This window comes from Prinia subflava, chromosome 11 (genome assembly GCF_021018805.1).
Source record: "Prinia subflava isolate CZ2003 ecotype Zambia chromosome 11, Cam_Psub_1.2, whole genome shotgun sequence".
Taxonomy (NCBI): Eukaryota; Metazoa; Chordata; class Aves; order Passeriformes; family Cisticolidae; genus Prinia; species Prinia subflava.
In genome coordinates this window covers 4,203,778-4,272,882 of record NC_086257.1, presented here as the reverse complement: position 1 = coordinate 4,272,882, position 69,105 = coordinate 4,203,778, and the positions used below count along the sequence as shown (strand labels likewise).

General features: G+C 51.4%; 3 protein-coding genes across 10 annotated transcripts in view; 2 read left to right on the top strand and 1 right to left on the bottom strand.

Moving 5' to 3' along the window:
• LOC134556350 (diacylglycerol kinase beta-like) overlaps nucleotides 1–5,868 on the top strand; it is a 25,336-nt gene extending 19,468 nt beyond the window's left edge. For both annotated transcript variants that reach the window (XM_063408758.1, XM_063408759.1), the window contains 4 exons: nucleotides 795–996; nucleotides 2,168–2,288; nucleotides 2,421–2,481; nucleotides 3,008–5,868. In XM_063408758.1, the coding sequence (XP_063264828.1) occupies nucleotides 795–996; nucleotides 2,168–2,288; nucleotides 2,421–2,481; nucleotides 3,008–3,106 (483 nt within the window). In that variant the 3' untranslated portion in view covers nucleotides 3,107–5,868. The remainder of the gene's footprint in view (nucleotides 1–794; nucleotides 997–2,167; nucleotides 2,289–2,420; nucleotides 2,482–3,007) is intronic.
• A 963-nt stretch (nucleotides 5,869–6,831) lies between these two features.
• Nucleotides 6,832–20,737, top strand: ETV5 (ETS variant transcription factor 5). 6 transcript variants are annotated; one of them, XM_063408765.1, is made up of 14 exons: nucleotides 6,832–6,965; nucleotides 7,094–7,147; nucleotides 8,469–8,605; nucleotides 8,762–8,849; nucleotides 8,927–9,046; nucleotides 9,142–9,192; nucleotides 13,974–14,103; nucleotides 14,205–14,429; nucleotides 16,047–16,306; nucleotides 16,999–17,058; nucleotides 17,426–17,494; nucleotides 17,862–18,031; nucleotides 18,728–18,829; nucleotides 18,959–20,737. In XM_063408765.1, exons 2-14 carry the CDS (start codon nucleotides 7,105–7,107, stop codon nucleotides 19,178–19,180), a joined length of 1,677 nt encoding a protein of 558 aa, XP_063264835.1. In that variant the 5' UTR covers nucleotides 6,832–6,965; nucleotides 7,094–7,104; the 3' UTR covers nucleotides 19,181–20,737. The 6 variants fall into 6 exon arrangements, with proteins under 6 accessions (XP_063264835.1, XP_063264832.1, XP_063264830.1 ...); XM_063408762.1 differs by having other exon boundaries at nucleotides 6,859–6,965; nucleotides 7,094–7,747; XM_063408760.1 differs by having other exon boundaries at nucleotides 6,859–6,965; nucleotides 7,094–7,912.
• A 20,001-nt stretch (nucleotides 20,738–40,738) lies between these two features.
• On the bottom strand, nucleotides 40,739–62,799 carry BOK (BCL2 family apoptosis regulator BOK). 2 transcript variants are annotated; one of them, XM_063408354.1, is made up of 5 exons: nucleotides 62,537–62,799; nucleotides 61,299–61,676; nucleotides 56,698–56,826; nucleotides 46,542–46,705; nucleotides 40,739–41,852 (listed from the first exon to the last, which is right to left on the bottom strand). In XM_063408354.1, the coding sequence occupies exons 2-5, from the start codon at nucleotides 61,519–61,521 to the stop codon at nucleotides 41,832–41,834; spliced, it is 537 nt and encodes a 178-aa protein (XP_063264424.1). In that variant the 5' UTR covers nucleotides 61,522–61,676; nucleotides 62,537–62,799; the 3' UTR covers nucleotides 40,739–41,831. The 2 variants fall into 2 exon arrangements, with proteins under 2 accessions (XP_063264424.1, XP_063264423.1); XM_063408353.1 differs by having other exon boundaries at nucleotides 40,739–41,856; nucleotides 62,537–62,798.
• Nucleotides 62,800–69,105: the final 6,306 nt, after the last annotated feature.

Genomic DNA, 69,105 nt, shown 5'->3' with positions numbered 1-69,105 from the left:
GAAATTCAAGTTGGATGGAAAAGTGGCTGCTTTCACCAGAAGTATATAAGAGGGTGTCCGTGTCTGGGCAGTGTGAGAAGATCTGAAGTCAAGAAACGTTTTTCCCTGGCTGTTGCTTTCAATCCTGTGGGAAAGCTGCAGGCAATGGATATTTTAACTTTTACAGGCAATTTTCAGCTGAGGCAGTCCTGCTGCACGACAGCAAAGCCTGGGATGCCAGTTCTGTGTGCTGGGCTGTGGTTTGCTCTCCAAAACCTGACACTTTTCCCTCTGACACCTTCCCCTAATTTCCTTCCAGCCTTATTCCTAGTTTCCAAATGGCACATGAAGACAAACTGGTCCAAGCTACTTTTTGGGCAGCCAAACTTTCCAGTCTTTTGGAGTCACTCCTTATCCATAAGGAGAGGGGAAAGCAGGTGCTGGAGCTCCTTGGGTGGAAGTCACTTTAGGGTCAAGGTGGTGTTGCCTCCAGTTTTGGGTCACAGCACCGAGTCTAGCCAAGGTTTTGTGTGGTCCACTGGGAATTTGCTTTTTTTGAAACTGCCGTGTTTGACCTGTAGTAAAACTCCAATGGAAATAGAGGGGAGAGCAGCACAAGGAGCGTCAAGGAGTTGACATTAACTCTAGGAAAGCAAAGTGGGAGGGTCTTTTCATCTCCAGCCCCAGCCACTCTGGAGCTGCCCACATCCCCCAGAGACTGCCTGGTGTCACTGTGTGCCCAGGGACCCGCGGGGACAGGAGGGGGCTCCGTGTGGTGGGCACAGCTCCCCTGACACCGCCCCTGCCCCCGGCAGTGCGACGGGACCCTACTGGACCTGAGCAACACCTCCCTGGAGGGCATCGCCGTGCTCAACATCCCCAGCATGTACGGGGGCTCCAACCTGTGGGGGGAGACCAAGAGGCAGCGCGGGTACAGCCGGCTGGGCAAGAAGGCGCCAGAGAAGCCGCCTGGCACTGTGGTCACCGACGCCAAGGAGCTGAAATTCTGTGTGCAGGGTGAGTGCAGGGTCAGCACAGGGCACTGGGCACCCACCAGCCCTGGAGGGGTTGTTGTCAGCTCTGTGTCTTTTGGGGTGCCGGGGGGAGCCCACAACACGGCAGAGGAAGAGCTGGAACAACTGCAGGGCTGGCACCAAGGGCTTTTGTGAACCCAACTGCAGGGCTGGCACTAAGGGCTTGTGAACCCAACTGCGGGGCTGGCACCAAGGGCTTTTGTGAGCACCTCCCCAGGATCTGGCACAGCGCTGCCAGCCTGGTGTGGGGTTTGGGAGCAGCAGGACCCAGGCTGAGCCCAGCTGGCACCTCACAGCTAGTGCTGAGGGCACTGGAGCCACCGCCGTGGGCAGGGACAGCCCCAGGTGCTGGCAGCATTCCCCGGTGGGGATTGATGCAGCCAGCAGAATACACAAGGTGCCTGGCTGTTCCAGCCACCACCACAGCCTGGGGCTGGGGATCAGCCCCCTGTGGTGTGGCTGCCAGAACAGCAGTGTCACACCCCACACTGTCACTGTCTGTCCCTTGCTGCGTGTGCCAGCGGCAACAGGGAGCGGGACAGAGCACAAGCCAGTCCCAAAGGGACTGCAGGGGACAGCAGGGTTGTACCCTGGGGACATCCCCGCTGCTGGGTGGGTAAGAGGGCATGGGAGGCTCAGAGGATTTCTCAGGGGTAAAGGGGGCTGTATGTGAAAGAGGACCCTGAAGCAGAGAGCTGTGCCATTGTGTCATGTCCTTGCTGGTGGCCCAGGACAAGCTGTGAAAAGAGGCAATACCCTGGGATTTGACCAGACATTCTGCCCCGTGTGCTGGCTCCTGGGGAGCTGCAGCACCCAGGCAAGGGGGGTCATCATTTCATACACTGCAAACAAACAGTCCAAGGGCTGGTGGGGGTCTGGGCTGGCACCGTGCAGCTGTGCAGGTGGTGTTTCAGACCAGGAGTACTTTTGCTTCCAAGATTTTGGATTGCACTGGAAACATCCTCTGTGTCCCCACTGGGAACACTGGGGACACAGAGGACATCAGGATGAATCCCCTCAGTGCCTCCAGGCCGGCTGTGCTTCAGGACAGCCAGCAGCCCTGGTGTACTGGCCCTGAGGTTTCCAGTGAGGGCAGAAGGCTGGGGATTCCTGGGGATGGGGAACCAGCTCAGATCCCTCTCTCTGTCTTGCAGACCTCAGTGACCATCTCCTGGAGGTGGTGGGGCTGGAAGGCGCCATGGAAATGGGGCAGATCTACACTGGGCTGAAGAGTGCAGGGAAGAGACTGGCCCAGTGCTCCTCTGTCATCATCAGGTACTTGTCCCCTTCACCGCCGAGCAACGGTGAAACCCGACACCTGTGTCACCTGTGTCACCTGCGTCACTTGTGTCACCTGTGTCACTTGTGTCACCTGTGTCACCGCTCTCTCTCCTCTCTGCCTCGCAGGACATCCAAGCTGCTGCCCATGCAGGTGGATGGGGAGCCCTGGATGCAGCCGTCCTGCACTGTGAGTGCCCAGGGAGGGGCAGGGAGCCAGGCTGGGCAGGGGCTGGCAGGGTGTTGGGATGGGGCAGGAGGGGCTGGCAGGGTTTTGGGATGGGGCAGCAGGGGCTGGCAGGGTGTTGGGATGGGGCAGGATTTTGGGATGGGGCAGGAGGGGCTGGCAGCACAGCAGGGTGGCACAGCCTTGGCTCCTGGTGGCAAAGCCTCTGGATTTGGAGTGAGGCTGTTGCAGATTTTGGGGGGTGGCTGCAGAGCCCAACCAGCTGTGACTCTGGCCCTGGACTCACCACACGCCCATTTCCTGATGGATGGGCACAGCAGCATTCCCCCCTGGGGGAGCTGCAGGAGGGTCCCCCACCTTTTCTCCTCTTCCCATCCCAGCACTGCCTGGACACGACTCCAGAGCTCTTCACCCCGGTGCTGGGCTGCCCCCAGGTTCACGGGGTCACTCCTGAGCGTGCTGGGGCTGGAGGGTGCCTGGGAGGGCTCAGCACCCTCTTACTGAGCTGGGTTTTTCTACTTCTTTTTAGGTCAAAATTACACATAAAAGCCAGGTGCCCATGCTGCTGGGGCCCCCCCAGAAGAGCAGCTTCTTTTTCCTGAAGAGGAGAAACCGAACTCGGGATTAAAGCACCATCCAAGGATCCACAGCCTGCAGGCACTCAGCATCCCAGCCTGATGCAGGGGTCCCCAAATCCCCATCCTGCAGTGGGGACAGAAACTCCCCCTCCAAGACCAGTGGGGATTATTTATCCTGGGAAGGCCTTGTAGGCTCCTTCCTGATCACCAGAAGCCTCCTCTCAGGCTGGGATGGAAGAAGGGGAGAAGGCAGGCTGGCATGCAGCGAGCACATTTGCTGGAGCAGCACTAGGACTGGGATTTTTTTTCCCCCCTTTATTTAAATACCCTCCAGCCAAGCTGCCAGTGAATGTGCTTCTGAGGCAGCACTAAGCTCCACTATTTATTTATCATCATCCTGAAGACTACTTGATGTCTCACTGCACTGGCTTTCTGTCCCCAGTCCTTGCAATGGGAGGAATTATTTATTTCCTTAGCCTGGAGAAGCCATCTCGGCCACTCACCTCTGTGCTGTGAGGTTTAAGAGCGATGCAAAGAGCCATTGCTGCCAGCCCAGTGAGCCACGAGGCGTGGGGCAAGCTGGGGACAGACAGTGCACAGGGACAAGCATGGGGTGCATGGGAGGAGACTGTGTTTTTACAGGGAAATGGCAAAAAAAGGGATTTGGGGGGAGCAGCCCCAGCTCTGGGCTTTGTGTTCATATTTATGTATTTATTTAGCAAACTTTGGACAAAAAAGGGACTCTGGGGGTCACTTTTTTAGGAGCCCAGATTGGACACAGGCACCACCTCCCTTCTCTGCTGGCTGTCCTCCTTGGCACCTCCTTCCTCTGGACATGGACTTTTCTTCTCTCCTAAAGCCTGCCAGCCTGCAGTGGGGGCTGGAGACCCTGGGGACAGACATCCAGAAGCTCTTCTCACGTGAAAGTGTCCCCAGCACCTTGTACACATCTCCCCACGTGCTCTGCCAGGCCGGTGCTCTCCCTGTGTGACAGATGCTGCCTCTGATGCCCTGGGCTGCAGGGAAGGGGGCAGTGACTGCACCTCGGTTTCTGTATGGCCAGGTCTCCCCACAGCCCTCTCCAAACCCAGGGAGCCTCACAGGGGCTGCTGCCTGCTTGACTGGGATGCACAGGCAGCTTTTGGTGGCATCACCCATGGATGGACAGACTGGGGGATGCAGCTTCTCTCCAGGATGCACAGGGACCAGAAAACAGACGAAGGCATGGAGTTTGTGGTGGTCTGAATGTACTCCCAGGAGCCAGGCTTTGGCAAGGCTGGCCCATGGAAGGGCTGCTGGGTGCTTCTGCAGTCACCCCGTGCCTCCAGCAGTGCCTGCATGCAGGGTACAACCACATCCTGAATCAGCTGCTCCCAGGCAGCTCCCTGGGGGCTGGTGGAGGCTCCTGTGCTGCTGGGGGCCAGCTGGGAGTGGTGTGTGTGTGCCCGTGGATGTCACCGCAGGCAGGAAAACTGCTTGTCCCCACCATGTCCTTGCCACAGGGCTGGGACAAGGCACCCTGTCCTCCCCAATTTCCCAGTGCCCACTCAGTCCCTCCTGGTGCTGCAGGTCCCCATTCAATAGCATTCCCCTGGCAGAGGGTGCTGCCGTCAGTGTTTCAGTGAACACTGAGCTGGAAGGGAACAATTCATGACCTGTGGACACAGGCACGTGTCACCTGCAAAAATCCACACCCCCTCCTCCTCCTCTTCCCCCTCCTCCTCCTTGTCCCCCAAGGCAGCTGTTTATGAGTAGCCAGGTGAAAGCAGGTGGAGCAAGGCCAAACAAACCCCAGTTCCCTGGAAACAGCTGCCTCCATTTCCCCAGTCCATTGCCAAGGGCAGCAGTGCCTCCCAGCCCCACACTCAGGGAGGGTGAAAAAAACACCTTCAGCATCTCCAGAGCTTTGCCAGCATGAGGGTGACAGGTTTGTTGTGTGGGGTGGCAGCACACAAGGTCAGCAGGTTTGGTTCCCTTTCCCTGCCCACTCAGCCTCAGCCCAGGGCTGTACCCCAGAGCCTGCATGGAACCAGCAGTGGTTTTCCTGCTCCTTGCCCCTGTCACAGTTTGCTGGGCTCTGGGCAAAGAGCAGCGCTGGGGCCTCTGCTGTGGTTTGCTGTTGGTGGTGGCAGGGCCAGGGGAGCAGGAGGGCATCGTGCCTGTGCCTGCACCCTTGGGCGTGCCAGGGGTGAGCAGCTGAAGCCCAGGGGTGAACACTCAGCCTCGTCCTGCAGGGACAGGGAGCCCAGGGCCACCACTCTGGGCCAGTGGGACGATGACACACCAGCACCGCTCTGCCAGGCTCCAGCCCAGATGTCCTCTCTGATCCCTGCCACCTGCGCCAGGGCACCCAGCTCCAGTCTGCTGCCACACTGCCAAAGGCACGGTTCAATGGGCCTGCCAGCTCCCACCCTCCTTAGTCTGATGGTGCAAAGGTCCCGAGCCCAGGAGGGACCACAGAGCCTGGGACTTCGGCCCAGCTGTCCCAGCTCCAGGGAGGAATAAGCCATGCAGCTGAGGAGCACTCGAGGCCTTGATCCCCCCCGTTCCCCAGTGTCTCCCAGTTCAGCCCAGTTCCCAAGTGCGTGGGATGGAACCAAACCCCCAAACAAGCCCTTAGGTCCTGGTGCCAGTGCTGCACTGGGGGGGCCCTGAGGGCAGGGCAGCCCCTTTGCCACAGGAGCCTCAGCCCACTCCTCCCTCTGTGTGTGTAGCCGTGGTTGCCTGCATGGAATGGTGTCCGTAGCGTAGCGCGTGTTGCCGTGTACACCTGGGCTGCTGTGGGCTTGCCTCCAATAAAGATGGGAATGAACTCCTCAGTGGTCCTGGGGGTCATTCCTGGCCAGGTGTGGCATCCCCACCTCTGGGGACTAAAAGAGGTGCCCGCTGCAGGGTGCCGGGGCTGAAGGGGTGCTGGCAGCAGCAGCACGATGGAGCGGTGCTCGGTGGGAGCTGCATCCGGCTAAATTTGGAGCCTGCAAATTTTTTTCTTTTTTTTTTTTTTCACCAGTGGGGTCTAAATTTAGCAGGCACCGGTCACCATCCCCCCCTCCCAGCCCCAGCTCTCCAGGGGTTTCTGCTCTTCCTGTGTCCTCCCACCCACCTGCCCCATGGCTCCCCTCGGCCTCAGCGCCTCCCCGTGTCCCGGGGGTGCTGGGCAGCCCCAGACCGTGCAGATCCAGGCTGACTCGGGCTGCCCATTGTGCCCCCAGCCCTGCAGTGACCCTGCTCACCCCCAGTGCCCGCCGTGCTCCCCGGGCTGGGTTCTGCCGCCCCTGTGTCATCTGCTAATTTTACCTGCAGTGATTTAATCCTTTTTGTGCCGAGGGGAAGTGAGAGCACACGTGCCTGCAGAGCCCCCGGCAGCAGGTTCTGAGCAGCAAGGACAGCCCGTGCCCTCTGTGCTTCCTGCCCCCAGCACACAGGGTGTCCCAGCAGCCCCCATCATTCCACCTGGGACACGATGGCAACATGAGCCACCTGCTATGGCTACCGTCATCCCTGGGGGGTGCAGGTGGCTCTGGAGGGCTCGGGGAGCTCATCAGTAACCCAGCATCCACAGAGGGGTCCCTACCAGCAGCCCAAAGACATGCTGGGCAGCTCGCCCAGGGCATTGACAAGCCCATGACCTGAGGATTTCAAGCTGGCCAGGACATCTCTGTACCGACAGGTTTCCTAATCCCTGGGCAACTTCCCAGGATCCAAGCAGAAGGTTCCTCTCCTTCCTAAACTGGGATGTGCAGTATGTAACCAAACACCTTGTTTTTGCCTTCTCCAGCAATAACTTCCTAGTTTCCCTCCACAACAACCTTAGGCCTCCACGCAGCCCATTTGTCTTGTGCAAGCTGCTGTGTCCTCCCTGGGCAGCCACTGCCAGCTCCCCACGGAGGTCTCACCACCTTGTTACAGGTAGGGAAACTGAGGCACTTAGTGGGGCAATGCTGCAGTGGTGGGGGGGGGGGGTTGGCAGGCATCCAGCAGCACCATTCTGTCCTAAATTCATTCCCAAACCTCTGGGACGTTTGGTTTCCTTCCAGGGTGTGTGTCCATGAATCTGCTTGGGGGGATCCGTGGCCCCAGAGGCCTTGCAGGTGGGAACTATTTTTCCTGTGCCCATGTTTAAAGGCAGCCCTGGCTCCGGGGTGCCTGCAGGGAAAGGCTGCCAAAATCAGTACTCAGGCATGGGTTAGGGTCCCGCAGGGGTCCCGAGTGACGCTGCCTTGCTTGTGTGAAACGTCCTCGCAAGAGAGCAGAGAGGACCCCACGGCCCGTGAGGCCCAGGGTCCACACCGTCTGCACGGCTTGCTGTGTGCCAGGCTCCTGGGCACGCCGCGCACGGACCCGGTCCTGCCTCGCCCCCCTAGACCCGAGGGTTATCCCCCCCGACTCTCCGAGCCCCAAGGTTAAACCCCCATCCCCGCTCCTGCAAAGGGCCGCGGCCCCTTTAAATCCTGCGCGGCCCCGGCCCCACCCGTCAGTCTTTTCCCCCTTCTATTTTTTTATGAATGAAAAACGCTCCGGGCGGGGCCATGCAAATCACTGCGCGCTCATTGGTCGCCTCCGCCCCCGCCCACTCAGCCGGTCTCAATGGTGCTCGGCGGAGCGGCGCGCGGGCGGGCGCCGAGCGACGCTGCAGCCAATCAGGTGGCGCGGGCGGCCGAGCGGCGGCTCCCCATTGGCCAGCGCGGAGGGTAAACAAGCGGCGCGGGGCGGGGCGCGGCGGAGGCCGCTGGTTCGGGGGCTGCGGGCCGGCGCAGAGCGGCAGCGCGGTGCCCGGGCTCGCAGAGCAGCCGCGCCATCCCCGGCACCGCTCCCGGCTTGCCCCGCTGCCGCTGAGGCTGCGGCGCCCCGGCCGGGTACGTGGGGGCCTGGCGGCGGGGCGCAGCGCGGCCGGGGCTCGGGCCTGGGGCGGGGGCGGTGTTTATGAATGGCGCGGGCCGCGCGGTGTGAATGGCGGGGGGCGCGCGCGAGCGGGCGCTCGAGTGCGCGCTCGGGGGAGCAGCGGGCGGGGGGGGCGGAGTTTATGAATGGGGCGCGCGGGGCGGCGTGGGAACGAGCCCGGCTGCGGCGCGGCCCCGCGGCGGCGAGCGCGGTGAGGGGCGGGGGAAGGGAAGGGAAGGGAAGGGAAGGGAAGGGAAGGGAAGGGAAGGGAAGGGAAGGGAAGGGAAGGGAAGGGAAGGGAAGGAAGACGAGGCGAAGCGAAGCGCGGCCCCCCCCGCTGCCTCCTCCCGCTCCCACGGCGCGTGATGTCACGGCCGTTTCTATAGAAATTAGGTGACATCACGAGCCGGGGGGCTGCGACCCGCCACGGCAGGAGCGGGCCGGCTCCCCCGCACCCGCACCCAGCCAGCCCCGGGGGCGGCAGGGGCCAGGGTGTGACCCCTCCCCCTGGCCGTCCCCTCCCCCCCGCAGCCGCGCACCTGCCGGAGCCCGGGCGGGACCCCCCTTCCCGGGCCGGCGTCGATGCTGAGCGGGCCGGGGGCACTGCCCGCTTCGCCCGCACCATGGACGGCTTCTACGACCAGCAGGTTCCCTTCATGGGCCCCGGGGTAAGTTCGCCCACCCCGATCTCTTGTCGACACCTTCCTTCCCCATCCCTGGGGCACCCACCCCTCATCCTTGGGAGTGCCCCTCTTGTCCTTGGGAGCGCTCCCAGCCCTGGGGGCTGCCACCCTCACGGGCAGCTGTCACCCTGTTCCTTGCAGAAGTCCTGCACAGAGGAGGGCCGAGGCCGGCCGGGGTCCGATAGGAAAAGGAAGTTTTTGGAGACCGACCTGGCCCATGACTCGGAAGGTAGGCAGGGCTGGCCCGGGCAGCCGTGGCCTCTCAACAGCCCCGTGGGACCACTTGCCTCGCGTTTGTTGTTGTAGAAATAATCCTGCAAATAATGGCAGTTTTATTTATTCTTCTGTGGAGCACAAAAGTCTTTCACTCTGTTCCAGAGCTCTTCCAGGATCTCAGTCAGCTGCAAGAGGCCTGGCTAGCTGAAGGCAAGTCACCTCCTCCTTTTGCCGTGTAAAATCTCTCAGTGAGCATCTTTCTGAGAACTGAAAACACCATAAACCCACTTTTTTGGTTTTTTTAGCTCAGGTCCCCGATGACGAACAATTTGTCCCAGATTTCCAGTCTGACAACCGTAAGTGATTGTTCCGGGTTTTTGTTCTCTGGGGGTAGATGTTTGGGTGCCTGTGCAAACATTTGGGTTTGGAGTTGCTTCCTTGGGAAAGCAGTTGTTCCTGGGGCTGAAACGTGAAATCATGGGCTTTTGGGAGAAAGCACGTGTGGTTTGGGGTCATCGAGATGAAATGTACAATGCCCTGTCTTTTGTTAGTGGGGAAAATTACGGCCAAACGCATGGAAATATCTCTGAACTGCTCTCTGGGTTCCTCTGAGACGTGATGCACGTTCGTAGTGAGGTGGATTCGCTTCCAAATACTCCTTTTCCTTTTCAAGTGGAAGAGATAACCAGCGCTGGGCTGCTCGGTTAGCCACAATCTCTGCAGCTTCTAGAGCTTTTTAGAGTCCTAGCCCGGCGCTGCTGGCAAGAGCAAGCCTGAGCGGTGAAACTTGAGCCGCTTTAAGCAGCATTAATCACTGGCAAGCGAGCGTCTTTAAAAGGAGGCCAGTGAAAATGCAGTCCCTCGTGGATTGCATAAGAGCAGGGGCTGGTTTGAGCCGTGCAGCGCTGCCAGGGCGGGTTGGTGGCGAGGGCAGGGGCCGGGGCTGGCGCGTGGGGCTGGCGCTGCTCTGGGCATCGAGGGGTCGGTCGGAGGAGAGCGGGGGCGGAATCAGGATGTTTGGAGTTGTTACCTGGCAAGCACAAGTAGTAGCTTGGTGTCGCTGGCTGGCTTTTGCTGCTGAGGCAGACAGCTACGGAACTCGAAGGAAATCGAGTTTAGCCTGCAGTCGAACAGATTTTTCATTCCGGCTTTGTCACAGCATGCAGCGGGGCATCTCCTCTGACAGCAAATCGTGTTAATTATTGCTCCTTGCTTGCTTCGGAGTGGGAAGCCTGCCATTAAGCCGGCCCAGACAGCCCAAGTTTCAGATGGTTTTTTTCCCCCTGTCTCCCCTGAGATAAAAGGCGAGCCTGGAGTCAGAAACACAACGGTCTGTTGACATCCCCAGCACAGCCCAGCAGCTCTTGCTCGGAGCAGTAGAAACTGCAGTGTGCGTGGGAGGGTGGCTCTTGAAGCTGAAGCTGTTTCCAGTGCCTTTTGGCAGTCTCTTTTTCCTTGTAACCTGAAGAGCTCAGAGAGGAGAGAGAAACTTTTCTGGGTGATGCAGGAAAAAGAGGAGAAGAAGGAAAAGGTGTTTATTTGGTCAGGACTCTAAAAAGGTTCTGATCTGCTCAGCCTGTGGACCTGGTGTTGAAACGACTTTGTCATTTGAAAGATCTGCCTGCAGCAATAACCCTCCTTAACTTTCCTGGGGAGAGAAAGCAAAGGTTTCTTTTGCTGCTGCAGTGCTGGCTGTGGGGGGACTCAGACTGAGGCAGAGGGGAGTGGGAAGCCCAGCTCTTGCATCCCTGCACTAGAGAGAGTTTACAGAGGAGAGAAACTCCAGTTTTGAACCGTGTGCCACGCAGAGAGGGAGAGAAGGACGGCTCTGGTGCAGCTGCAGGCTGCACCCAGCTTTCACTAGCAGGGACATGCTGCCTTCCTGGGCTGGCAGTCATGCTGGAGTTCAGCATCCGTTGGCTCCTGGGGAGAGGCAAATCCCTCCTTACTCCCTACGGATGTTTGTGGACCTGTGTTGGGCTCTGTGCAGTTGTGTGGCTCCACGTCTTTTCCCTGAGGAAACTGCTGCTCTCTTGTCCTGAGCAAGCCTCCATCTTGTGCCCCATCTTGCATTCCCAGGGCCAAGCTTCCTTGGCACAGCAGCAAAAAGGGACTAACCAGCTCAGTTTGGAGCCCACTGCAATGGGGAACATTGTCACATGTGCCACGTGGAGTCTTGGAGATGCTCACAACTGCAGCATCCTTCTTGCCTTGTAAAACCTCCTCGTAGCTGCCTGCATCTCTGCTACTGCCCACTCCCTGTTCCCAGTTCTGCAGCCAAGATCCCTGGAACACAGGGTCTCAAAATTGGGCCTTGGTAGCAAAATAATCTGCAGGGCAGTGTGTCACCGTGCTGGGGGAGGAAATCCCCCTGTAAGGAAAGCAAGGCTGCCCCAGATGAAGGATGCATTGTTCTTAGTGCCCTGGGCTAGTGGCAAGAGGCCAGATTCAGTGTTTAAAGCTGCCCAGGGAGGTGGTGGATCCTTCCATGAGAGCAAGGAGGCTGTGGTGGCTCCACAGAGCTCCTTGCTGGCTCTGCTGCTGCACCCTGGCTGGCCATGGGTGTGAGTTCACCAGCAATGTGGTCCTGTGGCCAAGGGTGTACATACAGTGTTATGCCTCCACTGATTGTTTAAGTGCCTGGGAAGTGATGGGATCATGCTGAGGAGATCAGGCACCACAAGAAGTGATTTTTTTCCCCAGGGTGCCTGTGGCCTCCTGCGCAGGCAGCACGTGGCAACAGCCACGGGCAGGGCATGGAGTTCCTTACACACCAAAACGAAAGAGGGATGTTTGTTTGTGAGGAAGAGTTGTTTAAACAAAGGAGAGCAGGATCCTGGTTTCTATTTCTGACTCCTCTCCTGGTGTGACCTTGGGTGCGTCCTGTAGCGCCGGGGGATGGAGGGGCAGGCGCAGAGCTCGGCTCCCAGGTGCCAGCTTGAGTGGGTGCCAGTGTCCCTGGGCTGGAACTGGTTCCCCTTGGCTCCTTCAGTGCTCTCCAAGCTTTGTCTCATGGAGCTACAGTCACGCTGATGGCTGGGAATAACCTGCCCTGTCCTCCACCAAGGGATTCACTGGGAATTCAAGGCCTCGAGTGGCTTTGTGGTGTCACCCTTTCCGTGGGGGATGTCTGGTGGTTGCCATTAGGGGCATTTCCAGTTTGACTGCTTGTATGGCACTGGGAGGGTTTCCCTGAGCCTCCCCTGCCTGCTCTGCTGGGTGGGCACAGCAGGGGCACATCCCTTGCCCGGCTTCCCCATGGCCCTTCCACCTCTAGTGGCTAAAGCAGCCCAGAGGGGGCTGCCAGGCACCCAGGGGTGTCCTCACTGCCTCTGTAGCTCAGCCCTGGCGTGGATCTGCCAACGCTTCTTCTCCAGCCCCATCTATAGTTGAGCTGCTCCCTCTGAGTATTTTCATATTTTTTTTAGCTTTTAATTATAGTGCCGAGGGCAGGACCGGAAAGGGTAAAAGTGCCTGTGCACCCAGCGTTCCTTTGAGGTGCTGGGGCAGGGCAGCTCCTCCCTGCTGGCTGCTGGGACCCAAACCCAGCGCCGTCCCCCCAGAAGCTGCAGCCCTGCCCTGGGTGCCCCGGGCTCCTCCAGCCTCGCCGTGCTGAGCGGGGCTGGCTGGCCCCGCCGCGTTTGTGTAAGGAATCCAAACGTTGCACAGAGCCGGGCTCGGACAGCTGGTCTCTGTTAGGATCTTAAGGCTCATTTCCCTTTTTTTTTGAATGGCAGTGCTAAGCTCTGGGGAAATTTTTCCTTCCTTTTTTTTTCCCTCCCTCAGCCACATGAATGGAGCACTACGAAGTGTTTGTGAATGGAGGGTGGTGCCTGCTCAGGGACTGGAGGCTTTTTTTTTTCAATGAATAACCAGACCCCATTGTACGCCTGGCGGAAAAACAACTCGCTCCAACAACACGGAGCCTGTTCGGGAGAACCATGCCCGAGATAGGCAGCTGGAGCCCTTCCAAAGGCAGTTCCCCTTTGCTTTCCCATGGCTCGCGGGGTGCCTGTGCTTTGCCGCTGCCATGCTGGCCCCCTTTTAAGGCTGGAAATGCTGAGAGTGGCAAAACCTCTCTGGGGAGGGGGGAAGGAGGAGTGGGATAAATCCGGCTTGGGAGCGGGGGGAAGGCGTGTGGGGGGCTGTGCTGGCTCAGCGCTGGGCTTTGTGTTTCAAATCCTTCTCGGAGAGGGGGGGGTTTATGCCCTTGGTACCAGCTGTACTGAGGCCTTTCCAGGGGGGGATGGGTAGAAAGGGGAGTCAGCAGCTCTTTAAAGGTTTTGACAAATTAGGGGAGCAGCTAATTACCTGGCAAGCTGTGAACAGTTGTCCTGGAGCTATTTGCTCCTCTCCAGTGTAGCTGGGCTGTGTTTAGGCTTCACATGAAGCTAATACTCCACTTCCGATTAGTCTTGGCTCTCCTCTGAGGCACTATTTAGGTACAGATCTCTGAGGCGCTTTCCCTTTCCTAGGGCGCCTGCTTTTAGAAATTAATTAGCTTAAGCATATATTACTCCGTTTATAATTATATATAGCAAGTGAGCTCGGGAGTGGGTGGAGAGGATTTGGGTTTAATGGGATGTTTGTCACTAGAGCTCGTACAATTGTGGGACCCCAGGCCTAGATCCCATTGGACCACCTCAGCTGCGGGAAGGTGGATCCTGGGAGTGGGTATGCCCCTGTGAGGGCAAGTGGGATGCTGTTTTTGAAGTGTTGGGGCTCCAGTCTGTCAAGCCCCCTCACCCCGTGCTCTGTGTCTCAGGGAGGCCCCACTGCCAGCTCTGCTCCGTGTGCTGAGGGGCTGGCGGACAGCAAATGTCTCATCCAAGGCTGTTGTGGAGCTGCCTGTGCCCCTCTCACAGCCCTTGCTCTGTCCCCCAGTCAGGAGCGATTCCCCTTCCAAGAACAATGTCCTGGGCTGCTGTGACTGTCCCAACTCTGCCCTCCCCTGCCACCCTGGCTCACTTCTCCACCAGTGTTAGGGTCTGGCAGGGCACCCTGGTTCAGTTGCTGAGTGCTCCCAGGGCATAACTCAGCACTGATTCCCCAGCAAAGAGCCGATGCCTGCAGGGGAGATGTTCCCATCGCCCTCTCCCCTGTGGGTGAGCCCGTGTCCTCCTCGCTGTCCTTGCAGTGGTCCTGCACGCCCCACCTCCGGCCAAGATCAAGCGGGAGCTGCCCAGCCCGTCCTCGGAGCTGTCGTCCTGCAGCCACGAGCAGGCTCTCTGTGCCGGCTATGGGGACAAGTGCCTCTACAACTGCTGGTAGGTGCCACGGGGACACCGCGGGCCCCACGCGCCGCTCGGCGCTGTCCCCATGGGTGTCACCCCGCGGGTGTCAGCCCCATGCCCCTCTCCCCTGGCAGTGCCTACGACAGGAAACCCCCCGCCGGGTTCAAGCCATTAACGCCGCCCGCCACGCCGGTGTCCCCCGCGCACCCCGGGGCGGCCCTGGCGGCCCCGGCCGTGCCCGCGGCCGCCCCCGGCGCGGCCCTGCAGGAGCAGCGGCAGCAGCCGCCCTTCGCCGTGCCACGGCCGCCCGCCCACATGCCAAAGATGATGTCTGAGAACCAATACCCCGCAGAGCACAGGTGAGGCAGCCCCGCCCCAGGGCCACGGAGTCCTCCGGGGCTGTATGGGCGCTCCTGGGGTGGGTTGGGGGTTCCAGAGGGTGGGGGGGAAGCAGAAACGCTTTTGCCTTTGCCTCCCTGCTGCGGTTGCAGTCGGTGGGCCAAGCGTTGTCGCCTGCGGTCCCATGTGGCAAAAGTTGCCACTTCCTGTTGGGATCCTGTGGCTCTTTCTCCTGCTGACAGGGAACTGCTCCTTGCAGTCCCTGGACATTGGGCAGAGCCTTTGCCTCCCTCCTGGGGAAGGCAAGGGAGGCAGAGGCTGACTCCTGCATCCAACAGGTTGCCCCTGTTCCAACAGGTGATGGTCCTGAGTCAGGGCTCTGCTCTCCTCGTTGCCTCCCAAGCCGAGCCCCGCTGGTCTGTGGAGCTGTGACCATCTCTGCCCTGCCCTGCCCATGTGCACCCCGGGCTGGGGGTGGTCTAGAGCTCCCCCATGCACTGCATGGCATCACCTTGATTTTGTGGGCTGTGATGGGAGACCCCTGTTCCCTCCTTCCTCTCCAGGCTGTGGCTTCATCCCCCATCACTCCCATATCCCTGGAGGCTCTGCCAGTCCCTTCCCTCACCCTCGGTTTGCTCCTGTGGGTGCTCTCAGTAGGTGCTCTGCTTGTGGCCTCTGGATGTCCTTTGCTGTGACAGCCACCGTGTCACTCCTGTGGGCATGGGACAAGATGTGGCAGCCTGGCAAAGGCCATGCAGTGGGGCCAAGGAGGCCCTTGGAGTGTGCCCACAGCAGGCAAGCATCCCTCCCCAGCAAAGAGGGGCTCCGTGTGACCTTCAGGCTGTGCAGGGGCTGGCTGCGACCCCTGGGGAAGCACTGTGCCAGCACAGGGCTTGGGTTTCATTCAGGAAGGGCAGGGGGACATGGCTCGGAAATGGAGTAATCCCAGCCCGGCAGCTGGGAGAGCTCGGGTTACAAAGCCAAATGGTGCAAGGCCGGCTGAGAGGAGCCGGCACGGAGATCCAAGATCACCTTTCAAGGTGCCGGAGGACGAGGGGATGTGGCGGCACCCCCTCGAGGTGGTGCCTCATCCATGGCCGGCAGCAGAAAGGGAGCTCTGGGAGCAGTGGTGGCAGCACCGAGGAGCCCAAAATAGTGCTCCCTGCTGTCGGGTGCGGGGCTAATCCCAGCTGCGAGGGCGGATTAGCAGCCGGCTGGAGCTGCCGAGTGGATTTGGCTTTGCGTAAGCGCCCACCCATGCACAGCATCCCTGGCCCCTGCCCCCCACGCTGGGCACAGATTTTACTGGTTTACAGAGATAGGAGTGTTGGGGAGTGGTTTTTTTGTTTTCCTTTTCTCCTTCTTCTCCACATACCTGAAGGCCAGAGTGCTTTACTGTGGTGGCCCATGTGTTACCCTGCTGTCCCATCTTGGGGTTCTCAGCACTTAGAGGGGGCCACAGGGCTTCTCAACACCCCATGGGATGAGCCCCTGTGGTGGCTGTGCTTCTGAGGAACCCTCCCAGCCTGCCGTGGGCGCACCCTGGGAGCTCCCCAGGCTGAAGGCACCCAGCTGCCAGGCAGTTCTGGTGTGGGGTGACCCCTGCTCCTCAGTAAAGCCTCCTCCTTCCCCCGCAGGTTCCAGAGGCAGCTGTCTGAGCCCTGCCACCCCTTCCCGCCGCAGGCCGGGGTGCCCGGGGACAGCCGCCCCATCTACCACCGGCAGCTGTCGGAGCCCCTGGGCCCTGCTGCCCCCCGCCCCCCTCAGGGATTCAAGCAGGAGTACCACGACCCTCTCTACGAGCACGGCGGCCCTGGCCTGCCCGGCCCCCCCGGCCACAGCTTCCAGCCCCCCATGGGCATCAAGCAGGAGCCCCGGGACTACTGCATTGACTCAGGTGGGTGTGGGTCAGGGACAGCCGGGGACAGGGTGGGGTTACATCAGTGACACTCCACGGAGCAGAGCATCTCTGCCATCAGCGTGGCAGGGGCAGGGTTGAGCCTCGGGCAGTGGATGCTGTGTCACCCTGGAGCTCCCCTGGTGCTGGGATACTGCTTTGCAGTTTTCTTTCCTCTCTCTCCTCCTTTTCCAAAGCCAGGGGATAGAGCAGGCGTTCACCTGGTGCCAGTGGTGTGGTCAGTGCTGTAGCCACAGGCTGGGGTGCCCCAGCGCCCCTCGGCTCTGGCCTAGGGCCAGCTGTGCTTGCTGCCTGCTGGACCCTACCAGCATCACGGAAAAATCCTCTAATCGCCTTAGGACCTAAAAATACCCCAACCTCGGGATGGAGGGTGGCACAGCCAAGCAGATGGCAGGGGAGGCGCAGCAGTGCCTCCCTTCATGTGAGGCCTGTGAAAGCTCGAGCTGACTTAGCCCATGCTCCTGTCTCAATTCCAGTGCCATCCCAAATCATACTGGGGTTTTTTCCCCAATGTTGAGGGTGGAGGTAGTGGGCCAGGGAGCGTGGGGAAGGGAGGAAGGTTCCCAGACTTCACCTGAAGCAGGACGTGCTCGGGGTAAAGAAAATGCTGCCAAATCCGTGGTGGCACCCACAGGGTTTGTGACCATAATGTCATTTCATTTCCCCCTCAGAAGTGCCTAACTGCCAGTCCTCGTACCTACAGGGGAATGTCTTCCCCAACAGCCATGACGGTGAGTGACTCCCCCACTCTCACCCGTCTCACCCCTCACCTGTAGCAGGCAGCACTCCTGGGCACCCAGAAAACACCCACGGGGCCCATGAGAGCCACATGCAGCCCTGGCACCAGCCCCAACAGCAGCCAGCAGCCCCTGTGGGCGTGCTGTGAGGGCTCGTGTAATCTGGGATAATGTGCCTGACAGAACTGCTAACAGGGTTTGGGAGCAGTGAGGGGGGCTCAGCCACTGAAATAACTGGAAATGGGTCTGCTCCCAGAGCTGTGGATGGGGTCCTGTGCTGGATTCAGCCAAGCCAGGGGTTTTGGGGTCCAGCCAGGGCAGTTGAGGTGCCCTATGCTCACGAAGGGTCTCTTCCCCACAGGATTTTCATATGAAAAGGACACACGATTGTATTTTGATGACACATGCGTGGTACCCGAGAGGCTGGAGGGTAAGAACCTGGCCCTAGAGGAGGCCTGCAGGGGACCCGGGGCTCTGGGAGGAAGATGTGGGGATGCTGGGATCTGCAGTTTATAAAGCTTATAAAGCCAAGCAGTGCTGGCACGGTGCTCTTGAGAGCTGCTGAGCATCATCCCACGTGGCAGCTTGGCATCAGGGCTGTGCTCCATCTTTGTCCCTGACACTTACCTGCCTGCAGCACCATCCCCAGCACCTCTCCCCTCTCCCAGCCCGTGGCCTGATCCTGCTCAGGTGTCTCGGCACAGGGATGATCCATTGTTGTACCTGTCTGCTGCTGGTGGCACAGCCTGGGAGAGAGGCAGAGCAGGGTGTTGACCCAGGTGTCTTTGTGCGAGCAGGTAAAGTGAAGCAGGAGCCCACCCTGTACCGTGAGGGCCCTCCCTACCAGCGGCGCGGGTCCCTGCAGCTCTGGCAGTTCCTGGTGACCCTCCTGGATGACCCTGCCAACGCCCACTTCATCGCCTGGACCGGCCGGGGCATGGAGTTCAAGCTGATCGAGCCTGAGGAGGTATGAGAGGCCCTGCCCTGGATGCAGGACTGGCTGAATCCTTCCCATGCAACAGGACCTTCCCCCGTGAGGGAGACACCTATCTCTACTCTCCAGTCAGCTGTAGAGATTGGCCTTTAGGCTCTTCCTCTGCCTCTCGGTGTGGCGTGTGCTGGCTCCTGAAGCTGGCAGTGGTCGCCAGCCGTGGTGGGGTTGCCTCTGTGCAGTGCTTTGCTGAGTTCTGCCGCTCTGCCGTGGCTCCCTCCTTCCCGAGCCGCTGCCATCCCGGGTTTGCAGAGCAGCTCCGTGCTGGTGCCGCCGTGCCGGAACCGCGCGGCCCCGCGGGAGGGTGACACAGAGGAAGGAGCTGCTTGGGGAGTAATTGGGAGCAGCTGTGGCCAGCGCCGAGCTGCGCCTTGTGGGGAATTACCCATAATATCTCTTGCGCCATGCATGGAAATTGTGGTATTTTGAAGCAGCTTTTTTGGCAGGCTCTCCCTAATGAAATGACTTTTGATTTGGCCCCTGATCCGGCGGTGGCTGTGTGGTCGCAGCGGGAAATTTATCACAGCAGGCAGGGAACCACTCCCAGACCACGGTGACACCTTTGCTGCAGCTGCCCCAGCCCCCCAGACGAGCCTCTAGCCTGCATTTCAGTAGTGATTTCCTCTGAGGATCCCCGTTCCAGCCCTGATGGCTGCCGCCTCTCTCCTGCAGGTAGCACGGCGCTGGGGCATCCAGAAGAACCGGCCAGCCATGAACTACGACAAGCTCAGCCGCTCCCTGCGCTACTACTACGAGAAGGGCATCATGCAGAAGGTGAGTGACCGTCCCCTCTGTCCCAGGGTGCGGCAGGACAGGGATCAGGTCCCGTGTGAGGTGTGTGGTGCTTCCCCAGGGCAGGGGTGGCGCTCAGGGCCCCTCTCACGCCCTCCCTCGTCCCCGCAGGTCGCCGGCGAGCGGTACGTCTACAAATTCGTCTGCGACCCCGACGCCCTCTTTTCCATGGCCTATCCCGACAACCAGCGCCCCTTCCTGAAGACGGAGCCGGAGTGCCCGGTGCCGGAGGAGGAGACGGTGCCGCTGACGCACTTCGAGGACAGCCCGGCGTTCCTCCTGGAGAGGGATCCCTGCGGCAGCCTTCCCTACGCGGAGGGCTTCGCCTACTGACTCGGCCGGCAGAGCCATCGGCACTAGCGCGTCCACCCGGGGCAAACACGGTTTTCTAAAAAGAATATTTTTGGCTGTCCATAAGGAAAAGGAGAAAACAAAAAAAAAAAAGCAGACCCCGATGACAAACAGCATGGGTGCGCACACAGATCCGAGGAATTTAAAACGCCCCGCGTGTGTTGCCGCCGAATTCCCACCCTTCCTTTCCAAGGGCTAGTGCACAGGACTGCCCGTGGCTGGCACCTCCTGCCATGCGTCAGTGTGATGTCCTGGGGCGCCGGGGGCCTCAAGCTGCAGGCTCTTCCCCGGGCCCCGGCTCCGGCAGTGCCCCAGGACTGGGCTGCGTGGCCGCCGAGCCAATTGTCACGACAATCTGCTTTGCATCGAGCACAATCCGCGTAGCTGCCTTGTGTGGAGGAAAGGGCTTTGATTTGCACAGAGAGGAGGGACGCGGGGGGGCCGCCTGGGCCAGCACCCCGGGGCTGATGTGCGCAGCATCCTACCCCAACCCCCAGGAGCCTTCTGCCTTCTTCCCCAGCCCCCTCCCCATATAACCTGTTGTTCCCGTAGAACCTCCTGCATCCTCTCCGTGCCCTCAATCCTCCCCAGCTCTGGCTATGGGCCATGGGTTGCATTTTGGGGGAGGAGACCCTGACACTAACTCCCTCTTGGGTTGTTTGTTGTTTTCTTTTTTTTTTTTTTTTTTTTTGGGATGTTTTAGGAAAATACTAAAGGTTTCTAAACTGATTTTTGTAGATTTTTTGTATTTTAAGGCAAAGCTATTTTTTGCAGCTCGGCTGCTGTCCCTGGAGCCCCTGGGGACACCCCCATGGCTTTCCTGGTGGCAGGGGGAGCCCTCGATGCCCGTGGCTTCCTGGGATGGCTGCCGAAGGATCTGGTCCACTCCATTTCACTGCTCCAGTCCTCTTTCCCAGGGGAGCCAGGGCTGAATCCTGGTACTGGCTCAGCTGTGCTCCCCCTGCTTGGCATGGCCTCGGAGCTGGGCTGTAAAGCTGAGGTGGGCAGGGATGGGGGGTCCCTTCCTCAATACCCCACTTCCCTCCAGCTCCTCCTACCCCTTGCTGCACCTCCTAACACTCCTCCACCACTCATATATCCTTACCTGCCTCCCCTGCACCAGGCTACATGTTTTATTGTAAATGCTGTATAGGAATTTTTTTCTCTTCTTTAGTTAGCTTCGGTTGGAATTTATGTTTGGGTTTTTTGGTTTTGCTTTTCTTTTTTTTTGGTTGGGTTTTTTTTTGTCTGATTTTTTTTTTTTGGGAAGTATGAAGATTAACTCTACGACGACTTGGTTGCTCTCCCCATGGTGGCTGCAGTGGCCTGTACCCATGGGGAGCATTTGGTTTTGGGAACCCCACTTTGGGGGACAGGTTTTTAACCATCTGCTTGGTGTGGCAGGTCTGCAGTGCAGAAGGAGTTAATCTGAGGACTGATTTGAAATATCTTTATTCAAGCAGGGCTATGTATCTCCTGCAAAGCTGCATTACATTCTGTACTGTGTACAATAAAGGATCTTGCTTCCTGTTCCTCCCTGACTGCCTGGGCTCCTGCTTTGCCTGCGCCGTGGGATGCTGGGGGAGCCCCTGGATGTGCTTGTGGGTTGTAGTGGTCCATCTGCAGCCCATCCTCTGGGCCTGCAGCATGGTGCTTCTGGAGCTGAGACCAAGTCACCTCCAGTCCTCCTTGCCCTCTCCCCAGTTCTGGATTTGTTGCTTCTGGGTGTGGATACTGTCCTGGCTTTCACCAAGCTCCATCCCATGAGAGGATCCTTTAGGAATGGGTGTGGCTTCTGCCCAGTAGGTGCAATTTAATATTGCTTTTTCCCAGGGTTTCTCAGGGAGTGCTCCACTCCTCTGGGAAGCCAAGCACCTGCCCTCAAGCAGGGCTAAAGCTCTGCTTTCCTCTCAGGAAAGAGCCCTCCACAAGCTACTGCCAGTGGTCTCCCCATTGTCTCCATTTCTGGACCGGGAAAAAATCAGGGTTTGCAAAAAGATAAGGGAGGTGGGTGGAGGGCAAGGGCTGTTCTGTGAGGACTGATTCAGCTGAAGGGTCTGTGTTTCTCCTGACAGGCTGGAGAAAATCTCAAACACCTCAGAACTGCCCCTTCCCATTGGCCTCAGTTTGAGCTGAGCTGAGCCAGGGTGTCCATGGGCTCCCAGCCCATCCTGTGCAGGGGCTTGGTGTGATGCTGCTGGAGATACTCTGGCACCTCTTCTCTTCCAGTTTATTTTCACTGCCCAGCCAAACCCCATCCCTAGCTGTGCCAGGGGAGAGATGAGAGGTCCTCATGTGCCATGATGCTGTTTACAAACCCGCCTCACCTGGATCCACTCCTGCCTGCCAGCCACATTGCTAATGGGTCCTTAAGCTGCTCTTTCCTCATGCCTGAAGTATTAAACTGCATGGGGAAGTATGGCTGTCTCCCAGCCCAGGCAGGGCAAAGCAAAACCAATTCATCTGGCGTGGAGCCTTCAAGGAGCTAAATCAGCTGTTTGGCCTCAGGAGCCACCCTGCACTCCCAAACCCACCCCATCTTTATTTTCCACAAAGGTCAGTCCTCTGCCCAAGACTGCAACCCCCAGGTGCTCTGAGCCCCAGACAGTGCCTGGTAATCCCACCTCGCTGGGGATTTCGGCAGACTGAGTCCTGGTGCTCAGGATGGAGCAAGGGGAAACGGGGCCACCGGCAGCGCGGCCGGCAGGCAGATGGCCGAGGGTGCCGGGATCAGAACCCGCTGCAGAGATCTGGGACCAGTTATGGAGGGCGAGGATGAGGATGAGCAGATAAGGCAAAGCCTTTCAAAGCCTTCATCAAGCATCTCCTTACACCACAACCCTGACCCTGGCCCTGCAAATCTTGCTGTGGGCAGGGCTGGGGCCCCAAGGGCCTCTCTCGCTGCTCTGACCGAAGGGAGAGGTTAGGAAGAGGTGTTTTTCTATTCCAGTTTATCAGTGTGGGACAAAAGGGCTCAGGCCTCAAAGGGTTCGATACCACACTGGCTTTTATTACTTAGGACACCAAGAATTTGCTCCTCATTTGATCCTGCTGTGCATCACCCCTCCCTCTCCTCATGCTCCACGCAGAGGGGATGGAGCTGCCTTGGGTGCCTGGTCCCTCTTGTTCCCACCCCGAGGGTGAGGGACGAGCCACAACAGCTCAGTGTTCTGCCTGCAGCCTCCCAGGGATGGGGGCAAGAGCTCCAGGGCAGACCAGGGGCTGGAGCAGCACTTTCCAGGAGTTGAGGAGACAGAGGGGAAGCAGGTGGGGAAGCATGCATGCTCCCTCCTCACTTTCTGCCCCATCAGATGCTGCTTCCAGGCATGGGGATGTGCCCTCTTGGGACACACTCCAGCGTGCCATGGGGTGGGGAGCCTAGCTGGGGAGCATTGCTGCCACTGTCACCACTGTCCCCAGGACCAGGAGTGGCTCAGGCTGCCACTGCTCCACCCCCAGGGCTGACCACCTTGGTCCCCTCCTCCCATATTCCCACACCATTTGCCCCCTGCCCTCCTCCCACTCCTCCAGGCACTGGGGAGGATGAAGAGGGGTGAGCAGAGAGGATGGTGAATGATGAAGCACCATTTGGGGGAGGATTCAGCTATCCAGACTGGGAAAAACCTTGGTGCTGGTGTCCAACCCTGTCTCCAATCCTCCAGCTCTCAGCTTCCACCTCTGTGTGGTCATTGTGGAACAGAGCCCATCAGCAGTTTGGGGTGAACAGCAATCTGTGACACTGGGTAAACACACAATAAAATGGCAGCTGGTATTGAACAGAGACAAATGTGGTTTTTCCTATTTTCTTCTTTTCACAGTCATTATAATGAGCCCCAAGTTACCCCCTCCCTGGAATGAGAGTTTGGAGTTACCAGATGGTCCAAGAGGCACAGGTTAAAAATCATTTGGAAAAGAGGAGCCTGTAAAAGGGAGAGCATCATTGCAACCCTTTACACATCCATAATTCATGGAGTACATTTCTGCTCTGCCTGTCTTGGAAGCATATAGCAGGACTGGAAAATGTTCAAAAAGCAACAGAGACAGCCAAGGGTCTGCTATGGCTCTTACATGGGAGTGTATAAATAGTCTGGCACTTCCGACTGGGGCAGGATTTGTGGCTCAGGGGCTTCATATTTAATAGCCCATGACGAAGTTTTCCATTGCTGCCTGGAAGAGCATTTTGGGGAAGAATTACTGCCCACACAGCTCATTCTTCTGGCAGAACTGACAAGCCCAGCAGCTCAGATTAGAGGTGCAGCATGGCCCACCACAGGCAGTGAGACACAGCTCCCACCTGGCCCACGTCCCACTGCCCATCCTGGTGGCCTCGTGCCTGTGCTTGGCAGCTGGTTCCACCAGGGAGGAGGGTCACATCACAGCAGCTCCTCTCCTCCCCAGCTCTTCAAACACTCAGTGTTTTCAATAAGTGGGTTGATTTGGCTCTTAAACACCTGGAGCAACATGAGTGGCTCCATGTGCTGAGCCAACTTCAGTGAGTCAGCTCCAGAAAAAGAACCCAAAAACAACCACACCAAAACAAAACAAAACAACAACCAAAAAAAAATCAAGCAAGCAAAGATCTGGTGAGTAAGGAAAAGTGAGGAACTTCCACCCCGGGACGTGCAGGACACCCAGCTCCCTTCACATTGGTCTGGCACCACCTCGTGGATGTCCATCTGCTGCTTCTGGCCACCACGGGGTGCAGAGGGCTTTGGTATCCAAATGTGGCTCACACCCGCGGGATGGACACCCGTGGCAGGGAGCACTTCAGCCGTGTTTTCCAGGGCTTGTGTCTGCTTTGTGCTGGCCTTGCTGGGAGATGTGGGTCTGTGTTACTGACTCCAAGCCTCCCACTCCTGGGCAGGAAGAGGGAGACCGCTGATACCACCTTCTCCTGTGCTCCTTTGAGAAGGGAGCTGGGGCTCCACGAACACCCCAGAGCCTCGGAGCCCTCCAACACTGAGCTCCCAGCCTCTCACAAGGCACTAACACTGGAATAAGCCTCTAAATAGCTTCTGAAACCATGAGCCAATTGCTGAATTAAAGGCTCTCAGAGCTACGGAGGGGAGGCTCCGTCATCCTCTTATCATTAACTATGGCAGGAACTGTCTGTGTTATTCCTGTGCTCTGTAGGTGCCCATGGACTATTCCCAACCACAGGTCACCTCCATAGGTTCTTCTGTCTGGAGAACCTGAGGAACCTGCAATCCTGAGGCAGGAATCCTACTTAGAGGAAGGTGTCCCTGCCCATGGCAGGAAGATGGAACTAGAGGGTCTTTATGGCCTCTTCCAATCCAAATCATTCTAGCATTCTATGATTTCTTGGGCTACCATTTAGGGGGGCAAGCAATAGGACTGCAGAGACTCAGATTTTGGAAGGAGGGTGCCCTCACTTTGTTGCAGAAGCAGGAGATCCCTCCTGCATTGAAGGGCTGGGTGCTCACCTGGCTGGTGCCCAGCCCCCTGGCCAGGAGGGGGTTCTGGGCAGGGGTCAGCCAGTGCATGGGTAAGACAGGACCAAAGATGCAATACGAGGTTTTGTCTTAGCTGACAGTGGAGCCAAGGTGAGGGGCAGAGCTGGGAACTTGTCTGCAGGACAAGGAATCAGCTGTAGTGGCTTATTTAGAAGGCTTTTTAGTTTAATATAAATAAAACCATCCTGGACAGAACAGGCAGAAAATGAAGCAAGAAACCCTGAGCTCCCACAATGCTGGGTCAACACAGCTGTACCCCTTCACTCAAGGCTGCTCATCCATTGTCCTGCCATAAAATTTGCTGGGATTCTTGAAGGGACCTGATAACAGATTTTCAAATGGCACAGCCAGGCCAGCCCTGTACCAGCCTGGGCAGCACCCCTGGGCCTGGCACCCTCTGGGTGCCGTTCCCTGCAAGGATGAGAGAGGATCTGCCAAGGGTGACATGAACCCAGGCATGCAGGAATCTCTTTTAAAAAATCATCTCATGATTTCTTGGCCACCTTGGACCCAGGAGAGGGCAGCAGCAGCCCAGGCTGCAGCCCCAGCTACCCTTTCCAAAGCTCCTGTTCATCTCCTAGGCAGCTCAGAGGCAGCTGAGAAAGAAAAGCAGTGTATGGAGAGAGCAGTGAAGAGCAAAAACCCAGTGGTGGGCTAGTGGTACTCTCCTGGGCTTCAAAATTGTTTTCTTTCAAGATGGAAGTGGAAAAAAAACAATCTTTTTTTTGAAAACACATTGGAGTGCCAGGGCATTCCATGGCCGTCTTTCATTCTTCTGGTATCAGTGATCCCTGTGCTTGTCATGGCACCAAAAAGGAGGGTGGTGATACTGGGAATGTTCCCAATGAGGTGGGAGGAAAGTACCTGCAGTGTGTGCCCATCACGCTGCTGCAGGGATGCTAAAAGCCCACAAGATTCCCACTGTGGAGCTCTCATGGCTTCACTCAGAGCACTCCAGGGGGATAAAACAAGATTACCAGTGCTGCACAGGAATGCTGGCTGCCTTGCCCTCGCTGATTTTGCTGTGCCTGAAGGAACAGGAAAGGGAAGGCTGCAAACAGGGAAATTTTCTGCTTGTCCACCCTGGCACCCCACACAAGGGCTCCCCCAGCTCGCTGCACTGCTGAACATTGTGAAACTCAGGCTCCCCCTTTCCACTGGCAGCATCACAGGGGTAGGTCAGCATCTCCCGGGGCAGCCGTGGCATTTCCACCCCGCCAGGCTGGCAGCACCCTCCTGCCTCTCCTGGATGAGCTCACCGGGATGAGTCACGGAGCAGGTGAGTGGGAGGAGGACATCCTTACACCGAATTCCTGCAGTGCATTCCCAGCCACCTGCTCTGACAACAGCCAGCCTGGGTTTTGCTGAGGCAGTTCCCTTTCTGCGTGGCTGGGCCTGCCCTGAGGCACACGGGCCGCAGCGTGCCCCCCTCCTGGCTCAGAGCACACAGCTAAACCCTCAGCCGTGTGCCCTCTGCTCTCAGTAGGGCTCAAATCATGGTTTATTTGGTGGTGTGTTGTTTTGGTTTTTTTTAGTTCACACCCTCTGAAATCACAGAAGTGCAAAATTATTGCTTACCAAAGCTGTTCTCCTGAAATGAGTCATGAAACAAGGAGCTTTGTCACTCTGCCAGACACAGCCTGGCTGCTTCTCTAAACTGAATGGCAGCAGAGAACAGCTTGCTCCTCCCTTTGGGCTTCAGCCCACCTGCACCCGATGTTACCAGCCTGCATCCAGAGCCTTGAGAGAGAATTATTCCCACCTGCATTATTCTCCAGCATTATTCCCACCTCTTCAGACCATCTTTTTTTCCCCATTTTTGGGTGAAGCTCTGCATGGTGTGGTAACACTTCGGTGACGCCATGCTTTGTACCAAGCTTGCTTGGGGAGCTACCACTGTGCGCACAACTCCTGCAAAATTGATCTCTTACTCAGAAAACTATTCAGCCAGTCAGTGTAGCCTTTTCCATCCATCCATCCATCCATCCATCCATCCATCCATCCATCCATCCTTCCATCCCTCCATCCCTCCATCCATCCATCCATCCATCCATCCATCCATCCATCCCTCCATCCATCCATCCATCCATCCTTCCATCATCCATCCATCCATCCATCTATCCATCCATCCATCCATCCATCCATCCATCCATCCTTCCATCATCCATCCATCCCTCCATCCCTCCATCCATCCCTCCATCCCTCCATCCATCCATCCATCCTTCCATCCCTCCATCCATCCATCCTTCCATCCATTCCTCCATCCCTCCATCCATCCATCCATTCATCCATCCATCCATCCATCCCTCCATCCATCCATCCTTCCATCCATCCATCCATCCGTCCATCCATCCATCCATCCATCCATCCATCCATCCATCCATTCATCCATCCATCCCTCCATCCCTCCATCCATCCATCCATCCGTCCATCCATTCATCCATCCATCCCTCCATCCATCCATCCATCCGTCCATCCCTCCATCCCTCCATCCATCCATCCCTCCATCCATCCATCCCTCCATCCGTCCATCCATCCCTCCATCCATCCATCCATCCATCCATCCATCCATCCATCCATCCATCCATCCATCCATCCCTCCATCCATCCATCCCTCCATCCGTCCATCCCTCCATCCGTCCATCCATCCATCCCTGGTGGCACCAGGGCAGAGGCTGTGAAAGGAAGGAGCAGCAACGCCATCTCCACATCCAATGCTACGTCCATAACCACCTACAGAGAGACATAAAAAATTAAAAGCCAACGTTTGAACCTACAAGGGCCACCAGATTTATGCACTACACAGAGCCCACCTTCCTTTTCCTCCCTCAGATGATGCTTCATGCCCTAAGCCAAACAGAATGGTGTATTCTTGGTGCCTGAGAAAACCCACCCTACAGTATCAGTTATCTTAATGCCATTTGGAATTTAGCCCCTTTCCCTGAGGTTTTGAACTTCTCCTCCCCGGTATGAAAGGTGGTATTGTTTTGAAATCACTACAAAAAAAGGAGGCAGACATGGGTCTATTGGAAATGTCCCTTGTGTCTAGTGAGGGACCAAGAGCACAGGGTAAGCCAGAGCTACTTTCCATGACTGCCCTTGGCTCCTTCTGTGGTCTAGGGCTGACATAGTCCCAAAAAGAATTGCTAAGGTGCCTCTTGTTCACCTCCAGACAGTTGTAGGCAGCTCAAAGAAAGCTGCAGAGCACAGATCCCTGAATTTTCTTTCTTCGTTCTCGTTTCTCCTCTGCAAAGACTTCCCAGACAAACCTTGGGATGCAGCCCCTGGCCTGGATTTTGTGTACCTGGCTCTCAACTTTCCCTACAATGAAGCCTGCCAGAAGTGCCCATCTCTCACGTGGGACAGCCCATGGTAGACTGCTCCCAAGTCCAGAGATGTACTGGCAGCAGCTGCTGGATGAAGCAGGTATGCTTCCAGTGAGATTTGTTGGCTTTTCTCTTCCTTTTTTCTTTTTTTAAGCAATAAAGTAAATGGATTTCATCCATCAGGTGAGACAATTTGACAAGATCTGGCCTGATTATTTAATTTTTCTTTAAAATTGCTGCTCATTTGCAGCCCTGTTGAAACATGCCCGAGGCAGCACAGCTGCAGGCAGCCTGAAAGCAATGCCCATGGAGCTGAGCCTGTCAAAATGAACTCAGAGCTTTGTCAGGGAGGAGATATCAGCGGACAGGATCAGCACTGTGATCACGATTTGCAGCCTGGGGCATGGTATGGTGAAAAATATTGTAGGTGAAACTAGTCTGGGAGAAGCAGCAGAGGTGTGGGAAGCTGAGCAGCAGAGATCTGTGGGCACTGCGTATTTTACAGCTCCAAAGCTGCCAGAATGGCACCACCACCGAGCACCACCACCAGGAATTGCATTGTCACCACTGAACAAACACCTGGACTCTCTCAGTGCCAAAACCAGGAGCCCAGGACTGGCCTTGGCTATTGCCTCAGCAAACAGGGTCCATGCCAGCCTTCAGAAGACCAGAGGTGACTGACCTGGGATCCTGTGGGACTGTGGCACTGATCAGGCCATGAGGAGTGTCCAGCACTCCCACTGCGTGCTGCTCCTCATGTCAGAGGTGTCAGTCTGGAGCAGGTTCATCTTTAGCCTGGTTTCCACAGGAACAAAACTTCACCAGCCTTGCTTGGTGTGTCAAACCCCACCTCCCCCCCCACAGCTTTTGAACAGTGGCTGTTTTGAAAGACCTTTCCTCTTGTGGGAGATACAGCTCCAAAATATAAACACCTGCAAGCATCAGGGAAATAGGCAGCTGGGCAGAGGTGGAAATCCACCTGCTCCCAAAGTCATGGAGATGCTGCCATCTGACCACCTGGCACTGCCACCTTCGAGTACCCACGTGTTGAAAAATCCTCGTGGATGTTTAACCCCACGGTGGGATTGGGACACCAGCAGCAGAGCTCGTGGGTGGGAGGTAGGCTCCCCAGCACAGCGATCCTACACCTCTGGCACATCTCCTTCCCTCTCCTGGTACAACTGTGTGGCCATGGTGAGGAGGAGACAGCCTTTGTGTAAGGCAAACACAGGCAGGAGGAGGAATGGGGGTATTTGCTCCCCTCCAGGCAGCCTGGGAGCCTGCAGCAGCTCCAGGCACCTGACTTCCTTCTTAAAAGACTGTCTTTGTTGTACTCTCACTCACCTTGCTCCACAAACTGCTTGCTGAGGCATTCTGTGCCAGGCCTGAGCTCTCAGCCTTTGGGAGACACTGTGTTTGCAGATCATTATACCTTGGCTCACACAAGAAACACACTCTTTCCACTTTTCAGCTCAGAATATCTCAGTAATTGATAATTTCTCCCAGTTTGCCACCTGGAAAAGACCCTTGGTGTAGCTCTTGGGTCTGTTGCCCTTTTATTCCATTGGGGTATGATGGAAATGTTAAGAGGAATGATAAAATAACCAAAAATATTCTTCAATTAGCCAATAATAATAATGATGCAGTAGTAGGGTAAGCCCAGGAGAACATGGAGGTATACAACCCCCACCAGTGCATCCAGCCCCATCAGCACATCCAAGCTTCACCCTCTTTACAGAAGACCTGTGCAGATTCAGCAGCACTGTAGCACTGTAATGCCAATTTTACTCACATGCAACATTTCCCAGCCATGATCTGGGCAACCAAACACACAGCTGTAAGGGCTTGGTGGGTAGGGAGAGGTGTGTTAGACTCAAAAGTTTTAGTTTTGAGGGGAAAGGAAGAAATCTATTGCCTCCAGCAGGCAACAGAAGAAGAAGGCCAGCCTTGGTGCTGTGGAGTATTTCAAGCATGGACATCAATAACCACACCTGGCTAGAAGCACAGCTGTGCCCAAAAAGGAACATTCTTCTATGCATTTTATGTCTCTCAGCCTTAAAGTATTGATCTCCTGCTGTCTAAAGCACTGCAGTATCCAGACATGGAGATTTTTCTTTTAATCCTACATTCATTATCCAAGCATGTGAATGATCACGTGTTTAAATAAAAGAACATTTCCCCTGAGACAAGACCAGGCCAAGCACTGTGGGATTTTTGCAGCACTGCAGTGGTTTTTGCAGCCTGATTCGATGCATTCAGCCAGGCACCAGCAAAGCAATGCACCTGAAGTGTAGATCCATCCACTTCCAGCCTGGCACCAGCAGTGCCCATGGAGCAGCCAGTGCCCTCCTGCACATGGGTGCAGTGGTGAAAGCAGTGCCATGGGAGGGGCAGAGTCCTGGAGTGCTGGAAAATCACTGGATTTCTCTAAAATGCCCATGCCTCTGTCTTGGCTGTGGGCTAAACACCCCTTCTGGCAATAACAGCACTGCATCCAAAGCCCCACATTTCCAGGACCTTCACTCAGAGCATTTGGCTCAGTAGATCTCTGGCCACAATAAATCATAATTCCACTTGTGAGAGAAACAAGAAGAGTCTGGTTTCCTGGAATGACAGGTCGATATTCCAAGAAGAAATCTGGAAACCAAAAAATTACTGTGTGCATCAGGAATTAAAATTAAATATAGGCTGGAATATTTTCAGGATATGGATCTCTGTCTGGAGGTATCACCTCTAAATAAGGGTAAGGATTTAATATTACTGCAAGTGAAAGAACTTTAAGATCCAGCTGACACCAAGGTTTGTGTCTAATTACATTGCCTTGATGAGGAAATATTGCACAGCATCCTTGTTTTCTTCTCTGTAACAGTCCTCAGAAGATACTTCATGGATTACAGGATGGAAAAGGATCATTTAGAGGCCAGGTTTAGATTTGATATTAGGAGGGTGGCGAGGCCCTGGCACAGGTTGCCCAGAGCAGCTGTGGCTGCCCCACCCCCAGAAGTGTCCAAGGCCAGGTTGGATGGGGTTTGGAGCAACCTGGGATAGTGGCTGCTACCACTGCAACACCACTGCCAGCATCCCAACATCCCAGCATCCAAACATCCCAGAATCTCAACATCCAAACATCCTAATATCCCAGCATCCCAATATCCCAGCATCCCGATATCCCAACATCCCAACATCTCGGTATCCCAACATCTCAACATCCCAGTATCCCAACACCCCAATATCCCAATATCCTAATATCCCAGCATCCCAACATCCCAGCATCTCAACATCCCAATATCCCAGCATCCCAGCATCCCAACATCCCAACATCCCAACATCCCAATATCCCAATATCCCAACATCCCAGCATCCCAACATCCCAATATCCCAACATCCCAGCATCCCAACATCCCAATATCCCAACATCCCAGCATCCCAACATCCCAATATCCCAACATCCCAGTATCCCAACATCCCAACATCCCAGCATCCCAACATCCCAATATCCCAACATCCCAATATCCCAACATCCCAATATCCCAACATCCCAACATCCCAGCATCCAGTGTCCCAGCAGGGTGGGCAGGGGGCAGAGGTGGAGGACATAGCTGGAGGACCAGCAGCTGCTCTTGAGGCTGTGCTGGCTGAGTGGTGGCAGAGAAAAGCAGGAAGAAAAGCTAAAGTGGGAATTGTGAAAAATGGACACTTTGCTTTCTGGAGCATGGTGCTGGCTGGGAAAGCAGTGTGGCTGCCATCCAAAGGGCACAAACACCAGATTTCATTTAGAGTTTGAGTTTGTGTGGATAAGCTCCACTCCATGGCTTCAGCTGCATTCACAAATCCATGTTTGTACCTGCAGGAGCAGCATCCCAGGCCTGGAAAGGCACTCCAAACTCTGCTTCCTTCTAAAGTGCCTTTTTTTCCTGGTTTGTTTAGTTTTTCAGGAGTTGCAACAGTGCCTCCTTTATTTAATGGCTTTATTTTTAGTACTGTATAGGACACACATCATCAGGGAGCCAGAGCTCTTAATTACAAACATTTCAGCAGAAACTGGACCCTCTCACTGGGTCTCCTCAGCATCCTGCTGCTGCCTTGGAGGCCTTCCTGCAGGTGGGCATTAGAGCTGGCTGGGAGAGGCTGGAGCTACAGAGATAGGGGTAATGTTTAACTTCCCAGACTGTTTTTGAGTCAAATGATGTATTTTCAGCAGGTTGAACTGTTACTAAAGGAGGAGATGAAGGTGTCAGGTTTTTTTTTCCAAACCTACTCCTTATGTTCTCCCAGGAGTGCCTGGAGAGCAGGCACATTTGCAAATGTTTTTCCCCTTTTAGAGATGTTTTTCTTAGTCTTCTGTGCACTCTTGACCTCCTGCTCCTGGAAAGTAAGGCCAGGAAGCTGGTGCCTGTAAATCCCACTTGTCTGTGCTTTGTATATAACCTCTGTCTGGGACCCAGGGGCCCCTGGAGATGGCAATGTGCATGAGAGGTCTGCAGGGACACAGCCCTGGGGTTTTCCCCACCTCCTTGAGCTCCAGACTGTGGGAATCAGCACTGGAGGCAGCCCCCAGCCTCCCCAGGAGAGGCTATTGCTCTCCATCACACCAGGCTCTTACAGCAGCCAAAGGCCTGCCCCCTTAACCTGCACATTTTAAGGGGCCAGGTTTACCCTGCTCTGCTCTCTCTGCCTCTCATGATCTGGCAATGGCCACTCTCAGGAGCTGTCAGCCATGCAAAACAGGATTAATCATGGAATGGATTAATCATGGAAAAGCCCTCTGAGATGATTGAGTCCAACTGACAGCCCAGCACTGCCAAGGCCACCACTCACCCGTGTCTCCAAGTGCTGCATCTACTCCTCCTTCAGATCCCTCCAGGAATGGTGGCTCCACCACTGCCCTGGGCAGCCTGTTTCAATGCTTGAACACCAGGGAAGAAATTTTTCCTAATATCCAACCTAAACAACTCCCTCCCTTGGAGGAAGAGGCTGTTTGGTCTCAGCCCACCCAACATGAGTTTGGTTGGTTTACCTGCATTGGTGACTGTTCCTGAAGTGCCCATCTGATCTCAGAGAGCTCAGTTTGCCAAGGCAAGCCCAGCCCATGGCCCTGGGCAGCAGAGAGACAGGAGAACTGTCCTGCCAACATCACCTGGAGGTTTAACACAGCCACATCCCTGCAGTGTCCCACCCTCCCGTGAGCCCCACACCTCCTCTGCACCAATAGCTGGTGGAGGAAGCAGCTCCCTCAAAGGACCCAGGAGAGATTGCTTTCTGTAGAGGGCAGGGATGATAAATCTGCATGGAAGAACCCACACATATTTACACCAGTTTACAGAATCCCAGATTGGTTAGAAGGGACCTTAAAGCCCACCTCACTCCACGCCCCCTGCCACAGGCAGGGTCTCTGTCCACTAGACCAGGTTGCTCCAAACACATCCAACCTGGCCTTTCTACCCAGGATTGATCAGAGAGGCTGTTTTGTGCTTTGATTTTTGTACAGAATTGCTGCAACCACACGCAGTGATGCCCCCTGCACTTTAAGACTCATGTGCTCGACTCCCCTATGCATCTCTGTGCCTGCCACTGACTCACTACAGCCCCAGCTTCATCTAATTTTCATCACACAGCACAGCCTTGGGGTTTTGGACTGGCTCTGGCTGAGTTGTCTTTTGCTATCTTGTGTGCCACCAGTGAGTGCCAGCATCTTCTCACTCTCCTCCGAGCAGCTTCAACACAGGCCTGGTCCAGCCCAGGTCTGAGGCTGCTGGCCACCCAAGGGACACACAAACTCTGGCACTGAGAGCCTGGGCTGGATACTCACTATTTTTTCCTAAGCATTGAAAACCAGAATTGTGCTCCGTAAGTTAAACTTTAATTCTGCTAAGGTGGGGGAGACAGCAACTGGTTTGTGCTCAGAGGCTGTTGTCCTGCTCTGGCATTGGCAATGCCACTGCAGCAGCTCAGAATCCTGCCTGCCTTCCTGCAGAGCTGGCACTGCCAGGAGCCCCTGTCCCAATGCCAGCCTGTCCCAGAGCCACCCCCGTGAGCCCCAAGCCCCCGGGGAAGGAAGAGCCTCCCTCTACAGAGGCAGCCTGAGAGTGACACACCCTGCAAATGCAGAGGCCAACTGTGCTGTCCTGTTATCCCCAGAGGCTGGGTCTAGGATGTTAAATCCCTCTGTTCAGTCCTTGGTTGCTCCACTCTTCTTTCTTTGCTTGGTTTCAGGTCATGGGATGGAAATGTCCAGCTCTACACTTGGTAACAGGGCGGGGAGGGCCATGCACGTCTTGCTTTCTTCAGACAAGTCACCCAGTATTTAACTCCCTCACAGCCTGAGGACATCACTTTGAGAAGTTTCTGGTGTAAATTGGAGGCACTTTGCTAAATCTTTCAAGTGAAAGATAGCAGGATTAAATGCCACTTTTGATATAATCCTTAACTCTCTCTTCAAGGGAAGTGCAGCTTTGCCTCCAGCTCTGGCTGGTGCCTCCAGGCTGAACCACTCTGATCCCAAAGTAAATAAAGCTCTTTGAAAAAGGGCAAATGTTTTCTCAGCTGCTCTTCTTCCCTTCAAACGCAGGGTTGAGTGAAATTTTTATGTCTGCAGACAGAAATGTATGCAGTCAACAAATGCTTCTTGCTAGGAAGCTGTCTCCACAAGATAACTGGGTTTTGGAAAGTACACTGAGAATCCATGGGATACTCCTGGACCACACTGCTCTCCTTGCAGCCTTCCTTTCTCCTTTCCTTAAGTGCTTTACATTTTATGAACTCCTAAATGAGCTGATTTAAGCCACTGCACATTAATCCTGGCATGTAGACAGTTCAGGCTCCTGGTGTCCTCAAGACTTTGTTTCTGCTCAGCCCTGGGAGACAGCAAAGAGAAACATCTCTTTGTCATGAGAAGCAGCAGTGATGGGAGGGGCCAGAGCCCTGGTGTGGGGGCCTTTTCCCAGCTGCTGTCCCCTCACCCATCCCTGGATGTCTGTGTGCTCCTTCTCCAGCTCCAGTTCTGACACCAGAGCTGAAGCCTAAAACTGACAGGGAAACCTTTCTGCCAGCTCTGATGGCAGAAGATCCCACTCAGCTGCCCCACACATTCTTGCTCCATCCAGTCTTCTTCCCTACAGAAACCGTCTCAAAGCAGTGAATCCAATGTCAACACAAGCTATTCTACTAACTTCTTATTTTTATTAAACTGCTTAAATTTCAGCAAAGCTGCTGGGCAATTTTTCCAATCTTCCCCCTGATGCACTGCAGGGTTTGGGAAGAATGCCTCATAATTTAGCTCAAGCTAGTTCCAACCTCCAGCAGGTTTATTGCTTGTAACAATAAATACACAGCCTGGGTTTGACTCTGTGAATTCATCACTCCCCCTCAGAGACAAAACGCTGGCTTGAACACGGAAGTATTTTTAGTTGTGCTGTTCTCCTCCTCCAGTTAAGCCATAAAACCCAAGGGCACAGATATTCCAAGCACCTTTTCCCAGCTTCAAGTAATCTACCATTAGGCACAGATTACAGGCTCACAGCATGCACCAGCCACTGAGTGCCAGCAGTGTGTACCCAAGCCCTGGAGGCAGCAGGAGAGGCTTTGAACACAACCCTTGGAGTCTGCTCCCTTTCAAAAGCCAGTTGTGCCCTCTCTTTTTGCACTCTGTAGAAACACCATGTGCCAGTCCTAACAAAAGGGAAAACACTCCAGGCAGTGGGGCACAATGCCATTCAGGGGAGCACCCAGCTCTGCTGCAGCCCCCAGATGGTTTGGACAGGTTGCCTTGTCTCTGGGGGAATAAACAACCTGCTGGGTCAGGTGGCCATGGGCATCAGACACCTTTACCAGGAGCAATGCCAGCGAGCTGAGAGGGAAAGCTGACAGCATAAGGCAAGGGTGTTAGCTGGCAGAAACTTGCCAGGCTTAAAAAGGGCAGTCTGGCCACTTCTGGCTGAGGAACTGAGAGCAAAGTATGTTCTAGCAGCTTAGAGGTGATTGAATTGTTCTTTTGAAGTGACAAGAAGATCAAAATAAAAGGCTATTTTGGAGGGCTTTTTTAAATCCCCTTCTTAGATTACCAGAAAATCCTGGCTCAGCTCTGGTGGGACACAGGTACAAACTGTACCCAGTCACCACTGCACAGCCCCCAGCTCACACGTCCACAGCAGGAGCAAAAAGGCAACACCACACTGTTGAGAGGGCTTCAAATCAACTTCCACGTGGTTTTATGTTCCTTGGACAGTGTCACAGAGCAGTGGGGGAATGGATCTGCATGGCAAGGACCAGTGCAGGACCTCTAGCTCCTGCCTAAGGAGAGCTAGGTGAGACACTGTGAGGGTTGGTCCTACAAGGCAGCCCATCCTCGCAGTTCCCATCACAGCAGTGATGCTGAAGGTCCTTGGAGCTGCCCTTACTCCTCCAAAGTCCAGACCAGTTGCCCTTGAGGTGGCTGAAAGGGACTCAAGAGCAAGCCCAGTGCGAGTCACACGCCAGCAGGGAACGGGGAATAAAAGTTTATCTTGCTTAAACACAGAGTTCAACAAAAGCAAGAGAGAAGGTCACAAGATAGGAACAGAAGTGGAAAATTCTGTATTTGACACCAGTGGAGAAGTACAAGCAGGGGGTTGTATTTGACACCAGGAGAGAAGTACAAACAAGTCTTCCTGCAGTGATGGAGAGGAACTCCAATGCTGTCTGCTGGTCTATGGGCAAAGAGAGGACATTTGTCCTCACTTAAAGCTCTGTAATAAATATGCTTGTAAGGAAGCTCGAAATTCCCTTCCCAACTCCTTATTTTCTTCCATCTGTGAGAGGGAAAGATTTTTTTTCATCTGACCTTGCCTGGACATGGTCTGCATGTCATGTGATTGACCCAGGGGGCACTCCATTTCCCACAGACTCTGCTTGAACATGCAATGCATTTTCCAGGTCCTGGTGACAGTGTAAAGTTCAGTTGAGGATTGATCTGTTTAACTGTGCTGGGGGCTCATAATCCCAATGGGTCAAAATGTTTAGAGTTAAAGAGGTTACAGGATTTTCTGAGAGAGTATTTAAACTCCAGCTGTCAAACCATTTGCATAGAAGAAATTTGTAGACTCAGCCAGCAGTACATTAAATTGCTGTTTTCTTATCATTAATCTAGTAGCATGCATTGTTTTCCCATTGCCATAAGAGGATAATTAATCTGTGGCAAATTTATGCCTATAAAACTATAAATAAGAGGCCTAAAAACCAAGATAGTGAAGAAATTCAAGGGAACACACATTGATGAGCCCTTGGAATGCCTTCAGGGTCTGATCTTTTCAGCAACCCATCTAAGAGACTTGAAATCTCCTTCATGTTCAGTTTAATTGTGCACAAAAAAAACCCCACTTGCAGACTTTGCACACTAAAAGGAGAATTAAAAGAAAATCAGCGCTTTATCTCAGGGTCTATAAAACAAGTCTGAAAATGAGGAAGTTTGGTGCTGTAATTTCCTGAGAAACCTCAATCTCGCTCCCTGTCACTATTGTTCTGTACTTTGGTCTATAACACAGATGCAAGTCTGATAAATCATGGGCTTCACAGACTGTTTTCTTTCCATTTGCAGGAGAAAAAGCAGCGCAGGAACCAAGGTGACATCTGCTGTGAGAGTGAGATCACTTTCTCTGGTTGCTTTGAAGAAGGTGAACCTGCTGCAGGTGTTTGATATAGGAGAGGTACAAGTCAGGCTATGGTGAGGGCAAGGCGATGTCTAGGACACGATAAGCACCTCTCAAATGCTTATCACTGAAACTCCCAAGCCAAGAGGGCTTTTCTGCTTCCCTCCTTTAATAAAGATATTTCTGTTGACTGGATGTAGGTTCACTACAAAGAAACAAAGAATGAGGTCGGTGTTGGAGGGGGAGGATGGTTGGATAATCCTCAATGGAGCAAGTTCTTTTGTGAACAAAGGCAAGATGAGGCTCAGGTTCCTCCAGGCTCTACTCTGCTGTTACCACAGGAAAACTTTCCTCTGCAAAACATTCCACAGCCACAAAAATACTTGAGGTGCCATTCTCCCACCTCCATCCAACCCTTTCTTCCTCCTCCTGTTTCTCCCTAAGCACCTCCCATGCTGCCACCTGACCTTTCCTCAGCTTTTCCCTGAGCCCCCAGTTCTTCTGGTGGGACAGAAAGGCAGGAGACAGCTGAAGCTCAGCTGGACTCTGCAAGTGCCTAATGGGGTCAGCAGTAGCCATGTGTCCCTGTGCTGAGAGTTTGTCCCCTGCCACATGGGGACATGAGGGAGTTTGTCCCATGTGTCCCTGTGACTGCTGCCCTTCAGCAAAAGGGGATGAAACTGGACAGTGGACTGAAAGGTCACTGGGGCAGGGAACAGCCCCCCAGGACAGCTTGTAAGTCTCACTTAGAACATTCAATGTGTGGAAAACAGCTTAAAAAAATGAAAGCAGCTTTTACTACAAGCAGGTTTCTCAAGCAGATAGTTGGGAACATTGGGAGAAAAGAACAAGGTTGTTGGTTTTGGGGTTTTCAGTTTTTGGTGCTGGAAGAGGAACAGCAGACAGGCTTTTGGTATGGGGGAGCACAATAGTACTGACCCTGGTACTTGTTTTTTTCTTGGTTTTCTTTAACAACTAAATGAATTAGATCTACTCCTAGGACCTTCACCAATCATTTAAAAGGAAAGTGTTTATTAGGGTGATAAACAACCAACCCTGATGTCTCCCATCAGGTAGGACTGGCGAAAAGAGAAGAGGGAATAGAAAAATCACAGAGCCCCAGAACAGCTGAGATTGTAAAGAACCCCTGGAAGTACTCCAAAATGACTAAATATTACAAATAGGACTGAACACAACATAAACACTTGTCTGTATCATGCTCAATACTGTTAGTTCCTAAATGCACCATGGTGTGTGCAATTCTTTTTGCTTTGTTGTTTATTTGGTGATGATGCTGGTGGTGCTGTGATTACAGGAATGAGAAGGGTTGAAGGACCTCCTCTAACACCAAGTGTAAGGTGAGCAGCACACTGCTCAGCTCTTGTACGTTTTTTGGGACTAGGAAATGCAAGACCACAGAGAGAAGCAAGAGAAGTCTGAAATCTATTTGAGGGGAACTCCACCATCTCTTCATTATCAGCAGTCTCCAGGCTGAGCCTTTGTCTGCCTCTTGTAACCCCCTTCCCACCCACACACATTCCTTTCCAGCAATGCTGCTTTATTTGGCTTGTCATTATCTTCTTGTTAAATCCACTTAATTGGTGCATTTAACTCTTCATGCTCCTCAATAGATCCTCTGATATCACTTGTTTACCGAAAAAAATAACCCCATAGCCTTAAGTATTACATTTTAAAACTGCATCTGAATTGAGACAGGTCTTGCCAGTCCCAGTGTGGAACTGTGCAGCTCCAGAACTCCCATTCCCTCCATGAGACACAAGGCAGGCTGGATTTGATGAGCTGTGAAGCTGCCCAAGTCAAAGTCTGCACACAGACAGGGTATTTCCAGAAATCCAAAGTCTCCTTTTCCACAAGCTCCTTTAAAATCTGCACAAACAACAAATCTGCACCCTCTGCTATGGACTACAAAGCTTTGAGTGCCTCTGTTGCAGACTGGAAAGGATCCTCTCTCTGCTGCTCAAAGGTGATTAGAGTAGTTCCCCACGTGTTCTGTATCTGCTCTGAATTTCCATAGCCAGATCTACCACGAATCTAAGGAAGAAAATCCTAACTGTATATGATGCCAGCAAAACCCCTAATGCCAACATGTCAGGAAATTTAAAAAATATAAATGTTCCTCTGGCAGTTTGGTTTTATCTGGGGAACTGCTGCAAGCTTTATACACAAAAATGCCCTAACTTCATGGCACCATCAGCTGCATCCACATTGGCAACTTCATCAGTATAACCCACCCCAAAGTCTCTGCAGCCACTGTCCAAGGCAGCACACAGCTCTGATGTGGAAGGGGAGGCTCTCTCCTCTCAGTGAGTGTTTCTGTTTGTTTCTGTTGAAAGACTGGGGATGGGGGAGGTTGCTCTTGAAGGGCTTTGATCCACAAGAATTGCTTTACTACTGAAAATGTGCTTGTCGACCAAGCTGCCACAGCACTCTTCACTGTAGCACTAGGGGTAAAGCTGGGCCCGGCCCCTACATGCCAAGGCATCAGCCAAAGTGCAAAGGGCTAGAGCAGAAAAAGCAGGAATGTGCAAGGATCTGACTCCTACACACCCTCTGCCAGGGTTCCTGCTGGTCAGAGCACAGCACTACTAACTCTGAGTACAGACCTGGCCTAGAGATATTACCCAAAAGTAAAGGTTTGGCTTTATTCTCAGACCCCTTTGTAACTCCTGGAGGAAGAGTAAAGCCCCTCTAAATGTTTGGGAGGGGAAAAAAACCAGCAAAACCCCTATAGTGCCACATGTTTAAAATCCATGGGGTTTTTTTCTGTGCCTAGTGCCACACTCTTGGGAACAGGGCACTGAGCAGGGAGTCTCCAGAAGGCTTTGGCAGAGAAGAGGCTCCACAGCCTTTCCCTGCTGACATCAGGGAGGCCCTGCATCTGTTGGTGGGAACAGCATGTTTCTGACATGGCAACAACATGGGTTAAATTCCAGGCATGAACCAGGCAAGTTGTAGTTTTAACATGTTAACATGCTCTACCAGGGGAAAAGCTGAAGTATTTTTAGCATGGCTGGAGTGTTTGTCTCTGCACTGTCTTGGCCTTTTTTGGAATTGTTAACTCTGCTCTGGAAACAAATACAATAGCCACTGCAGTGGTGAAATACCACTTATTTTCTTTTATTGTTTGCCACAAAGAAGACTACAAGTCGTACTTCAAAGAGATTAAAGGAGAAACATACATCAGCTACTTTCAGCATAGCTCACTCTTTTTACAATGCCAGCCAGTTCACTTGCTGCTTCCCTATTTCTGCCCATGTCCCCCAATCTTTCCTTGCTTAGCTCTGACAGAATCTCAGTGGAGAAAACATTTTTCTTCATGATGAAACTCCATCCTGAGTTGTTGCTTGAAGGCACTGCTCCTTGCTTTCCTGTTTGACTGGGGTGAGTGCAGTAAGAGGAGTCAGCAAAACACACACAGCCCTCTCGTCCTGCCCCTCACAAACTTACTCAGACCAATCCCCAAAACCTGCCAGGGAGAAGCATCTCTTGACAGATTATTTGTTTTTGTCTTGTTAAAAACCCACCATGCTGTGCTGGGGCAGAGCCCAGCAAGTGAGTTAGGGATAAAGGAGGAGATGAAATTTAAGCACAAACGTAACAAGAATCAACACAAGGCAAGTCTGAGGACTGAAAGGGAAATCACACGGAGTGAAGGAAGGACTCTCCCCTCTCCTATTTTCATATCCCATATCAAATAATATTCCCTTCCTCCTCCCCTGTGCCTGGTGCCAGCATAAGCATGCAACACAGCTGTAAGGAGCAGCCATCTGACAGTCCCACGCTGCCATCAGCGTGCCCAGGGACCAGCTACACCCAGGCCACACATGCAAGTTACCCAGGGAAACAAGATTCTTGGAAGGATTAGTGATGAGAGAGGCTCATGTGGCTGCAAATGGAGACTGTGATTGATCATCTGCTCCCACTTGATGGGAGAGGAGAACAAGCCTCTTTTTTTTTGTCCCAGTTCTTCTCTTCCTCCTCTTCAGAGATTGCCATTACCACTCTGGAATGACTTCTCCAGTTACTTCTTGTTGCTTCTGGAGTGGGAGAGAAGATGGGGAAAGGGGGTTGTGCTTGGCAGCTCAGCCTCATCTCTCAGGCAGCAGGACAAAGAAGATGGCCTTGAGGAAGTGACCAAAACTGCAAACAGCGGCCACGAGCCAGTGGGAGCGAAGGCTGGGGTCAGTGTTCACCACACATTTGGTGATGTCTGCCTAATGAGGAGGGAAGAGAGACAGTCAGAGAGAGATGCCCAGGTCAGCCACTCCTGCAGGCTGTCCCAGCCCCACAACCCACGGCATCACACCACCACTGCTGCAGCCCCAGGTGCTGGCTCTGCCACCTCCACACACTGAAAGTTATTAAATCAGGCTCAAAAGCCCTGCAAAATACACTTTCCTAATTTCCCACCAATGAGACAAAGAGTCCCCCTCTTCAGCCATCCCTGGGGAAATAAATGTTACAGGAAGATTATCCAGCACTTTCCATTTTGGATAGCTAAATACAATTTTCCTTCCCTGCTCAAAAGGTCTAGGAAGCCTTAGCAGTATCAGCATTCCCATCCTTTTCTGTAAAGCCAGATGCTTCCCAGAGGTTGTCCTGTTTAATATCAGCTCAAGTTGCTTGTACGTTTTCTCTTGCCTTAATGCTTTCTTTGGAAGACATTCAAGCAAGCCATCCCCAGTTTAAATCTAAAGCAATGCAAGCTTTGTAGCTTTGTTTGTGGAAATGTATATGCCAGCAGAAATGCCTCCCAATGTGTGGGCCAGACTCAAAGACTGCTTGGGCAGCCAGCTTCAAGTATTGACAAGAAGAGAAGCTGGCCTGCAATGATTAAAAAAAAATCAAAAACCAAAAAAACCCCATCAAATTGATATAACTAGGCTATCAGCTGGCATGGGAAGCAGAAAAAGGAAAATACCAAGAAGGTGAAGTGAACAGGAAAGATATATAGAGAAAAAAATGCATTTTCTGGTGCAGAAATCAAAATGAAAAGCTTTGCCCATGATATAACTGAGTTCTGGTTATACTCCAGCCTAGCACAAGATGTGGACTGTGGCTGTGTAACAGGGGCTGCACTGTTAGCACATCAACCCCACATGGTTTTCAGAAACTGCTTCTGGGTGGCAAATGGGAACAATAATCACATCACAAGGATGGCAAATGTTCACAGCCCCAAAAGTTTTTTTGTTACAAGCTTAACTCAGCAGCCCTCCAAATTTACCTTCTGACATTAGTCTCTCACTGACCAAGCACAGACAAGTGAGACTCTCAACCCTGAGGCGTTCCTCCCCAAAACAGGGCACGAGAGATGATGAATGCTCAAATAACCTTCTCTATTCCTTCTGCCTATGCTCAAGGCATGCATGAGCCTTGCCTGACCAACCTTGGTGATCATCAGAAGAAAGGAAAAGAGGGCTGAAGGGACAAATCCCAGAGTCTGGTCAGTGAGTACAGCCACACTAACCTACCCCATCATCCCTACAGGCCAAGCAGCCTCCCACATGTCCCAGCAGTTCCCTGTTCACCGTGTCTGGAGGGCTGCCACAGTGCACCTCAGCACACTGCTGATCTCCTGGGAGCATCAGGAGGGGCTGAGCCCATAATAACTGACAAGCAGAGACTGCAGAGGGAAGGAATACAGAGCATGCAGTGATGGGAAGAACAGGATGACAGGAGACAGCTGAGTCAGCACCAAGGTGTGGAAATACTGCTGCCTACAGCTAAAAAACACAAGCAAACACAGCAAGCAGAGCCAAGATAGTTACCAGAAGATGCTGCAATGTGGTACAAGTGGTTACAGAGACTTGATCTGTATTGTGGAGGAGAGTAAGGTGGGTCTCCCTGAAGACTTCCAGCGATGGCTTAGCACACTCAGCCTATTTGCATTTGAAAATAGTCTGAACTGATTCAACCTGTCAGATTCTAGCAACCTGCACGGGGGTCATGTTCAAAACCCAGTTGTGTCAAACTGTCCCTTTAGCTGAGAGAAGTCCTGGCATGCAGGCAGCTCTCTGAGCACCCATGTTAGGGGACTGATCCTTGAGAAACATAAGCTCTAAAGGCTTTAGTGCTCCTGTGAGCCAGTACAAGGCACACACACACTGGGCTGATTACAGCTATAGAGGGTTAACTGCCAGAGGAGAAAAGGTGAACTCCTTAAAGCCCTGCTATGTTCTCCCCAAGGCAATGACCTCACTGCTCTAACCAAGAGCAGCTGCACTCAGAAGCACTTACAAATTTGTATGGGGCTTGCTTAGATAAGCAAAATTGCTCAGCTGTTTAACAATTGCCTTAGCTGTTGTTATCCAAATCAAGCCTACCTGATAAGGCAGGGGAATTGAAAACTTCAAAGCTACTTAGGGCTTTTTGCCTTCAGGCACTGATAAACTATTGCAGTGGCAGTTTAGTGTTCTCTGTTAATTATTCAAACAAATTCAAGTCACACACACTGCTTTGTAGCAAATCCAGCTAAAAAAATTTTAAATCTTTCTATTCTACTGTAAAGCCACTATTGAGGCTGCAAACTCTTCCCAGGAAGAAATGATGCCTCAAAGGTTCTTTCTTGCTCTTCCTGTGAGGTTTGCATTGTGCTCTGCAGTCTTCTCCACCCTATGGACGCAGCATGGGAACCTGCTGCTGAAAGGAGAATTTCAGTGCCTTTCCAAATCTCCATGGTGTCTTTCCTGAACCAGCTCAGGTCATGGAGAGCCTCAACCCTCGTGGGGCCATGTGAACAAGGATGACATGCCAGGACAAAGCTACACAGGCAGGCCTGACAGTGGGTGAGAGGGTTCCACCAAAGAGCTGTTTGGTCTGGCCTGTGAGGGAACAAGGCTGGGAAATTCCTTGCTGCAGTGCCTGGATAAAGAGGAAGGACATTCAGGGAGGCACAGTACAAGGATTAGCAGCCTTTCCTCAGACTGAGGGGGTCATTTCAGGAGGGAAAGTATTTCCTTTTCACAGCCCAGGGCTGCTGATAAGGGGGTTGGAAATGGGCTGTTTCAGGACAAGCCAGCAGCCTTCACAGTCTTGTGCTTGATGAGGGGCAGTGAAGTTGGCTTTCCTTCCTTAAGGCCAGATCCCAAGAGCAATCAGCATGGATTCAGCAACTCCAATAGGATTGTGCTGCCCATCTAAAGAGAGATGGCTGGCAGAAGGAGCCAGTGGTGGATTTATCTCCTCAGCTGCACAGAACCAGTGCTGATCTGGAGATGGGTTTTGCAGCTTGTTTGCTATGCAACAAATTTTCCAAAAATATCCTTTTGGAACTAACACTCTGTTTTGAACTCTAATGAAGCACTACAAAAATTAAAACAAGATGCTAACTTATCAGAGCATCCAAGTTTTACCAAAACAAGGAAAAAATAGTTGGAAACTAGAAAGAGATGCATTCCTACGCAACATTCCTGTTTTAATGAAACTAGATCTTAGGAAAAAAAAAGTCTCAGAGAATACATTTCAAGCAGCTCTACAGGCATGCAGTTAAAGCAAGCCAAATGATACTGAGGCAGGGACTAGCATTCACAGGCAGGAACAGTGTTACTTAATCCCAGGATATCCTCTTCACCTGCCTCGGCACAATTAATTTTTGGCACACAAAGCGAAACAGATTAGGGCATTCAAATCAAAGGTTCCTTTTAGCCCAATCAATCAGTTCCCTGAGTCAGCTGGCCTGAAGGTGACACAGTTTTAGAGGGGGCAGGGATGATTTAAGGTAGGATTAGTACTTAGTAAGTGCAAGAAATCCAAAATCTGACCAATGATACTTTCCCAGTTCTTCTTCACACTCCTGAAGAAATCAGGTGACTGAAGCAGCTACTGACACAGTGGGGAAGTCTCAGCAGAAAGGAGCAACACTCAGTTTGGAAAAAGACAACCCCCTTTCTCCAGATCTGTATGGGTGAGGAGCCTGACATTTCCTGATGGCTTAGGAATGAATTTCACCTCTTGGAAAAGAGGGAATTTGCTGCTGTGTCTCAGTCTGGAAAGAGTGCATACCTTGGGAACAAGATGTCCTCTGAACTGAGTGGTGTCATAGGGCAATATTTTACCCCAAATAGCACCTGCCCAGCAGCACAGCAGAGGATCCAAGGACTGTCAGTGTCCCTGCTAGACAGGCACATGGAACCTGGTACATACAGACACCACCCAGCTGCCAGCCACTAACACAGCCAGCCAGTCTCTCCAGTCAGCTGGGGAGGTCACTGGAAAGGTATCTAGCTGTGTCACAGCACTAAAATAAAGTTCTTACTATGAATGATCCTCCACAGGAACCAGTGCTCACACTGGTATAGAGAGAAATCCAGTGCTTAGAGGTGAAATGAGAATTAAGATGGCAGGCCTCATTTTTGGCCAGTCTCTAGAAAACAGGTGGCCAAGAGTGTCACAGAATCAAAGAATGGTTTGGGTTAGAAGAGATCTTAAAGATCATCCAGTCCCACTCTGCCATGGGCAGAGACACCTTCCTCTAAAATCAGACTGCTCCCGTTCAACTCGGCCTGGAACACTTCCAGGGATGGGGCAACCACAGCTTCTCTGTGCCAGAGCCTCACAGAAATGGCCCCTACAGTGTCCCACTGTGACTGGCTGTTAGCTCTGGAGAAGAATAGGAACATAAGTGCTGGTGGGTCAGGATTGAATTATTATGTCTCAGCTATGCAGGAAGCTGAGGATGAGAATAATTGATGTTTTTGAGGATGTGACAACGAGGCAGTAGCAGTTATATAAGTCTAGCACAGGTGTAGGTAGGACAGAGGTGGCCACAGCATTCTGAAAGAGAATCTCACACAGCCTTTTTCTGCATAAAGCTGCAGAGAGCACACTCTCACTCTCATTAACTGGGATATTTTCTGGTCTGGACACGCAGAAACAAGTTCAGTGAGACAGCACTTCTCACCCAGCCTCCTCTCCTTTTCAGCCACGTCACCAAGGTCTTGCGGACAAACTCCCCCAGGCAGTCGACGATGGTGTGAACCATGGCGGGCTGCGCGTGCCGCACGCAGTCCACCGCCAGCCCCGCTGCCACGGCGTAGAGGGACACCACCTTGCCCCACGTTATGCCTGTGGAAAGAAAAAAGGCCACTCACATTTACACACACACAGTTCAGTCTTAAATAATCAAAGGAAATTACTCTGCTTCATTACTTGTGCCCATGCTGCCTGCGTGAAGGCAGCGCTCTGTGTGCTCTCTGCATGGGGGAAGAGAAGTAGTAGAGGACCAGAATTAGGGAAAACTCTCTAGAGAAGCAGAATGAAATAATCTGACCTTGGTGTGGTTTGATTGCCTCTCAGCACTGGCTGCACAGCTTTGGAAAAAAAGCAGCCCAAAGGCACCATCAGGATAGAGGAGATGTGCACCACAATTGTATTGCCACTGGTACTCAGCCACGCACATGCTGCACAGGAGGTGATAGAATTCAAATAGTTTGAACAACGTGGGGTTTTTGTCTTCAACATAAAGCTTAACCACCCTTAGACAAAGCATTTCTGTTTTTTTTCTAATCACTGTTTTAATGTGACACTCAAAGTATACAAGATAAGCATCTTCAGTTCTATAAAGGCACAAAAGCAACGAAGGGAGGCAAAGTTACAGGGCCAAGGCTGCTCATAGAATCATAGCTGGAATGGAGGAGTCATAGGATCCTGAGCTGGATGGACCCACAAGGATCATTGGGACCAGCTCCCAGCCCTGTACAGGACACCCCAACAATCCCAGCCTGTGCCTGAAAGCGTTGTCCAAAGGCTTCTGGAGCTCTGGCAGCCGTGAGGCTGTGACATTCCCTGGTGTGCCTATTCAGTGCCTGATCACTCTCTGGGGAAGAACCTTTTCCTAATATCCAATCTAACAATAACTGGATATTAGGAAAAGATTCTTCTCCTTTCTTCTTCATGGGTTTAGTTAGTTTTCTGTAGTTAAGTGAAAATTGTCCACATTGCAGGCCTTAGGTAGTCATTATTAGGCCAAAAACATAGATAATATAAGTGTCACCTTAATATTAGGTACTTATCACTTAAATAAACTTAGAAAGAGTTAAAGCAGGCCATTTTACCTCGTTTCCCTAACTTGCTAGTTAGAACTCACGCCTAGTGAGTCTGTAAATACCGTAAATAAATAAGAAATAATAAACAAAATCAAGACCAAAGTTGAACTTAAGTTTCCTGTGTCTTTCATCCTGACCTTAGCAGAGGGGAAAAAAAAAACCACCCACAAAATCTTTACAAATGGTACATGACCCAGCTTGGTAACCACAAGCTGTGGTACAAATGGTGCCACATGACACAATGATAACCATGACACAGCTTCATGCTGTTCCCTTGGGTGCTGTCGCTGCTCAGCAGACAGCAGAGTGCCTTCCCTTCCCCTTGCACTCATGAGGGCTGATGTCCTTTTCAGTGCAAGGACTGGGCTTCAGTGTCCTCGTGAAAAACAGGGAGCTTCAAGGATTTGGCCACTGCCTACTTGACATTGCCTGTGCTACCCCATGATGACAGTGCAGGGGCGGAGAGTCAGTCAGTTATCTAATCTCTCAGAAGACAGCCTTCCTGCCAGGCTGACCTGCCTGCAGCAAGTGCTCCACACAAGTTGTCCCAGCACCACTCATCTTCCTGTTGGTGTTAGCGAGAAGCACTCAGCTCTTGGTACCAGCCAACCTCCCAGGGCTCTCCTGCACCTTACCAACACCACTGGGCATAAACCCTTTGTGCTCAAACACTGCAGTCATAAACCCTTTGTGCCCAAACACTGCAGTCACAAACCCTTTGTGGCCAAACACTGCAGGCATAAACCCTTTGTGCCCAAACACTGCAGTCATAAACCCTTTGTGCCCAAACACTGCAGTCATAAACCCTCCATGCTCAAACACTGCAGGCATAAACCCTTTGTGCCCAAACACTGCAGTCATAAACCCTTTGTGCCCAGACACTGCAGTCATAAACCCTTTGTGCCCAAACACTGCAGTCATAAACCCTCCATGCTCAAACACTGCAATCATAAACCCTTTGTGCCCAAACACTGCAGTCACAAACCCTTTGTGCTCAAACACTGCAATCATAAACCCTCCATGCTCAAACACTGCAATCATAAACCGTTTGTGCTCAAACACTGCAGTCATAAACCCTTCATGCCCAAACATTGCAGTCATAAATCCTTCATACCCAAACATTGCAGTCAGCTGCCCCTCATCAGGCTTTTCTCAGAACCAGTGATCTGGAAACACAACCTTTCACTGCCATGCAGAACTACCACTGCACAATGCCATATCCCCTCCATACCTTATTATCTGTAATAGCCATATTTATTAAGCATGCTGTGAAGTATTTTACAGTGTTGGGTCTCTGTAGAATCTGTCCAAAGCCTCTCCCAAACACAGTCATAAGCCTGAAGTTCTAATATTTAAAACAACACAGAACTGTTCTCACAGGGTTGCAGCAAGAAAGAAAACAGGTGGGAGGATGGAAAGATGCGTGCAATGACCAGATCTATGGATCAGGAGGGGTTAAACACACCATTAGAAAACTGGATGTGCTCAGCAAGCAAAAATACAATTTAAATGGGGTAAAGAGTCTCCCTCTTTCCTTCACTGCACTCTCAGATCCCCAGGTAGCCTGAACCAGCTCTGGGATGGAGCTCCAGCCTCCTCACAGCATTTCTCATTGCAGCACAATGCCCTGTATTTGTCTGGAAAACATGCAGATTTCAGAGCATTTCCACAATTCTTATACTTGGTGCTTCAAAAGGGACATTCACACCAACACTTTCAGGAATTGCTTGCTTTTCTTAAATAATAAAAAAAAACCAAACTAAACTTTAGAGGAACTCTTCAAATGTCAGCCACGGAAATACCTTGTTAGACTGAAAATCCATTCAGTGTTACAAAAAACCTCCATTTTTCATGACTAATGTAAGATAAAAATCTACAGATGAACCTTTTGTGGGGCTCTGCAGCAGCAATAACAGCATTAGCTCAAATCCTCTGTGATACTCTGTCCTTCCCCAGAGCTATCCCCGAGATCTGAGGAAGTTATTAACATAGCTAAAGTGACTGTTCCTCTTTTGGTTTTATTTGCTGGGCAGACCCTGCAGTGTCCCCGACGCTGTCACTCAGGAAGTTCACTGCCTGTTTGGCATTCACACTATTTATCTGCCTTTCTCACATTGTGTGTCACCATGACAGCCAGCAGAATGAGCCAGGAAGAGGCTATGAAACCACAGAAGACCAGACAGAGGGGTTCTCCCTGCGGGGAAGAGGCTGTCCCAGTGCAGGTCAATACAGTTCTACCTAATGAAAGAAGCTTTATGGGTTACACTCCTTGCTGATGATATGTTCAAGACCAGAGCTTCAGCTGGTTTATATTCAGCTTCAGTATCAGTGAGTTTTACAGTTCTCCTGCAGAAATGTGGTTCCTTGTATCTTGAGTTACATAACAAAAGTTACCCAAAATTCCAAGGAAGAGTTTACTGGCTTATTGTCAAGTTTTTGCTGATAGCACTCTTTAAATATCTGAAGTAAGTCCATTAGCTCTGAGATATTTACATGGCAGCAACAAAGACTGACAGGACTGAAGTCACTCTGGTACAGAAAGACAGCTCCAGTCTGGTTAACTTTGTTTTGAACCCAAGTTTCACTTTCCAAAGAAGAAAAGTGTCTCCACAACCTGTCAAAGATAGAGGCTCAAGAGATCCATGACCTCTCCAGCACACAGGAAAGCAGTCTGCTGCAAGGCACATCAGCCCAGAGAGGATGGAGAGGAAGCCCTTCAGCTCCAGCTTCTCTGCCACGATTGTTCCAGAGTGGTACCTGCTGCAGGACTTGCACGAGGTGAGTGCTTCCCTGGCACATGGAGAGAACCCCTCTCCCTTCCACAGCAGAAAGAGAATGAGGTTTTGGTTTATGCTTAAAATGGTGATGGATGTGGAGGGCTCAGGGGTCACATCCTCTTTCCAGAGCATGGGTCAAACCAATCCTTCAGTCTGCCTTTCCTGTTACTAGCAGAGTCAGTCCATGGGCAGGAGAGGAGGAAATCCCCTCCTGATTTCCCTTTGTTTGAAGTCCTCTTGCACTGCTGGAGGCAGAAGATGGAGACAGCAGGCTGAGCTTCTCACTCACAACAGCAGGGCACAGCTTATGCTCTTCTTCTCACTAGGGAAGAGCAGGCACCTCCAACACCTGGGCCATGTGGCTGGGCCTGCCAGCCCAGGCAGGCTTGGGAGGGCTCCAGCAATCACCCAGCCCCAGGCAGGGGAACATGCCCCAGCAGCCCTCCTCTGCACTTTCCCAGGACACCAGCTCCATTTTCCCTCTCAAGGACTCTCTTGGCAGGGGCAGAGGAGCACAGTTACTGGGAGGGCAGTGGCTCTGTTCTCCATGATGTCCAGGTTCAAAGTGACACTAGTGCGATGCATCTCAGCACAAGCTGGAATTGCATCTGGCCAGTGCACATGAGAAGAGAAAACACATTGGCTTGCTCCAAATTCCTCAAAAGGCCTGGCTGTCATCCACACTGGGTAAAACAGGCACTCATCACCAAGCAAGACAATCTATTCACAGCCTCCCACTGCGTGGATTAACATGCACAGGAGCTAACAACAACAGGGAATGGAAAGCTGGTCCAAAAAGGAACGGTCAAAAGAGAGAAAGCTCTGCTCGCTGACGTGGAACAAAAGGATATGGAAAAAGTGAAGGGCTGCTTAGAAGGCATTATAAAAAATAAGGAATACAAGTTGCACTCTTTAGGCCAGCCATGGAGCTGAAGGAATGTAAACACTGCTGAGCCCAGGGTAAAATGAATTAGCAGGAGAGGAATGCTCTTAAAAGTGTTCCTGCTCATATGAGCTTGTCTGCCCCAGGGGAGAGATGAAGAAGCCATGAGACACTGACTGTGCAGTCCCAGGGCACCACAGTACCTGAGGTTATTCAAATAAACTTCCCTCTGCTCCACTCAGTATCAAAGTTCCACTCATAAATCAGACCTTAAAGAAACATGATGCACTGCTACATTTTTTACTGCAGCTGGGAGAATTCATCAGACTCAACAGGCTCTGGTGGAGAGAAAAGCTGAGAGGGGTGTGCACAAGGCAGGAAGCACAACTCATAAGGCCTAAGCAATGAGGGAGCAGCAGGATGCATTTTTAACAGCATTTCAAAAACCTAGAATTGTCTGGGTTGGAAGGGAATTCAAAGCTCATCTCCTTCCAATCCCCTGTCATGGGCAGTGCTACACCCCAGTCACTTAATTCCAGTGTTAAAACCATGGTTCTTTTGCTCTGGAGAGATACAAAGGAGAAAATCCCAACCACATATTCTCAAGCAGTAAAAAACATATGGAAGTTTGCTGATAAACTACAGAAAATAAAGGAACATTGGAAAAAGAGAAAATGCAACATAACATCACTTACCAGTGCATAGACTTAGCCCACTGAACACAGAAAACCTTTAAACCCACTCAATGTCATGTTCCATGAGAAGAGAGAAGAAAGGGAGAAAAACAGAAAGATAGGAAAGATACAGAAAAACAGACATATAGCCACCAAATTCTGGGTTCCAGTGATGTAAAACTCCAAAATGAAGTTAGGGTTAAAGGCAATGTGCTTGCTTTGTGGTCAGGATTCTTCAAGCTTTGGCTTGTGGAGCCTTTCCACAACCTTCCACTATCCCAGGTTGCTCCAAGCCTCATCCAACTTGGCCTTGAACACTTCCAGGGTTGGGGCAGCCACAGCTTCTCTGAGCAACCTGTGCCAGGGCCTCACCTTCCTAGGGAAAAAATTCTTCCTAATATCTAACCTGAACCTACTACCTGTTAGTATGAAGCCATTCCCCCTCATCCTGTCACTCCAGGTCCTTGTAGAAGCCTCTCTCCAGCTTCATTGTTGACTCCTTCAGGGACTTGAAGGCCACAGTTGGGTCACCAGGAGTTTCTCTTCTCCAGGCTGAACAATCCCAACTCTCTCAGCCTTTCCTCCCAGCAAAGTTGCTCCATTGCTTCTCTGATCATCCTGGTGCCTGCTCTGGACTTGCTCCAGCACCTCCATGTCCTTCCTGTGCTGGGACCCTCAGGCTGGAGACAGGTCTGAGTGAGGCAGAGGGGCAGAATCTCCCCCTCCCCTGCTGCCCACACTGGGGATCAGCCATGAGCACTTTCTGGGTTCCAGTACACAGGGCCAGGGCATGTCCAGCTCTCCCCCACCAGCAGCCCCAAGTCCTTCTCCCAGGGCTGTCCTTGATCTGTCCATCCCCAGCCTGGATTCATCCTGGTGGTTGCCCTGATGCAGCATTAGCACTTGGCCTTGTACATCCTCATAGATTCCCATGGGTCACTTCTCAAGCTTGTCCAGGTCCCTCTGGATGTTGATGCCTTGGGAAGGCTGACCTGGGACAGAGACTACACAGCTAGGAGAGTAAGGTAGTTATTTACTGAAAGGCTTTAAAGGATACACCTTGGGCAGTACAAGAGCCTGGCCAGGGCTACACCCAAGGTGGACCCAGAATGGTCACAAAATGGACAAACAGTCATGAGGTCTCACACTTTTATAGGTTTCGGTCCTTTTTTTTGGTTTTGTATATTGGGGTTTAATTGACCAATTACACCTTCAGGTTGTGAGGTCTCATCCTTCTTGTTCTCTCTCTTCAGCCCACTGTTGTTTGTGCTTTTGGTCCTGAAAACTTGTAATGGTTGTCCTTGGTCTCCACCTGGGAAAGGATTAGTTTTGTCTACCTGCTCTGTGCAGAGCTGACACTGAATGTTAGCTCAGAACTGCATCCCTGGGCAGCACAGTCTGAAAAACATGAAAGCTAAAACTTAAGGCATCAGTGCCATCCCATCCTTCAAATGTGTCAACAGCACCACTCAGATTGGTGTCTTCTACGTTTGCTCCTGCAGGGAAAGTGCTTTCTCCTCAGAAAGCATTATCCCTATATTCCTATTACACAGGGTTCACTTCAGCCCAGACACTCTTGATTAAAAGCCAAACCCAGTAAAAATCAGGCTGAAAGCTTTTAAAAAGCCCTCAAGCCTAGCAGCTCTTACCAACAGGACAGGAGTGCTTCCATCAGGAAAGGAACATGCCTCTCCCTTTTCTACTTCTGTTTTTCCACCAAGTGACCTCTCCCTTCTGGCATTTATTTTAAAATCTAAGGTAAATGTCAGCTCAGCCAGGCCCCAAACCAAAGCTTGTTCAAGTCAGGGGAAAGGCTCCTGCTACCTGCAGAGCAGCTTTGGAGCACACATGAGAACTAGTGGTAACACCACAGAGATGATGCTGCTGCAGATCCTTTACCATTAAAAGCAGAACAGGGCTCTGAGTGCTTGTCTCCACACAGATGGGCTCTCCTCACCCTGAATAACTAACGAGCTGTTTGGAAACAGGGGAACAAAATACAGCTTGAGCCTAAAGTCTCCTCTCCTAGATGACAAGCCATGAGACAAGAGGAAATTGCACCAGGTGATGCTTAGATTGGGTATTAATAAAAATTTCTTCACTGAAAGAAGAGGCATTGAAATAGGCTAAGGGCAGTTTTGGGCTTAGTGAAGACTTGTAGACAGTGTGGACAGGAAGTGAGCACAGACAGAGCTACAGTGTGAAGACTCAAAACTAGACCAGAATGTGGAAGACAGACATTTAAAAGATTAAGGAGAAAACTTCTCCAGAAAAAAGGGTCAAAATTCCCTGCCTCCTTGCTAGAAAGGTATTGTAAGTGACTAGTGGCAATCCCCAAGCTGTCTAAGCACTGTAGTGTCAGACTGTAGCTGTTTTCTTAATAAACTTGATAACTGGCATGAAAATTCAGACTGAACTAGAGTGTCTGGTTTCCTTTGCTCAATAAGAGCCTCTTTCCTCTGAACTATAAAAAAAAAAAGGAATGAATGTCTGGCTGCTACAGCCAACTCCATTTTGCTGGATTTATTGTTAAATGCTGAGTTTTGAGACTGCAGTGGGATCCAGGAATGTTAAAAAACAGCAAGCTCCTTCCCCTCTATCACTCAGCAACCTTCTGTCTAGGAGAAATTACAATAACAAGTTGATAAAAGCAATTAAATACATAACTTCCAGCAGAGATATGGGGAGCTCTGGGAAGGTTTGAATCAGCCCCTGTGCAGCCAGCACACCACCAGCCATTTCTGCAGCAGGGTGGCTCAGGAGGAGGGGCAGCACTGTCAACAGAGCTTGAGTCCAAAGTCTCCAGCACTGTCAAACTCAGAGGGCTGAGTCCAGATTCTATTCTAAATACCCTGAAAACCCAGGTTTAGAAGTATGAGATATGATTTCTACTTTAATTTTAAGCTACCCACACATTTGGCTCCTGAGGTGGGAAGTTGAAGAACACAAAAAAAATGCAGCTCTCCATGGATTTGTCAGTGAGAGCAGAATTCCCAGGAGGCAGCAGCTTTCTCCCCAGCATCATGGTTATGCAGCATCACAGCACACACAGTCTGCTCCACCTGCAGCATTCCTGGCTTAGCTCTCTGTGTCACTTCAGCTCTGGAGGTGGGCCAGTCCCAGAGCAGTCAGCTGTGGTCCTCTAAGATCCCCTACTCACCTGCAATGCACATTGCACCTGAGCCTGCCAGCCTGGTGTTTTTCTGTAAGCCCTGACACCAGTAAAGCTCAGTAATAAGTGACAAGACAGGGCACCTGCACTTTGTACACAGCCACACGGAGACATTCCTGCCATACTTTCCCAGATCTTGCTTTCTGAGCTCACAGGCCCTCCCAAGCCAGTGCAAAGGCAAGCTGCAAGCCAGGCATGCTCTGAAAGGCTGTTGAGGGCTGCAGTAGCAGCCACACAGTCTAATTCCATCCACTTCCAATGACACAGCATCCATTTCCCTAACCCAGGGAGTAAAATCTGCCCTGCTCAAACTGCCAGAAGCCCTGCTTGGGCAGTCCCTCTCAGAGATCTATTTTGCCATCTGTTATGATTCTGGAGAGATCTGTGCTCTCCACCACAGCTCTTCAGACCTTCTGCATGTCAGGGCTTCTCCAGAATGTCACTGGTTCCAGATAAAGAAGCACAGTTGATTGTGAGGATTAAAAGGTTTTGAGTGAGGTAGCCTATTTGAAAGTACATCTGAAACCTGGACTTCTGTCTTGTAGCAACTGTTGCCAAAGTGACAAGAGTCCCTGCATCCTGTGACACTTTCCATGCTATTGGCACTGGTTCCAGTGGTTTCATACTGCTACGCTGCTAGCAGGTTGCTTTCTTTGTTGGTTTTTTTTTCCTTTTTATTGTTTTGTTTCCAATCTTTAACATTTACTGTCCCTTCCACAGACAACACAATAAAATATTGCAGAAAACCTATAACCGTGTCAGAACCTGCCTGACATAAATCCCTCTGAAAGGTTTCTCTTCCCTCAATTCCCACGGGCTACTTTTCCACTTGTGGGCAGGGATTGTTTCCAGGAAAAGCTGAATGCAACATAGGGCATAATTTTGCTTTTGACCATCATCTCTGGAACCAGTTTAATAGCAGCAGCAGAACACTCACATCTAAGCAGGGAGAAAGCTCAAAGCACCTGCTCATCTGGAACAGCCTTAAGGACCAAGACTTCCCCAACATGAGAAAGGAGAAGCAGCAGGTCCCATCGCAATTCTGGGTGTTGCTGTGGGAAAGGAAGCCAGGAAGAGAGGAGTTCTCTTGTGATGAGTTGATTCTGGCTCCCAGCATCGGCAAAGTGAGCTGGAACATGGGAGACTCCCAAGCAATGAATCTTCTGCAGCTGCCAGTGGTGAGCAAATAAGGTTGGAATGAGTGACCTCCCTGTGCAATGAGGTAACAACCACCTCCTAATGAGGAAGGGCAGGAGGTGCCTTCTAGAACAAGACAGAACCTATAGGGAGGATATTACAACCCAGGCCATTTCCCTGCCAAAAGGCAGCAGAGTGGCTGTCATTAAACCATTAAAGCAGGGCGCATTGCCAAACTGCCCACAGCCCTTTCAGACAGCAAGGCCCCACCTTGCAGGCTATCCCAGAAACATGCCTGCTCCAAGAGAGGCGGCTCCCTGCTGCTCCTCCTCACCCAGCCCCGCTGGTGAAGCTGTGTGGGCGCCGTACCTGCGGTGAAGATCTGCGCGGCCACGGCCAGGAAGGCGTCCGACACCACGGACTCGGAGTGCAGAGAGATGTTCAGCTGCCGCGCGATGTTGCGGTACACGTTGGGCCGGATGTACTCCAGCTCATCCCCTGCACACAAACAGCCGTGTGAAAAATGTACAATGTTAATTCATGTTCTTATAGTTAATGAAATTTATTGAAACCTATAAAACTGTATATGTTGTATGAAAGTCTAAGTTTCAGGATACGTTGTAACATTTTGTTAAACCAAATTATGAAAAGGCAGGCACCACCCCAAAAGCTAACATTCAGAAATAGACAAAAGGTTTATGGGAAAACCAGCAGTCTCCTCGTGCACCGGGAGGAGACCCATCAAGATAAGGTGGCAGGACCATCAACACCCCAGCCGACACCCTCACCGAATATCAAGCATCATCATCCATATCTCGGACCATTAATCAGCCAGGAAATCTGCCGAAATCAGAAATTAACACCGAGCGGGAGACACCCATGAATTTGAATAGCTAGCCTGGACACAAAGGGGAAAAATGAGGAAATATTGCCAAGGGCAGAATAAAGTGTATAAAAACCAAGCCCCGAACCGGGCAAATTTGTGAACCTAGAGGGAGACAGCAGACGGCCAGGTTCTGTGTCTCGAGGTTCACCCTTGGCATTTTCCCACGAAAAAAGACTGTCAAGTATCTCCACTGTTAGTGGGTTTACCGAAATTCTGTAATTCGATCTTTTGATTAATAAATCAAAATTATTTAACTGGAATATTGTATTAGCATTTATAACAAGCCACGAGTCATCACACACAGCACCTGCTCTCACCAGGGAGGAATTACAGCCGGGGTCGCTGCAGGGATGCCTGCAGCCAGAATCTGAGCCCAGCCCCACCTGAGCTCAGGCAGGCAGCAGAGTGCTTGGGGTAGCTTAGATGCAGCTCCCTGCCCTTAGATACATGCACCCTGGGACTGCTAAAGGGAGCAGAGACAGGCAGTGGCCCTGCAGTGGTGTGGCTGCAGTAATCCCTGACATAAATGCTGTTCCCAGGCTGGCTGCCTGCCTTTCCTCCAGCACAGGAGACAGGCCTCAGATAAGCAAAGCCGTGTCATTTTATTTCAGAAGTGAGAAGGAAGCATATCCATCCATGTAAGCTTTTGAGAGATACGCCCTTCCTCAGCACCCCATCAGGCTTGTACAAAAACGCCTGAAGTGCAAGAGAGCAACTCAAGAATGCTGAAGGCTGATGAAAGCCAAGGATCCACCCAGAGCTGCACAACATTAATTAAACAAAGAGACTCTCAGAGATTTTATGCTCACACAGGCACTTGAGAGTCAGTCTGGAGTTCTTTCTCTTCTCCAAGTGGTTAGAGAGATGTTCATTTGCATGGCTGACTGCTCAGCAGCAGGGTACCTGACACACACAGACGTGTGCTTTCACCTCCAGAGTGCTTTCTGCCCAGCTGGGAAATGGCAGGAGGTGTTAGGCCAGCTTGAAACCTGGACAAAAATACCAGGGACAAGCAGAGAACCTCCTCCCAAAGGACTGAGCTATGGAGCTTGGGAAACAACAGTAAAGCTTTTCCCTTGTAGGAAAACAAACCATTTTTTGAGTAGTAGAATTAATAAAGCCCAGTTTCCAAGGGTTTCTGTCTCTGTAGAGGTTCATGGATATTTAATGATGGCTGCACAGCTGCTGTAGGAGCATGACAATGCAAACACCGCATGGGACCAAGGCCCCTTGTGCACAGAGAGCCCTTTTAGGCTGAGATTTAGGACACACTGTGCTCTTCTCCTGCACAAGGGTGCTCTGGGAAGAGTTATCCCAACAGCTTTATATCCCACTGCGAGACCCAGGTGTCTTGGCCCAGCCAGAGGGCAACTGATCTTCCTCAAATTTTCATTTATATGAGAGGTAAAAAGGAAGATGTCACTGCAATCAGGATCTTGTTATGGAGCTGATCCCTAATTCTTTTACTGATCTGAACTACTGATCCTTAGTTCCTTTATCTGGCACTCAGCACAGGCAAAATCCAGCTCTACAGAATCCCAGAGCTGAGCTCTCCCAGCCCTTTCTGAGTCTGGGATTGTCCCTGTTTGACAGCAAGCGGAAACCTGCCAACACATGGTCAGCCCTGATAAGAGGAAACCTTACTTGGACTGCTCAGCAGCCGTTCTCTCCTCACAGGCAGCACACAGGCTTCCTGGTGAATGTAAGGAAATGGGGATAGCCCTGCTTAGCTGAGAGGGAGGCACAGGAGGCTGGGATCAGCCCTTGGTAGCCTGCCACTGCTACAGCTTCTAACAAGCAGTGCCTGGAGGCCCCAGATGAGATCAGGGTTTGGTTGGAGGCTCACATGCCCTGTTCTGCAGCAAGAACCAGGGCAGGCAGGAGCATCTGGGGAAGGAGAGCACAGCAAAGCATTCCCATGCTCGGAGAGCCTCCCTGCCACAGCAGCCCCAGGATACATTGGTGCTGGTCTCCACTGTCCTTGTTCTGATGCCCAAGTTTGCAACATTTAGAGCAATTGAGGGGCTTCTCCTCCTTCCTCCAGTGGTCACAGAAGAATTAGCAGGGCAGCAGTGACAGTTTCCACATGCAGAATCTCATTGCAGTGGTCAAAGGGCACCTGCCTGGGCCTTGGCCAGAGAAAATACAAGTTCAGATAAACCAGGCCTATGACAGACACAGAAGGTTGGTCTGGAGTGCCTCATTTGGTTATACCATTAGGTTTTACCATGTCTGACTCATTAATTGCCCTAATTAGCTGCTAAGCCTCACTGAGCTGATGGAGTCTCCCTCCCTATGACCTCCAACAGCATTGCCTGTGCCCAGGACTTCTGCTGGCCCACCAGGCAGTTCACCAGAGTCTCTGTGTGCAAGTGGGCTAGGAAATAGCCCAACTTCCCACCTCCACAGGCTTCTCAGCACCATCATGAAGGAGAAAACTGGTCTTGCTTGTTGCACTGCTTGGGAAGTGGGTGAGGATTACCATTCCTGGCAGGTGGCTGGATACCAGCTGGCCTTGTGCTGGTGACAGCAGCAAAGGAGAAAAGAAAGGGATGGGCCGTGTGACAAGGGGAGTTTCTAAAGAAACAGGACAGAAACTCTTCTTCTTCAAGAGCAGGACTGCTCACCTTTCTGGTTGCATGGGTACAACATGGTGCTCTCCAAACAGATCTGCTCAGAGAAGGCACCAAGTTCCTGGGACTATCAGCCAGATCTCTCCATCTGGACAATCCAGGAGACGCCTTCAGATCCAGTGCGCCACCTGCTTGCCCTTTAACATGTTCCTGGCCACCCACAGAAGATTGGGTTGAAAGCACAAAAATCTCAACCCCCAACGCAGGCGGAGAAGAAAGGGAGTACAAATAGACAGTGAGATTGACAGAGGAACAAAAAAAACTCCCCCAAAGACTAAACAACCACTGGAAACAAAAGCAGAAGTAAAATCAGCACAGAAGAGAAAAAGTTAAAAAGAATGAATTAAAAAAAGTCAGTCAGGTAAAAGAAACACAGCTATGCCTTAGAAAGAAACTTGGGATGATATCAAACTGGTAGAAAGGGGATAAAGTGGGGATACCAGCCCTGGTCCTGATTTTGTTAGGCCCAGCTAATGCTTACTTCACCAGACCTGTTTGAACTCTGATGTAATTAAATCAGATGCAAATGCTGGTGGTGGTTTCCATGCCAGATGTGAACTAATACACCAGCCTGCAGGCAAAGAGGGATATTGGAAACAACTTCCAAGAATAAAAGTGTTGGGTTCCCAAATGACAAACAGCTAGACTTGAGCACACAGGATGCTACACAACCCAGAACAAAAGGCCAGGCAACTGTTAACATTTAGAGGGTGCTCCTGGTACAAGCTCTAAAGCCTATCTTCATGTCACAGCTTCCAGGCAGGACCTTCAAATTGCTCTCCCTGAAGTCTCCATAGCTGCTGTGCTGTGAGGGTGGCACCCCATGGCAGCGTATGCCAGACAACATCAACCAACTCCTTGCTCCAGCAAAAGCAAGAAAACTCGGGTCACACTGAATAACTAAGGTAGACAAAGGAAACTTAACCACACTATCATTAAAAAGCAGCTTTTATAAAATCTCCAACACATTTTCTAAGCAACTACCCCCAAATTAAAGCGGGGTGAGCTACTGCTGAAGCCCAAGTCCAGCAGTAGCAGTGCCCTAGAAGATCCCAGATGCATTGTGGCAATCAAGTCACCCTTGATTGAGAAAATACTGCAAGACCAGTTAAAACACCCAGCTGAGAAAAACTGCTCCCTGTGAGAACTGTTACACAGCTGGAGACCTGGGCATACAGAATCAGTCTGCTGCTGGGCTTTCTTAGACTGCTTTGTGATTCTGAGCTGTTGCAAGTCCTCAGAAAAAGGCGACTTTGCAGAAACCCCGTGCTGAGCAGTGCTCCAAGAGACTGAGGAAACTCAAGCAAAGGAGCTGTTCAGTGAAGATCACCAAAACCAAAACTAGATGCCAAAAGCAGAGAAGAAAACCCTCTGTATCATCACATGAAAAGCCTCTTCCAGGAGCCCTAGTGTGGTCCGAATCACCCCATCCCCACCCCAGCAGGACTCACCCAGCCGCAGCAGTATGGTGGACACCTCGGCCAGCTTGCCCCCCGGCACTGGGACATTGTACTCGGGTTTGCTCCAGCTGACACCCGCCTGAATCAGCCTGGAGTTTATGTAGTCTCTGCAGAGAGCCTTGGCTTGGGACACAAGCTCTTTGTCAGTAGGAGACCTGTCGAAAACCTCCATCACTTCTGCAGCAAAGACTGAGGAACGACGTAGCACCTCCATCCTCGACTGCTGAACCCGCAGCTCTGCATGCACTGACTGAAGGCTGAGCCAAAGCCTTCGATGAGAATCTGCAGGACTTGTCCAGTAATCCTCTGTCCTCAAGGTCTGTCAGAGCTCCCAGCAGCTCTTCTCCACAGGCCAGGTTTTCGTTTTAGCTGGTAAATAAAAGCATCTGTAAGTCCTCTAGCATTGCAAAGATGTAAATCAGAAGCTCAAAAACACAGTTATGCTGAAGTATCACAATTGCAAAGCATTTGTCTCGGTCCATCTTACAGACAGGGGGCAAAGTCTTGCATCTTTCAGCCACTGACTATCCCTGGCAGCATGGTCCACAGAAGGGCTGCAGCTTTGAACTCTCGAGGTGTTTCCTCTTTTCCTGTTCAGATTTGGCAATTCTAGAATTACCCGTCAGAAAGACTAGACAGTCAGAGCATGGAAACACTTCATAGAATGTGCAGACAATCTCAGCTTGTTTCAATTAAACTGAAAAGAAAAAATAATAAGAACCCCAAATACCAGTTACAGTAACCTCAACCAGATGTCAACAGACATTCCAGCTCAGCAGGTCATGGATCTTTCTGAAGAAATGGCACTATTGCAAGAACAAGGATATGGGAGCATTTGAAATGTCTTGATAGAGACAGTTTTCAGAGACATACTTTCAGTTTAGGTTTTGGTTGTGCCACACTTTTCCCCCAAAACAACGTGCATACTACTACTTGAAAACATCCAGCAATAGCAGAGAAAGCAAAACAGAAAAGTAGATTTTAGAAAAGGTTTAAGCTGTGAATGCCTAAAGAGAAACATCAAAATTTCTTCAGAGGCACCTGAATTCATCTGCCGATCTGAGTTTTTAACCCAGAGATGCTTTTGAAGTCAGAGTCAGATCAGTCTTTCTTTAGATGTTAATAAATGCATTTTTCAGTCTGCAGTTTCAGACACCTACTTACAGTGACGATTTTCAAACAAAATACAGCCAGTTCTTTCAGTTTACCCAAGGAAAAAATATATTTACCTCTCATGTTGCGCTTTGTCCCCCTCAGTGATTTCTCTTTGGGTTTGGTTTCGTGTTTCTTCAGAAGATCTGCATCACTGGACACCTGGTTTAGGATTCACAGGGTACTGTCATGCTCCTCTGGGGAGCACCAGCCTCCTCTGCCGTGCGCTGCCCAGGGCTCCTGCCAGCGCCTCCCTGCCCGTCTCTGTCAGCCCCACACGCCGGCTGCTCTCCACCGGGATCCCCGCGCCCTGCTCTCCCGCTTTTAAGGGACCCAGGCGCAGAGGAAAGCTTCTGCCTTTAGCCTTGTAAGGAAGATGAAATAACCGGGAGGTGGGGTTGCTATAGCCAGAGAGAGACGCTTTCTCCTCCCCTTTCTTCTCTCTTAAGGAGGCTCTCTGGTGTTTGTCTTTGGGCTTCGCTCAAGGATCGACTTCAGGATGAGGGTGGGAGCATCATTTGTGGACCAGGTTACTCCACAGGGAACAGACAGTGCCGAGTGCACTGCTGAAAGAGAAAGAATTCCTGCTGGATTCCCAGAGCAGCTTTGGCAGAGCTGACGTTGGCCATTTTCGTACGGTAGCCAAGTGGTGAATTATAAACTGTATTTAGCCGTGGGTTAGTCCCACCAATTCAATCACCTCCATCATTTTGGACTATGTCTCTGCCCATGAAGCTGGAAATGGATGATCTGTAAGGTCCCTTCCAACCCAATCCATTCTGTAATTCTATGGTGATTTTATGATTAACATAGAAAGCCACAGCTCATGGCTAAGGCAAGCAGTGCTTACAGATCCCCCTGAACTATGAGTAGTCTGGTTAAAAAAAATGAAGCGGCTTTGTTGATAGGAAATAGTTTATCCAGAATGAAGTGTATTGCAGGAACTTGCTTACTTTATCTCAATGTGTTATAAAAAGCATTTCAGTGAGTTACAGTATATTTATAAATTAATTTCAACATCAACTTCTTGTTGTAACATTATTATATTGATGCCACAATGTTCAGCTTTCTTCCATGTGCTTCTATTTCATCTCAACAAACCACACACAAATGCTGGCTTTCTGTGTTATGATTTGAAACAAAAGAAGTTTTAATAATAGAAATTTCCTGCAGCCAAGAAATTCTACCAGACCAAACACAATTCTCCCCAATAATAGTTTGTATATTAGCAACTGGGTATTTGGTGTATTTGAGACACAATCTTTCTGAAAGGAGGTCAGAAATGAGACCTAACTGTTGTCATCTTGTTGCCTTCAAGAAAAGACAGAAGCAAGTACACCTCTCCAAGGTGTTGAGCACATTAATCCCTCTGGTACAACATGCACCAATGCTGGTCTCCAAATCGAGGGATAAAAAGGAACAAATGAACTGCATGAAAAAACCTCATTATGTGACGGATTGAACATTCTGGCCAGCATCCAACACACAACCCGAGCACAGATTAACACAAAGCAGGTTGGCTGCCAATAACTGGATTGCTGGAGCCTGTCTTGGAAAAGGGCTGAGGCACCTCACACCCTTCAGCTACAGATCCTCTTGCTGAGCTGGCTGTGTCAGGGAAAGGAGCAGGGTTAAGGAGAGGTACATGCTCGCAGTGACCCCAGCTCAGCTCAGTGTGATCAGGGTAACATGGCAATAGTGACTGTGCATTTCCAGCACCAGTGTTTGCCCCAAGATTCTCTCAGAAACTTGTTTTATCCACTAGCCTCACTCAAATTTAAATACAGACAGAGGCCTGTCCCACAGAGGCTGAAATCAAGACTCCAGAGATTCTGTGCTACTGCTTACCCTTAACCCACCTATTCCCTGCAGAGTGGGCCTGATAATGCCTTGGAAAATCATTTTTTTGCCTTTGCCTCCTTGATGGCTGAAAATCATTAAAAATTATGCCTTAGCTTCCTGCAGCAGCTGGCAGCTTCACACAGGGACCCTATCTAAATTGTTCCTATTCAGTAGGGCTATGAAATGAAGAGGAAAGCTTAAATATCAGTATTGCTTAACTAATGATGATTTTTTCCCAGAAATCTGGCAAATATGCAAGTGCCATGGTGCTTCCCAGCTCCCCATGAGTGCCAATCTCATCCCACATGTGTTCCCTGCCCAACTGTCACAGCATGCAGCACCCCCTCAACTTCAACCCTGCAGCAAAGACACAAAAACTAGAAGCATGAGGGGGTTGTGTATAAAAAACCAAACTTTGCATTACAAAACCTCCACCCAATAGTGCATGGTATTCTGCCTTTATTATTTATACATTTGTATTTAAAATACAGTTTCGCACTGAATGATGCCTCTATAAGGAAAAACAGATGAAACCACAGTGCTCAGCTGACTAGAAAAGAAGAGGGTGTTACAATCCAAGGTGTTGTCAGTGTAACCAGAGCCCTTTTTTTCCACAGAATGTTTATGCTTAGGGACTTGATCTATAATGAGGAAACCCCTGTGGCACAGGAATGACAGGCAACAGTGCAAAGCAGTTTTTATCACCCCCAAACACTGTTTCCAGTATAGCTGCTCCTGGCATGACAGTGTTCTGGCTGTAACAGGCTCCATATCACAGCTCCTGTCTCAGGTGGGGTGACCAAAACAGCTTAGAGCACTCCTTTAGTAAAACCAGAGGACCACAAAGGTATGACTATATTTTATGAGCATGTCAAGTGGGAACAAACCCTGGAGAAGCCACATCAGCAAGAACACAGATAGTTTAATTATGAACAGCTTCTGCTCAATATGAAACAGTTCAACTGCTAGAGAATGAAGTCTCTGGGAAGGCCTTTCAGCAGTTGTAGTTGAGGCAAAATAGCCAGTGAATTGTGAGCACACTGCAGAGGGTCTGCAGGACACAGATGCCTGCAAGAGCATGAGAACAGCCCCAGAGGCCAAGGAGGTCATTCAACATTATGTTCCCACAGCTCTGACTGGAGCTATTGTTGTGTCTCGCCTTGCAGAGCCCATCCCAGCCACTTCACACTGCCTGCAATTCCTGCAGAAGCTACACACAGAGATCCCGTGTTATGAACACCTGCAGAGTAAGGACTTTGAGAAGCAGACCAAAGCTTGCCAAAGACACCCAGTTAATCTTCAGAGAGTCTGGGAACCAACCCTGCCAGCCTCTATCTACTCCAAGTGTCCCTTCAGAGACAAAGTGCTCTGGCAAAACTCTGGCACTGTAGCCAGACCAACTCCTTTTGCTAAACCAAGCCTGATCCACCTTCTGCATCGTCTCGCTCCCTTTTAATGTACAACCTCATGTGATTTCTGCAGCAATACTTCGACTCTGTGCTTGTGAAGTTATCACTCACCTCTGCAAACACAATGTTGGACTTTGTGCTGCAAAACTGAACAGGAAGGCAGGAAGGTTGGACCTGTGCTGCAAAGCTGTACAGGAGGGCAGGAAGGTTGGACCTGTGCTGCAAAGCTGTACAGGAGGGCAGGAAGGTTGGACAAAACCCTTCTTTTTACATAGAAATATTTTGCCAGGTGCAATAGGAAAACAATACATGGAAGCAGCAGCTTAATGGGACGCAAGTAAAACATGGAGGATTTTTGAACCTTTTTCTTGTTTCTTGATTCAAAGCCATGCAATGAGTTGATTTACTTGCTTAATAGGATCATCTTGGAGTGTCACATACCAGACCAAAGAGGCTGTGTTACAGTCAACTTATTTTCCACAGCCTTTAGACAATTCTCTTTCCTGAGGATAGAGGTCTAGTGACTTAAACACATCGAGTTTAACAACCAATCCATCACTTTAGTTTCTGATGTAGTCTAGCACTGATAATTAATGCTTTCATCTCTTAACCTGCTGCCATGCCCACTGTCACTGCAGACACAACCTCTCTGATATCCATATATTTTGAAAAAGAACACAAATATGGTGTACTCCAGAACTGATGTACAAACTGGGCAAAGGGGAAACTGTAGCAGGAATTTAATGTTAGCTTTGGAGTTGAATCACAGAATATCTCTACCTATATTCCTGAATCTTATTCTAGTAATGCTGTCTGAGAAGAGTTTAACCAACTGTTGCTACTCAGGTAGCAGTTAATCAGCTGCTCACTGCAAGACAGCAACTTCTAGCTACATCTAGGACTTTGATGAAACTGCATCATCTGCTTCAAAACCTATATATAAAATATATAGGTTAATATATAAAATATATTTATATATAAAAATCTATATTGTCTCCTGTCTCCTAATTTGCTTCAAAGTGACACATTTTACTAAATGGATCAATCATCTCATTGCCAAGAAGGCAGCAGACACAAAGAAATAAAAAGTTCTAGGTTGCTCAACAACTATAGCTTTGTTTTGAAACACAAATATTTACCACCAAAAGGGAAAAGGCAGAAAACACCTAATGAGGTCACAGTCCCCAAGAGAATCACAGAATCACTGGGTTGGAAGAGACCTCCAAGATCATTGAGTCCAACCCATGCCCTAACACCACAACTAAACCATGGCACTGAGTGCCACATACAATCTTTTTTTAAAACACACCCAGGGATGGTGACTCTACCACCTCCACAGGCAGGCCATTCAAGTACTTCATTATTTTTCCTAATATCCAGCCCATATTTCCCTTGGTGCAGCATGAGACTGTGTCCTCTCTTTCTATCAGTTGCTGCCTGGAGAAAGAGACCAACCCCACCTGACTACAACCACCTTTCAGGAGTTGTAGAGATCAGAGTTCTTTTCCCTTTCAAGCTCTAATCAACAAAGGCAGAGGGTAAAACCTTTGTCTCATTCTAGCAATTGACCACCAACAAGGTCTGAGAGTCAGTTCACACTCACACACGGGATGCATGCACATGGACAGGTAAAGCCAGGCAGGTGCCTCTGTCTGCTATGATACTGAAATCAGAGAGCCTGAAGCGGGCACAGGCACTTGTGCACTGGTTCAGCAGCATTTGTGAGCTCTGACGCATTCATCTGCAGTTGCAAGACTGTGCTGGCACACAGACGTGTCCTACATAGGCAAAGGGATTGCTGGATCTGACAACACTGGGCAGGACTCTACCCTGTAGACATCTTCATGCCCTAAACCTGCTCCAAGGGATTTAGCCTCAAGTTTTGCATATTCAGAATGTAACTCTACTTGTAATTAAACCCTTGGTGACTTTTGGAAAGCCTCTTCAGGCTCTTCAGTCTTAACCTCTTCTGCTGGACAGGGCAGCAGCTATGGCCTTAAAAAACCTGTCTTTTCAAAGTCTGAGACCAGGAGGTGAGGCTGATGTTTCAACTCTGCACAGATCAAACTCGGAGTGCATGGTTGCTTCATACACAGCATTATTACCTTACAGCACCTCCATTAGGATGCTGTTCCACTCTGAGTGCAGCAAAACATTTTTAAACACTTAATACTAGTGTATTAAGTGTATCCAGACTTTGTGGAACTCCACACTGGCAAAAGTTCTCTTCAAGGCTGCACTGGTTAACAAGAGTGATCCCCCTTACTCTGTGGAGCAGTATGGGGCTGTTTTCCTCAGCAGCAGGGTCAGCTACAGCAACCTTCATGTCCAGCTGCTCATACCAATTGCTAAATCATCCTTCCAAACTGCACTGCAATAATTTAGGGATTGCTGGCACTGTGGTTCAAGGAGCTGGTTGGTTATTTTTCATCTAGATGTGATAAACCTTCCATTCAGAGCACATCTGCAGAGATGTATTAGTACAAGCAAGATAGTTACAAGCAAAAGAAAACAAATTCAGCTTTTCCATCAAGAAAAATGCCCAGGAAGCAATTGCACTAGTGTTGATTGTCCACATAAAATGCAGCTGTGGTGATCTGGAGCTTCCTAGTCCACTGCAGAAGACATAGAAGGCAGAGAAGGTCATCAGCAGATCCTGCCATGAGCTCAGCATGTCTGGGTTTTCCTGCATTTACAATATGAGAGCTTTTGTGGCTTCTGATGGAAGAGACCTTAACCAGATGGAGGGGGGAGAAAAAAATTTTTTAAAAAGGGTTGGCAACCTTCTATTCCCTGACATTAAGGTATCCAAATCCGGCACCTAGAATAGCCAGGACAAAAGCAATTCCTTTCTTCAGGCTAAAAGATGAGCTTGGTTCAAGTAGGTGTCCAAAGCAGGGTTAACTTGCATTTGTTGACCACGAATTCCAATGTCTCCCTTACTTCACTCCAGTTTGGGCTGGAGTGTTTCCATGACACTGAAAGGCAGTTGGGTGCAGTAGCTGCTCTGTGTTTGGGATCAGGAGATCCACAAGCCCACCCATGCTCAGGGAAGTAGGAAAGCCTCACCATCATCAGTGATCCCTCCTCAGGCTCTCTAGGGCATTCTGGCTGGAAAAGAACTGCTGCAGGTCTTGGGCCATCAGTTCAGCCAGAGCCAGGAAGGCCTTGCTGCTGTGCTTCTTGCCCAGGCTGCACATCTCCAGTGTGTCACTTTGCACTGGTATGACAGCAGCAAACATCTGGCCAGATGTTTAAAAAAAAAATACTGCCAAAGGTGCTCAGGGTGAATCCACTTTAGTCAAAGTGATTCAAATCAATCATAATCGTATCTAGGAATGAGCAAGCAGGAAATCTTGTTTTGAAGTCACAAATTTTATCTGTCTCTTAGCAAA

Excerpts from the sequence above, each read along its gene's own strand:
- BOK (XM_063408353.1), bottom strand. The coding sequence starts at position 61,521 with ATGGAGGTGCTACGTCGTTCCTCAGTCTTTGCTGCAGAAGTGATGGAG. Across the intron at positions 46,706-56,697 it reads CGCGCAGATCTTCACCGCAG|GCATAACGTGGGGCAAGGTG; the intron begins GTACGGCGCCCA and ends TTCTTTCCACAG. Across the intron at positions 41,857-46,541 it reads TGAAAAGGAGAGGAGGCTGG|GCAGACATCACCAAATGTGT; the intron begins GTGAGAAGTGCT and ends CCTCCTCATTAG.
- ETV5 (XM_063408760.1), top strand. The coding sequence starts at position 7,558 with ATGAATGAAAAACGCTCCGGGCGGGGCCATGCAAATCACTGCGCGCTC. Across the intron at positions 8,606-8,761 it reads TTCCCTTCATGGGCCCCGGG|AAGTCCTGCACAGAGGAGGG; the intron begins GTAAGTTCGCCC and ends TGTTCCTTGCAG. Across the intron at positions 18,032-18,727 it reads AGCTGATCGAGCCTGAGGAG|GTAGCACGGCGCTGGGGCAT; the intron begins GTATGAGAGGCC and ends TCTCTCCTGCAG.